At 53.3% G+C, this 72,089-nt stretch overlaps 1 protein-coding gene across 1 annotated transcript; it reads left to right on the forward strand.

Annotated features, from left to right (window-relative positions):
* Window positions 1–1,626: 1,626 nt before the first annotated feature.
* On the forward strand, window positions 1,627–56,552 carry LOC140208520 (NACHT, LRR and PYD domains-containing protein 3-like). The gene is made up of 10 exons (XM_072277261.1): window positions 1,627–1,800; window positions 7,626–7,722; window positions 11,083–11,370; window positions 11,947–12,113; window positions 15,027–15,198; window positions 15,305–15,370; window positions 50,992–52,729; window positions 53,177–53,263; window positions 53,419–53,586; window positions 53,733–56,552. Exons 2-10 carry the CDS (start codon window positions 7,713–7,715, stop codon window positions 53,833–53,835), a joined length of 2,799 nt encoding a protein of 932 aa, XP_072133362.1. The 5' UTR covers window positions 1,627–1,800; window positions 7,626–7,712; the 3' UTR covers window positions 53,836–56,552.
* Window positions 56,553–72,089: the final 15,537 nt, after the last annotated feature.

The following is a 72,089-nucleotide window of genomic DNA, read 5'->3' on the forward strand; positions in this document are numbered from 1 at the left end:
AAACGGGAATGCAGAAAATGTATCTTTACTGACATGTTGTATTTCATGGTTTTATATGTTTGAAGCATGATTTCAACCAGCTGCATGTAGGTTGGTGCTCTGTAGATGCCGAGAACAAAATTCAACAACTTTCTTGAATGCCTTCCATGTGATTTTCTCCGGTCCCACTAGAAATTCTTCAAGTTGCCTGTCATTGATGACCTGTTTGACTTGTGGACCAACAAAAGTGCTTTCCTTAATCTTGGCATCAGTTATTCCGGGAAACATCTGTCTCAAATATCAAAATCCTTCATAGAAATGTTTGTGCCTGGTGATAGAAAATTCCATCCTTACAATCCTGAACCCTATAATATTTATAAAAGCCTGTCCTTCCGTGCAGCAGCCGCGACGCCTAAGCATGCCTGGACAAGATAGGAAACTTGCCAACTTACATTGTAGGCAACATTTTAATTGACTTAAATTATGAATTGAAATAATAAGCATAAGTGATTTCAAAAAAATGGAGAGTGGTAGGGAAACTTCATGTTGGTTTTCATGATCAGTAGCCCAAAATTCAGAAGATACACCTGAAGGTTGAGGAAGCAAAGCCGTTGTTGTCCAGAGTGATTACCGTAATAATTATTTGGGCTTTGTTGAGATTATATCTGGAATATGCTCCCCATACTAACATGGGTTCTGTAGACCAAAGAACAAACCGCCAGAGGAACTCAATGGGTCGGGCAGCATCTGTGGAGGGAAATCAATTTTCAATATTTTGGGCTGAGACCCTCCCTCTGGACTGAGAGTGGACGGGAAATAGTCAGAGAAAAGAGGTGAGGGGTGGAGATGGGGCAAGACCTGAGGAGTGAGAGGTGGATCCAGCTGAGGAGGGAGGTGGGAAGGTGGAACTAGTGACAGGGGTGCGAAGTAAGTGTTTGGGCCAACATGGGGCTGCAGAAATGGAATTTAAATCCATGGAGGGTTATCGAAGAAGTTAGAGAGTGTTTGTTTTAGAGATTCAGCAGAATGAGTATTGGAGGACGATGAAGTCTCAGTGATCGTCTTCGCATAAAACAGAGGCCGGCAGATGTGTGGAGACCGAAGGGATCGAGGAACTGTGGATCGGACAAAAACTCTTGGCTGAGATGGGAGAACAACCGACATCTTGTTGATGGTTTGAGGGGCTGAATGGCCACCTCCTACTGTTTCTCACTTGATATTTCAGTGTTCCTGTCCAGCGAGGCTCCGGAGGAATGTGAATAGAAATTAGTGCTTACAAGCATAGAAGTGATTTCCATGAAACCTGCACAACTCCTGTTCGGGTGGGAATTGTGTATCGGACCGGGATGGGAATCGAAACCGTAACTCGGAGAACCGGGAGGTGGAGCGATGGGGATGGGGAAGACAAAGAGGGAAAATTTTAAAATGTAGCTGGTGTAAAAAATGAAATAACGTGTAAAACGCAGCGGTGGGTCGGGCTGCGTGTGAGGGGCGAGGAACAGAGTCACCGGTTCAGATGGGAGACCCTCCACCCGTCACGTGATCCCGTTTCTCGCTCCCATTTCAAGCGCAGATCTGCAGCATCTGCGGGGTTTTATTATCAAGGTCCCGCCTCCGCCTCAGCCCCCCGCTGCCGAGGCTCCGCCCCCGCTCTCACAGTCCCCGGATGGGCGGTGCTGTTCTTTCCGTTCTCTGTTGAAGCGGATCGTTGGCTGGGAGCCGGTGAACCGATCGCTGTCTGCGGGACAAATTAATCAAGTTCTCATCGGTCAGTGTTGAGGCCGGTCACTAGGTGTGAACGCGACCGACAATTTCCCATCGGTGAGTACTGATGTCGATCCCGGTGGGGTGGGGTGGGGTGGGGGGGGTGCTGATGTTGGGCAGAGCGTCCCGTTAACTTCCTCGAACTGGCGGCCTCGTCCCACTTCCTGGACACAACCTGCCGGGGTCGGTCCGGCTTATGGGACCGTCACACCGAACCGCCTGAGATGAGCCGCCGCTCAGCCCCGGTTGTTCTGGTCCCAGGAGCGGGATGAGGTGGTGAAGCCGAGACTGAACAAATCCATTAAGATGTAGCTGGGGACCTTTACCTCCATCACCCGGCTCGGTCTCGGATCCAAACTTCACCTGGATCGGTGCCTGGGGTCTTTAATTGTTTTACATATGTCCAGCACACTGGAATCGGCCGTTCGGCCTGGTGTGTTCTTGCAGACGCGAGGGTTCAACAGAGTAATCACACCCTCGGGACACTGATCCACGTGTATGAGTAGTTTCATTTATCCCCCGTTCAGACAGGACAGTGAGATCCAGATCTCTAACGTAGGACAGTGAGATCCAGATCTCTAACGTCCTCTCGGGGTACTGGGAAGTTTATTTCCATCTTTTTTCCTTTGCTATTACTTGCCGAAATGCTTCTCAATATCTGGCCCTATTAATGCGAGAATTAAGTCTTCTATTTTCATCTATCTGGGTTTGTCGGAAATGTGTACACTCCCTCCAGAAGTTCCAAAGGAGCAAGCCAGGTGTCTAATATTTCCACTCGATTAAAATGGGGAATCTTTAGTTTGATTTACATGTACAGAAGTAGAGTGAAAACCGTGTCTTCGGTATTATCCATACACATGAATATATTACAGCAGTACATTGAGGCAAAACAATACCTGAGTGTAACAACTCATTCTGGTTACAGAGAAAGTACAGTGCAGGTAGATATGTGGTGCAAGGTCAGATCGATTTAGACTGTGAGGTCAGGAGTCCACTCAACACGCTGGGAACATTCAGTTCGCTTATCACAGCAGAACGGACACCATCCCTGAGCCTGGTGGTATGTTTCTGTTTTATTTTATCTTCGCCCCTGTGGAAGGGTGAGAAGTGAGAATGTTCAGGTTGTGGGGATCTTTCATTATGTTGGCTGCTTTACTGAGGCAGCGGGAAGTGTAGACTGAGTCCATGGAGGGGAGGTTGGTTTCTATGGTGTGCTCAGCTGTGTCCACAGTTCTCCGCTACTTCATTCAGTTAAAGAAATAGCAGTAGACAGTAGTTGTATTAAGCTGTGCGGTATCGGGATGGGATACTTTCTCCGGAGCACTGATGAAGCGTGTAGGGTGGAAAACGACATATACCGAACTTCTTAGTCAAGTCAAGTTTATTGTCATTTCGACCATAAGCTACTGGGACAGTACACAGTAAAAAGAAAATAACGTTCCTCCAGGGCTATTGTTTGCTCTGGCTTTGTTATATTGGAATCTGTTATCTAGTAGTGTGTACTATTATTTCAGTGTCTGTGTATTACTGGACGACCATCGGAGAGTGCACTTGATTCCTTCTCCCACCGGGTTCCATCTGCTCATTCCCTGCCCATCTGGTTCAACCTCTATCCAGTCTGAATCCCACCAACTCAATGATATATATCAACCCACTGTTCAATCTCTGTCCAGTCTGTATCCCACCACATCAATGATATCTATCAACCATTTTGTTCAATCTCTGTCCAGCCTGTGTCCCAATGCCACAATGATATATTTCAGCAAACTCTCTTCTAAATTTTGTCTTCATTGCGAAGATTTGTTTTACAAGTTTTCCAGGATTGGGTTTTTGATAGCTGGAGCTACCAGAGGTTTAATTGAACACAGCAGGTGGCAGGGTAAAAGCAGCCATTTCAATTTTAGTTTCACCGTTACAAAATGGCTGCAGTGTTAATCTTTGTCAAAATGAAACTCACAGCATCTGATGTTGAGTTTGTTATTTCCTTTTTCGGTTATTTTCGGTGAGCCACTTCCTCTGTTTCCAGGGTAACAGCCCGTCAGAGCTGCAGCAAGTGCTGCACTTTCTATCGCTCTGTGGTCACCGCTTCTCAACGTAGAGACAGTGGCCTCAGGAGCAAATGTAACAGTGACTGTGGGAGGAAAGGATGCTGTGAGCATTGACTGTATGGAATGTATTGCACCAGGGTCAGAATGAACTGAGAACTAACAAATGGTTTGGGGTGGGGTGGCATTTACTGTTTAGGGTGTTGTTGATATTTTACAATCAGTTACTATCTGTGCATTAAAACGAGGAGGGAGAGAATACTACAGTTGCAGGAAATTCAAAGTAAGGAGGAGAAAATACTGGAAACGCTCAGCAGATCGGCAGCACCTTGGACAGTCTCAGTTCTGAAACTGGGTCTTCCACCATTTGTCCTTTCAGAGATGTAGTCTGATGAACTGAGTTCCCAGCATTTTCTACTTTATAATTTTACATTTTGTTCCTGCTACACTGCAGGAAACATGGCAGCCAGCTGTACTGGGCGAGATCCCACGCAGCAAGAAGATTGAACTGGGATTAGCTGAGACACTGCCGCATATTACCGGCAGCAAAGAGCCCTGGGAGAGTTGGTGCTTGAGATACAATCTTGGGATGGGGGCTCCAGGAATATGGAACTGGTAGTGTTTGGGCTTCGGTCTACGTTGGTGCTTTTGCAGATGTGGCTGGATGTTCCTCCTTCCGCAGTGAAGCAGACGTCTCCAGGGGCTGGATATTGGTAGCGTGAGTCTGTCAGTGTGAGATGTGGAAACACCCAATGTGATATGTGGAAAAGATGTGTGAGGCTCTGGGTGTGGGCTGTGACCCTCTGAGGTTGGATCCTGGAATACCACACGTTTTCACCCAGATAAAATGAATCAGGGGATCAGGTTGTCCGGGTTTATGAGATGTTGAGCGAATATTTCTGTTCTGTGCTCAGATGTTTGGTTCTGAGGTTCTGGAGTTCTGAAGCAAAGCAGAGAATGAGTTCCCATTCCATCCCTCGCAGGGAGAGGCTGTGATTAATACGCTGTTTCGTGTTTGCCCCAGTAGAAATAGACCGGGGTTTCAGAATTCAATTCACTTTTGGAAATTCCCCCTCACTGTCAACTGTCTATCTGCCAGTGGGAGTCAAAGGGAAACTCAAGATGCTGAAGATAGAACAGAACGTGGAACAGTACATCACAGGAACAGGCACATCGGCCACAATGGTGTGCCAAACCAGATAAAAAATAAATCAACCCCCCCCAAAAAAAAATAATGACGCCTACGTACACAACGTCCATATCCTCTCAATCTTCCTCACACCCATGTGCCTACCTAAACATCTCTTAATAGCCTCCAATGTGTTGGCTTCCACCACCATAACAGACAATGCATTCCAGGCATCCACACCTCTCTGAGTAGAACAACTTACCCTAACATTTCCTTTGCAACTACTCCCTCACACCTTCATTGCATGTCCTCTGGTATTAGACATTTCTAAACAGTGAAACAATACTCCCCGTCTACTCTATCTATGTCTTTCATAATCTTATAAACCTCCATCCGATCTTCCCTCAGTCCCTACCACTCCATGGAGAACAACCCAAGATTTTCCACTAAAAACTGGATGATGTTTGAATCCATTCTGATGAAAGGTTAGGAAACCGAATTGCTAACTTTTTTCCTCTCCTCACAGCTGTTCCTTACCTGCTGAGCATTTCTAGTGATTCCAGTTTATCTGTATTACATTCACCCTGGAACATTTTGTGAGAGTTGACAGAAGAGTAAAGAAGGCACAGCTTTTCCTAGTACATTATCCTGGTACCAATTGTCCTGTTTTCCCCGGAAATGTATTCAGTACAGCTGTTGATAACAAGGTTCACAAGAATAATCTGAAGAATAAGCATTATGCATGTGGAGCATTTGATGGACCTGGGCCTGTGTTTAGTGGGGTTCAGAGGGATGGTGGTTGGGGTTTGGTGTGGGGGGGGTGGAAGTTAGGGCGGGGGTGATTATTTACACCAACTGAATAACAGCAAGTCTGGATGCAGTGGGAATGGAGAGGGTGTCTTGATTAGACGGAGAGTCTGGGATCTGAGAGTGCTGGCTCAGAATAAAGAAGCTTCACTTTAAAACTGAGGTGAGAGCAATTACTTCAGCCAAATGTTGGTTCATCTGTGGAATTTGATGCCACAGAGGGTGGTGGAGGCTGTCGTTAGGTATATTTATGTTCTGGATTGCTAAATGGGTTGAGTATTATAGCAGGGAAGCAACAATACAGTGTTGGAAAAATAATGCTTCATGATTGATTATGGAGCAGACTAGAATGACTGTATTACCTAATTCTACTATGTATTATGACTTGTATCTTATACCATGACTGAATGATGACTTATCAAAAAGAAGAGAAAATCTGCAGTTTCTGGAAATCCGAGCAATGGATGGCATGTTATCACCATTACACAGACCTGACTGTTACAAGGGCAGGATTGGTGTTTGATGCTCCAGGTTTTAGTTGTTTCATAATACATATGGGCGGGGGGTGGTGAATGGGGGGGAATTCTCTGTACTAATTAGGGATGGTATCACAGCGACATACACAGAGGACATCAATGTGGGTGAAAGTCAGAAACGGGAAGGGGGCTATCATTCTGGGAGTATTCTATAGGCCTCCCCCAAAGCCACAGGGATAATGAGAGCAGATAACTTGGCAGCGTTGGGAAAGGTGCAAAAGCAACAAGGTTGTTATCACTGTTGATCTCAACTTTCCTGATGTTGATTCCACCTCCTTGTTCCAAAATGTGTCAATGAGGCAGAATGTGTTGTGTGTCCAGGAAGGATTCTTGACACAGTATGTGGATGGGCTCACTGGAGGAGTTGCCGTACTGTATCTCGTATGAGGCAATGATGCTGGTCAGGTGACTGATGTCACAATGGGTGGCCCTTTTGAGATAGTAACCACAACACCCCAACTTTTATCATGGTCATGGACAAGGATAGTAGCAGACCCTACGAGACAGTATTTAATTAGTGGATGGATAGTTACAATGGTATTTGGAACAACTTTGGAGTGTAAATTGGGAAAACATTTTCAACGGGAAACACACAATGGAAATGTGAAGGTTGTTTCAAGAACACTTATATGCAGTTCGGGGTAGATTTGTTCCACCCACAGTGAAACAATGTTTATATAAACAAACTGTGATCACAAGAGATGAGAACATTTAAGCAAGAGGGAAAAGGAAGCATTATTTAGGTTTAGGAAGCAACATCCAAGCAAGGCTCCAGAGAATTATAACGTAGCCTGGAAGGAGGTTAAGAAGTGACTTAGAGGTCGAAGGAACTTGAGAAGTCCTTGAGAAGCAGGACGAAGGAAAGCCAAAGGTGTTCTGCATGTGGGAAAAGAAGAGGAGGATGAATAGACTGAGCGTAGGACTACACAGGAGCAAGGGAGGAAATGTGCCTGGAGGATGCGGTGATAGGCGAGGTGCTTAATGAATGCTTTGCTTCAGAGTTACCAATGAGATAGACAGTGATTGTGACGATAGCAGTTGGGATGTGTAGATGGAGTGAAGAGGCCAGGAGTGAAATGGGCCTGACACAGGAAATTGGGACCATCTCTGTGGGCACTGTGGTCAGCATTGTCTCATTGGGCTGAAGGGTCTGTGTCTGTGCTCTGTTGCTCTGTGACTCTATCAGTAAGATTCGCCAGATATCACTGGACAGACATACAGACATGGTGTGGGAGTTGATGTTAACAGGGAATGTTTGTTCCCTAAGCAAACTGCTGCTCTGATACACAGGGTGGTGATACTGTCACATTTTGCAAAGAATCGTACTCTCTCTGACTCACTGTCTGCTTGTTGTATGTAATTCAGGGCATCACCAACAGCTGGAGCTGTCCTGCACCGCGACCAAAGTGTGAACAAGACGACGACAATCGACAATCGTCAGTCAGAATCAGAATGGCTACAGGTATGTTCACTGGGATCTTTATAATTAAACTTCTGCCCTGTAGCTGCACATCGAAGGTTCAATCGTTAGGCATTAATATCGAAATAGTAAAATGGATTCAGCAGTGGCTAGATGGGAGACGCCAGAGAGTAGTGGTGGATAACTGTGTGTCAGATTGGAGGACGGTATGTAGCGGTGTGTCTCAGGGATCTGTAGTGGATCAAGTGTTGTTTGTCATATATATTAATGATCTGGATGATGGGGTGGTAAATTGGATTAGTAAGTATGCAGATGATACTAAGATAGGTGGAGTTGTGGATCATGAAGAAGGTTTTCAAAGCTTGCAGAGAGGTTTAGACCACTTAGAAGAGTGGGCTGAAAGATGGCAGATGGAGTTTAATGCTGATAAATGTGAGGTGCTACATTTTGGTGGGACTAATCAAAATAGGACATACATGGTAAATGGTAGGGCATTGAAGAATGCAGTAGAACAGAGGGATCTAGGAATAATGGTGCATAGTTCCCTGAAGGTGGAATCTCATGTGGATAGGGTGGTGAAGAAAGCTTTTGGTATGCTGGCCTTTATTAATCACAGCATTGAGTATAGGAGTTGGGATGTAATGTTGAAATTGTATAAGGCATTGGTAAGGCCAATTTTGGAGTATTGTGCACAGTTCTGGTCACCGAATTATAGGAAAGATGTTAATAAAAGTTCAGAGAGTATAGAGGAGATTTACTAAAATGTCGCCTGGGTTTCATCTCCTAAGTTACAGAGAAAGGTTGAACAAGTTAGGTCTTTAGCCTTTGGAGCGTAGAAGATTGAGGAGGGACTTGATGGAGGTGTTTACAATTATGAGGGGGATTTATAGAGTTGATGTGGATAGGCTTTTTCCATTGAGAGTGGGGGAGATTCAAACAAGAGGACATGAGTTGAGAGTGAAAGAGCAGAAGTTTAGGGGTAACATGAGGGGGAACTTCTTTATTCAGAGAGTGGTAGCTGTGTGGAACGAGCTTCCAGCAGAAGTGGTTGAGGCAGGTTTAGTGTTGTCGTTTAAAATAAATTGGATAGATATATGGACAGGAAAGGAATGGAGGGTTATGGGCTGAGTGCAGGTTGATGGGACTAGGTGAGAGTAAGAGTTCGGCATGGACTAGAAGGGCCGAGATGGCCTGTTTCCATGCTGTAATTGTTATATGGTTAATAGTTTAGATGAAGAAACTTACACAGGTGCTAACAGGGCAGAGAAAAGTGTCATTGATCCCACTGGTAAAGCAGCTTTGTGTAATCGATCAGTCCAACAGTCCCAGTGCAGGGACCTGACACCAGTAATGGTCGAGTGACTTCGTTCACCAGGCAAAGCTCCACCTGAGTGAAAGGAGCCGGAGACCCTGAATCAGTAGGTTGAGAGTGAAACACAAACAGGAATGTGACGGCGGTGTTGTTTGTTACGTAAAAGTCCAGGCTCAGGGTTTGTTGCACATCGGCCTGTTTAGAGGTGAAAGACATCTCCAACTTTTATTTATAAAATTCAGATGAGGGAAATTTTCCAAACTCTGAGGGAAAGTAGATGAGGGAAATTTTCCAAACTCTGTTTTCTGTAACCGAGCCGAGAACATTGCCAGCCTTGGAAATGGCTGAGGATCAGGAGACACTTCATTTTAGATAAACTTGTGGTCTGGTTTGGTGTATCACTGTCTGGTATGGAGGGGCTACTGCACAGGACCGAAAGAAGCTGCAGGAAGTTGTAAATCTGGTCAGCTCCACCTTGGGTATGAATCTACAAAGTACCCAGGACATCTTCAGGGAGCAGTGTCTTAGAAAGGCAGCGTCCATTATGCAGGACCTTCAGCACCCAGGGCATGCCATTTTCTCACCGTTACCATCAGAAAGCAGGTACAGAAGCTTGAAGGCACACACTCAGCGATTCAGGAACAGCTTCTTCCCCTCTACCATCCGATTCCTAAATGGACATTAAATCTCTGGACACTACCTTAGATTTTTTTAATATACAGTCTTTCTGTTTTTGCAAGTTTTTAAAAAATCTATTTAATATTCATAATTGGTTTACTTGTTTATTTTTTTTATTCAGTATTATTTTTTTCTCTGCTAGATTATCTATTGCATTGAGCTGCTGCTGCTAAGTTAACAAATTTCACATCACATGCCGGTCATAATAAACCTGATTCTGATTTTGTTTTAATATCCCAATCCATGTCTGGTCTGTGGCCAAATGGTGAAAGTGAGTTCTCAATATTTCCCTCTTGAGATGATCTGCTACCTGAATTTAAATTCCCAGTGCCTCTGATGGGAGACCCGGTATAACCAGTGACCAACTGTCTCTGTCTCCGGTGGGCATTGTGATTGTGCTCAACTCTGTGATTCCAGGTGGAATAAAACAGAGATTACAGCCTGGAAATGAATCCTTTTATTTGTGTTTACAGCCTCCTCTGACTGCATGCAATTTATACTCATCACCCGCCACGTGAAAAAATGCCCCTTCAGTCCCTTTTAAATTTCTGCCCTCGAGTCTCAGACTCCCCTAACCTGGGAAACATATTATGACTATCCACCCTCTCTGCACCCCTGATTACTTTATGTATGTGTGTAAGGTCACCCTTCAAGCTCCCCTGATCCAGGGCAAACTGTCCCAGCCGAAACATATAACACAAAAACCAAGCAGCTCCATTCAGTAACGTACTTGTCAATCTCCTCGACAGTCTTTCCAGCTGAATCACATCCATCCTATAGATCAGCAACCGCAAATGAACGCAAAGCTCTCTCGGTGAGACTTTAAGTTTAGCTACGAGAACTGCACGCCAAGACGCTCCCTTTGCCAATGACTTGTATAGTTGTTACATGACAATCATCCTCCAGGTGACGGGATGGGACCCAGGCATCAAGGCAATGGTCAGTCTGTGACCCAGGGGACAAGACAATGTAAGACAAAGCAAACGGAGAACGTGTGATCTAGAGGATCGGACCATGAGTAATCCAGTGGATTGTTTGTGAGTGACACAGGTGACTGGACAGTTTGTGACCCAGGGAGATTTATGTTTATGAAAGATAATCCCAGTGATAATTCCCCGTATCACCTGATGCTGTTCCATTAATAACCGCTGGTTATCAGTGTGTTCAACTAATGCGTAGTCAGATATCAGCATCACTGTGTCTATCCAGTTCTTTTTCTGGGAGTGGATGTGTCCAGACACCGGCTTATCGGGACGGTCACCTAGCAGGAAGTGTGGTTCACATTCACCAGCACAGTCCCACTCCAAAACTGGTCAGCCGGAGTCTCGGCTCCATTGCAGACACGCATTGTGAATCCTTGTTCGAGTATAAATCACTCTAAACCTGCTATTCCTATTCCTCATTTACTTCAGGTGGGAAATTAAATTGGGTACAGAAAGTACTCCAGAGGTTTTTACTAGGCAACTCATCGAGGGAAGATGATCGGGACACGGGAAGCAAGGTACCAAAGCAGGGTCAGGTTGAGAGCAATGTCCCAATGGAATGCGGTCCGGCCGCAGAGGAAGTGGAGCAAATTCAGCCCAGAGACAGTGACGTCAGAGACACTGAGCAGGACCCTGGAAACGGTACAAGTGAGGCGACTGTCTGTCATCTCGGAAGCTCATTAAACACGGAATTGTCAAGTGTCCAACAAGGAGCAGGTGAGTGAAATATGAGGGTAATGTGTTCGCAGAATGAGGCAGGAAGCGGGTAAATGTGATTCCTTGTTGGAGGGTTGGTCAGAGAGGGGAAATGTGTAGGTGTGGTACATGTGGTGTAGTGGGGCACCCGTTAACCCCACTACAGGAAATGTACCACCTGCTCTGATGATTTCCAGTATGTGTATCGGAGGAAATGCAGCTGTCCAGATAAGAAAGTATTTCCGCGATATGATCTAATGGAAATGTATTCGCCAGGATGGAAAGAGTATCTCTGGGAAGCAACTATCATTGACAGTCCCAACATTTATTGCCCATCTCAAACTAAAATAGGTGAGTGGGTGCGATGGTGAGAGAGACAGGTTTCTAGTAAATGTGATCCTTCTGGTAATGTCATGCCCAGCGCATTGATGGGTCAGTTTTAAGGCCAGTGTTGGAGATTAGGACAAAATCCATGTTTCTAGCTGAAGGCAGGTGAACACTGAGGTTCAAGACATGACTGGTTTGTTGGGTTGGGTGAGAGCGGTGGAGACAAGTGATATTTCAGTTTGTGACTACATTCACTTTTTATATTCGCAGAGCCAAAGTTTACAATCTCCGACCTCCTGGCACAGGGGGAGGAATATCGACTGTACCAGCTGACAAAGTTCTACAGGGACAGACTCAAACAGGCGATTGAAGAAAAGGTTGAAAGACTCGGTTGGGTGTTGACAAAGGAGGGACATTTCAGTAGAGAAGAAAATGAGGTGAGTGTATTTAGTATATTGTCACTGAACTGCTGGTATCAGAGGGAATAGTGATCAGTATTCATCTCCTGCACGTTCTAGGAGTTCCACATAGCAATGGAGACTTTGATCTCTGACTGTCTCCAGCCGATCTGGTTTCAGCTGTTAAGGTGGGCAGCACTGGGAGCTACAGGTTCAGCGTCACCTTTCCCTCTCACACCTGCTGTATTTATCAGTGTGATATACGAGCAGTGGCTGCATATCTGGGCTGTTGAACAGACATTCAGTCTAAAACTAATTTCACGTCTTATCGGGACCGTCGGTCAAATTCACCTCAGCTCTTTAATCCAGGATGAATATTGTCAGATTGTAAACTGGGACAACTGGCTTCACTGCGGTACTTGAGGGAGGGAATCCTGCTAACCACAGCTGGTCTGGTCTCCATCTGAGTTCCCTAACAGAGTAGCTGACTTGTCATATTCATAGAAAAGTACAGTACAGAAACAGGCCCTTTGGCCCATCTATTCCATGCCAGACTACTGAAGCTGCCTATTCCCACTGACCTGCACTGGGCCATGGCACTCTATACCCTTACCATTCATGTATCTATCCAGACTTCTCTTCACCGCTTGTACCACTCGTGCTGCTAGCTCGTTCCACACTCTCACCACCCTCTGAGTGAAGAGTTTCCCCTCATTTACCCTATCTATACACCTTATATTTTTGTGTACCTCTATCAAACCACCCTTCAATCTTCTGCGTTCCAAGGCATAAAGTCCTAACCTGTTCAGTCTTTCCTTGTAGCTCAGGTCCTCCAGTTCCAGCAACATACTTCACAACCTGCTTTACCTCTGTCCTCGAAGTAGGTGATCGGATCTGCACACAGTACTGAAAACTAGGCCTGACCAACGTTTTATACACGTTCAACATCATATCTCACGTCCTGTACTCAATATTTTCATTTATGAAGGCTAGTGTGACAAATACTTTCTGTCCAATCTATCAACCTTTGCTGCCACTTTTAATGATTATGGACCTGTATTCCCAGATCACTTCGCTCTACCGCACTCCTCAGTGCCCTACCAGTCACTGTATAAGACTGACCCTGCTTGGTCCTTCCAAAGTGCAACATGTCGCACTTGTCTGTATTAAATTGCATCCGCCATTTTCAGCCCATTTCTCAGCTGGTTTAGACACCACTGCAAGGTTTGGTAGTCTTCCTCACTCTCCACTCTTGGTGTCATCTGCAAATTTGCTGATCCAGTTAACCACATTTTCATCCAGATCATCGATATAGATGACAAACATCGGATCCAGCACCGATCCCTGTGGCACAGCACATATTACAAATTCCCAGTCAGAGATTCAACAGTCTATAACCACTCTCTGCCTTCTTCCAAAAAGCCATTGTCTAATCCAAATTACCAGTTTACCTTGACTGCTGAGCAACTGCACTTTCTTGCCCACCCTCCTCTGCGGTGCCTTGTCAAATGTCGTGCTAAAGTCCATAGAGACAACACCCACTTCCTTCCATTCATCAACTTTCCCGGTAACTTCCTGGTTCAACATTCAGATTGGTTAGACAGGAACTACCACGCACAAAGCTGATATCGCATGACATCAAAAATCAATAGGTTGTCCTGAAAGGACATATATATCACAAGAACCTTTTAGTAAGCACTTTACATTATTAGCCAGCACCCCTTCATATTTCATATTCTCTCTACTTACGGCTTTTTAGTTGCTTTTTGCTGGTTAGTAAAAGCTTCCCAGTCCTCCAGCTTTCCACTATATTTTGCTATATTCTATACCCTCTCCTTTGCTCTTGTGCTGCATTGACTTCCTCGTCAGCCACGGTTGATCATCCTCCCTCTGGAATAATTCTTCATATTTGGCATTATCTACCTCTACCTGCGCCCTCTGAATCGCTTTCAGAATCTTCATCTATTCCTGCTTTGCTGTTGCCTCTGCTAGTGTCCTCTTCCAATTTATTTTGCCCAGCTCCTCTCTCATGCCTCTGTAATTCCTTCATTCCAGTGTAAAACTGATACATCTAACGTTACCTTCTCCCTCTCAAACTGCAGTGTGAGTTCTGCTATTTTCTGATCACTGCCTCTGAAGGGTTTATTTACCTTAAGCTCCCCAATCAAATCTGGTGCAATACACAACACACATCGAATCCAGATTTGCCTTTCCTATAGTGGGCTCAACCACAGGCTTCTCTCAAAAGCCATCTCATAGGCATTCTATAAATTCCCTCACTTGGGATTCAGCACTGACCTGATTTTCCAAAACTACCTGCATATTGAAATTCCCCATGACTATTTTAACATTGACCTCTTTACATGCCTCTCCTCTCTCCCACTGAAATTTGTAGCCCACATCCTGGTTACTGTTCCATCAGGGTCATTTTTCCCTACGCAGTATCTTAACAGCTACACCGTCCAATCTGCTATCACTTCTTTAGAAGAACTTTTATTTTTTTATGACAACAGAGTCAACCCAACCCTTTCACCCACCTGCCTCTCCTTTCGATTAAATATTTATCCTTGGATGTGAGCACCCAAATATGATCTTCTTTCAGCCACGATTCAGTGATGCCCACCATCCATTTTTTTGTTCTCTCGCTCTCCCCTCCCTTCCGTTCTTGTTGTCACATCTTTTTGATGTAATGTTACACATTGATGGATAAGTAAATTAATCACGTTGAATATACTGCAGGGTGTCAGTAAATCCTTATTCTTTCACAATATTGATTTAGAATTTCCCTCAGTTACTGTTTCTGTGTTAACGACTGAACCCAGAGAGGATCAGGCAGCAGCCCAGTGACTGCATCAATTTTGAAGCTACTGGGGCCATGAACAGATATTTTCCTGCACATTCTCCATGTCTGTCTGTCTGCTCCGCAGTAAATTTATTACTTTCCTTTTCTAGAAAGTCACTGAACTGACAGAGAAGGGAAACCGGACCGAGAGTTCCAGACTCTTCCTCAGTTTGGTGATGGGCAAAGGCTCCCGGGCCCGGAGGGCGATGTGGGAATCCTTTGTGACATGGAGGGCTGAGTTACTGAAGTTGGACAGAATACTGAGGGAAATACAGGAGCTTGGTACGTTAAAAACACGCACTGAACACAAAGGCACATTGAAATAAACATTTTAGTTATTTTAATTATTTTAGCTCTGTTTCCATGGATTCTTTTTATATTTAAACAGGTCCTGATCCACAGGAATACATGAACATCGCCCAAGGGTTATCTGAATTACCCACTCAACTGATAGGTGAGTGATGAAATGCTCAGTTCAAACCACATCTCAAATGTTAGTCTGTGACTTGGCAAAACCTGGGAATCAAAATTCGCCATTAGCCATTCGCTGATCTCTGGATCAGTCCAGGTGAGTTTTCTATCTTCAGACCTTTCATCTTCCAAGCCCCTTTTCCTTTGTAATCGCACAACACACAATTCTGTTCACTGGTGTTCATTACTTTTTGTAATTCCGCTAGTGACTTCCACAGAGTTTGTCTGCCATTTCCTTTTCACCTGTTACTACAACTACAACAACATTTTTCAGCGGTCCGATATCGACCCTCTCCCTTTTTTTTACTCTTTAATATCTGGGAAAGTTTAAAAAAAAATACTTCGGTATCCTTTCTGATATTATTGACCATATGCTTGCATTTGCTGTACATTCATGTATATCTAACATAGTTGCCTTCAACATGACTCAGGTAGTAAATTCCAGGTACCAGAACTCTATGAAAAAAAAACACCCACAATTGCTGTAAATTTCCCACATCTCATCTTAACCAAATGCCCTCTGATATTAGACACCAGTCTTATGTAAAAAAATAACAAACAAAATACAAGCTGTCGACCCAAATCTTATCTCTCAAACTTGTGTACCTCTGTCAGATCTCTATTCTAACTCCAGAGTAAACAAACCAAGTTTATCAAACCTCTACTTGTAGCACATGCCACCGAATCCAGGCAACACCCTGATAAACCTGTTCTGTACCCTCTCCAATCCTTCTAAAAGCTGGACAATCAGAAGTGAATACAATACTCCAGATGCTCCCTAAAACCATAAGACTTAGGAGCAGAATTAAGCCAATCGGCTCAGTGATTTTGCTACGCAAATCCTCTCAACCCCATTATCCCGCCTTCTGTAAATGTTGACGCTCTTCCTAATCAGGAACATATCGACCTGCATTTTAACTATATCCAATGACGTGTCTTCCTCAGCAGTCCATGACAATAATTTCACAGATTCACCGCCCGCCAGCTAAGATGTTTCTCCCAGTGTGGGTCCCTGCCAGCGAGGATAATTCACCACAGTTCCCAAGCATATTAATTTTCTGTATGAGCCTCCCATGTGGGACCTTGTCAAAGACTCTACCAATATACAAGTAGACCTGTGACTAGTGGTGTGCCACAGGGATCAGTGCTGGGTCCATTGTTATTTGTCATCTCTATCAATGATCTGGATGATAATGTCGTAAATTGGATCAGCAAATTTGCTGGCGATACAAATATTGGAGGTGTAGTAGACAGTGAGAAAGGTTTTCAAAGCTTGCAGGGGGACTTGGACCAGCTGGAAAAATGGGCTGAAAAATGGCAGATGGAGTTTAATACAGACAAGTGTGAGGTATTGCACTTTGGAAGGACAAACCAAGATAGAACATACAGGGTAAATGGTAAGGCACTGAGGAGTGCAGTGGAACAGGTATCTGGGAATACAGATACAAAATTCTCTAAAAGTGGCGTCACAGGTAGATAGGGTCGTAAGGAGAGCTTTTGGTATATTGGCCTTTATTAATCAAAGTATTGAATATAAGAGCTGGAATCTTATGATGAGGTTGTACAAGGCATTGGTGAGGCCGAATCTCGAGCATTGTGTCCAGTTTTGGTCAACAAATTACAGGAAGGATATTAATAAGGTCGAAAGAGTGCAGAGAAGGTTTACAAGGATGTTGCCGGGCCTTGAGAAACTCAGTTACAAAGAAAGGTTGAATAGGTTAGGACTTTATTCCCTGGAGCATAGAAAAATGAGGGGAGATTTGATAGAGGTATATAAAATTATGATGGGTATAGACAGAGTGAGTGCAAGCAGGCTTTTTCCACCAAGGCAAGGAGAGAACAAAACCAAAGGAGATGGGTTAAGGGTGAGGGGGGAAAAGTTTAAAGGGAACATTAGTGGGGGCTTCTTCACACAGAGTGGTGGGAGTGTGGAATGAGCTGCCAGATGAGGTGGTAAATGCGGGTTCTTTTTTAACATTTAAGAATAAATTGGGCAGATTGCAGACAAGCATGACGTGTTGCACTTTGGAAAGACCAAGCAGGGCCGGTCTTATACAGTTACCAGTAGGGCACTGAGGAGTGCGGTAGAGCAAAGTGATCTGGGAATACAGGTCCATAATCATTAAAAGCTTTGGATGGGATTTGCGTCTTGACAACTTGATTGAGTTCCTGCAGGATGTGACAAAGGTGATGGATGAAGTTACACATGGATGTTGTCTAGAAACCATAGAAACCATAAAAAAAAACTACAGCACAGAAGCAGGTCTTTTGGCCCTTCTTGGCTGTGCTGAACCCCAAACCACCTCAAACATTCTCTCTTTCATACTGCCATGGAGCGGAAGATATAAAGACTGAAGGTGTGTACCACCAGCCTCAGGGACAGCTTCAATACTGCATTTATAAGACTACTGAATGGTCACCTACTATGTTATTATTGGCTCTTAATAATATTAAGACAATTATATAATTGTAGCATCGTGCATCCGGTAACTAATAACAACTCACTTAGATAACCACAATATACTCACAGGGCAGCAGAAAAAATACCGTTCGGTTATGAACAACAGATAACAGATTATGCAATTCTATTTCAAAACCTGTGGAAAGCAGAAATCTTTCAGTGTAATATTGTCTATCAAAAAACATTTGATTCTCTCCCTCACATGGTTAAGAGAAGTTCCAAATAGATATAAAATTCATCCAATACTTGTGAAATTTCTACAACATCTGATGAATCATTGGCATAAAATAATCGTCCTATTAACAACCACAAAGGGACAACCACCATTATCAAAATTGAGGGATTTTCCAGAGCGACTCACTAAGGCCAGTATGGTTCTGTTTGGCTTTAAACCTGCTCATAATTTACTGAAACGGACAAAAATCAGGTATCAAATCAGGTAAAAATACGAATTATATGTTTGCACAGCTATACATTGATGATTTGAAATTACTTGCTCTTGCATCAGCAAAGCTGAAACAAATAATTCAAATAATGGAACTAATTTCCAAAGATATAAGCATGAACTTTAGACTAGAAAAGTACAGAACATGAAACATAAAGAAAGGTGCAATAGAGCCAGTAGAATATCAAACAGAACATCAGGATACAATGCAACAGAATATGAAACATATAGTTAGGATATCAATAAGCAAAGAAAATAGATAATCGTGTGATAAAGGAAAACTTTCCAACAAAATTTACTTCAAGGCTGAAGAAAATCTGAATTTACATCAAGGATCAAGAAAATCTGCCAAACAGAGCTGAACAGTAAAAATATAACAAAGGTAGTATACACTCACTATGCCCATATTGACGTATAATTTTGGTATAATATCCTGGTCTGAAACAGATCTGGAAAATATGCAAAGAAAAATAAGAACTTAAATGACAGTTTCTAGAAAACGCCATGTGCACTGGATCACACTTAGATTGATATGAATGAGGACAGTATGAGTACGATGAATAACAGATCTAAAAAAATGAGACAACAGCCAGATAAAAATTCTCAGAATCAGGGTTAATATCACAGACACATGTCGTGTAAACTGTTTTTCTGCACCAGCAGCACAATTACAGTAAAGTGTGTGCGGTGAGCGTGTATATATGTGTACAATTGTAGAAATAGATTTGTATCAGCGTGAATTAATCAGTCTGATGTCCTGGTGGAAGAAGCTGTCCCGGAGCCTGTTGGTCCTGGCTTTTATGCTGTGGTACCGTTTCCCGGATAGTAGCAGCTGGAACAGTTTGTGGTTGGTGAGATTTAGGTCCGGAATGATCCTTTGGGTCCTTTTTACCCCGTCTCTGAAAAGCCCTGAATAGTGGGAAGTTCACGTCTACAGATGCACTGGGCTGTCCGCACCACTCTCTGCAGAGCCCTGCGATTGAGAGAAGTACAGTTCCCATTCCATGTAATGATGCAGCCAGTCAGGATGCTCTCAACTGTGCCCCTGTAGAAAATCGTTAGCATTTGGGGGCCCATCCCAAACTTCCTCTACCATCTGAGGTGAAAGAGATGCTGGTGTGCCTTTTTCACCACGCAGCCGGTGTGCACAGACCACGTGAGATCCTCAGTGACGTGAATGCCAAGGAAATTAAAGCTGTTCACCCTCTCAGCCCCAGATCCATTGATGTCAATAGGGGTTAGCCTGTCTCCATTCCTCTTGTTCTTGCGACATTGCGACCAGCTCCTTTGCTTTTGCGACATTGAGGGAGAAGTTGTTCTCCTGACACCACTGTGTCAGGGTGATGACTTCTATGTAGGCTACCTCGTTATTATTTGAGATTTGGCCAATCCATATAGTATCGTCAGCAAATTTAATTAGCAGATTGGAGCTGTGGGTGGCGACACAGTCATGTGTATACAGAGAGTAAAGGAGGGAGCTTAGGACACAGCCCTGAGGGGCACCTACATCGAGTGTCGGAGGGGCAGAGGTGAGGGAGCCCACTCTTACCGTCTGCTGGCAATCTGACAGGAATTCCACGATCAAGCTGCACAAGGCAGGGTCAAGGCCGAGGTCTCTGAGCTTCTTGTCAAGCCTGGAGGGAATGATGGTGTTGAATACTGAACTGTAGTCCGAGAACAGCATTCTCACATAAGCATCACTCTTCTCCAGATGTTTAGAGGCACTGGCTGTCCACTGTATCTATTCTTCTTAATAGCTTATACACCTCTATCATGTCTCTTCTCATCCTCCTCCTCTCCAAAGAGTAAAGCCCTAGCTCCCTTAATCTCTAATCATAATCCATAATCTCTAAACCAGGCAGCATCCTGGTAAATCTCCTCTGTACCCTTTCCAATGCTTCCACATCCTTCCTATAGTGAAGCGACCAGAACTGGACACAGTACTCCAAGTGTGGCCTAACCAGAGTTTTATAGAGCTGTATCATTACATTGCGACTCTTAGACATTATCCCTCGACTTATGAAAGCCAACAACCCATAAGCCTATCTACCTGTGAGGCAACTTTCAGGGATCTGTGAACATGTACCCCAGATCCCTCTGCTCCTCCACACTACCAAGTATCCTGCCATTTACTTTGTATTCTGTCTTGGAGTTTGTCCTTCCAAAGTGTACCACCTCACACTTCTCCGGGTTGAACTCCATCTGCCACTTCTCAGCCCATTTATGCATCCTATCAATATCTCTCTGCAATCTTCGACAGTCCTCTACACTATCTACAACACCACCAACCTTTGTGTCATCTGTAAACTTGCCAACCCACCCTTCTACCCCCACCTCCAGGTCGTTAATAAAAATCATGAAAATTAGAGGTCCCAGAGCAGATCCTTGTGGGGCACCACTAATCACAACCCTCCAATCTGAATGCACTCCCTCCACCACCACCCTCTGCCTTCTGCAGGCAATCCAATTCTGAATCCACCTGGCCAAACTTCCCTGGATCCCATGCCTTCAGACTTTCTGAATAAGCCTACTGTGTGGAACCTTGTCAAATGCCTTACTAAAATCCATGTAGATCACATCCACTGCACTACCCTCATCTATGTGCCTGGTCACCTCCTCAAAGAACTCTATCAGGCTTGTTAGACACGATCTGCCCTTCACAAAGCCATGGTGACTGTCCCTGATCAGACCATGATTCTCTAAATGCCCATAAATACTATCTCTAAGAATCTTTTCCAACAGCTTTCCCACCGCAGACGTAAGGCTCATTGGTCTATAATTACCCGGACTATCCCTACTACCTTTTTTGAACAAAGGCACAACATTCGCCTCCCTCCAGTCCTCTGGTACCATTCCTGTGGACAACGAGGACATAAAGATCCTAGCCAGAGGCTCAGCAATCTCTTCCCCCACCTAATGGAGAAGCCTGCGGAATATTCTGTCTAGCCCAAGGGACTTATCCATCCTAATGTATTTTAACAACTCCAACTCCTCCTCTCCCTTAATATCAACATGCTCCAGAACATCAACCTAACTCATATTGTCCTCACCATCATCAAGTTCTCTCTCATTGGTGAAAACTGCAGAGAAGTATTCATTGAGCACCTCACTCACTTCCACAGCTTTCAGGCACATCTTCCCACCTTTATCTAAATGGACCTACCTTCACTCCTGTCATCCTTTTGTTCTTCACAACGGTGAAGAATACCCCAGAAGAGATCCCAATGATCCAAACCCCCTGCTCCCTGCACCAACTCCTCAGCCACGCATTCAACTGCCATCTCCTCCAATTCTTACCATCACTGTCACGTAGCACTGGCAGCAATCCTGAGAACGCCACCCTTGAGGTCCTGTTCTTCAGCCTTCTGCCTAGTTCCCGAAACTCACACTTCAGGACCTCATCCCTCTTCCTGCCTATGTTGTTGGTGCCAACATGTACCACGACTTCTGGTTGCTTTCCCTCTCATACCAGGATGTCGTGCACCCGGTCAGAGACATCCTGGACCCTGGCACCCGGGAGACTACAAACCATGCGGCTGTCCTTCTCACGTCCACAAAATCTCCTGTCTGCTCCCCTGACTATAGAGTCTCCAATGCCGACAGCTCTCCTCTTCTCCGTCCCACCCTTCTGCACCACAGGGTCAGACTCAGTGCCAGAGGCCCTGCCACCGTGGCTCACACCCGGTCGGTTGTCCCCACCAACAGTATCCAGAATGGTGAACATATTATTGAGGGAAATGGCCACAGGGGTGCTCTGCACTGCCTGTCTGCTCACCTTCACTTTCCCCCCTCTGACCGTCACCCAACGACCTGCTTCCGACAGCCTTGGTGTGACTACCTCCCTGAAGCTCTCATCTATGACTGCCTCATTCTCCCTTATGAATCGAAGGTCATCCAGCTGCTCTAGATTCCTTCCAGATCGCCAAGATCTTGACACACTGTGAGACCGCACAGACCCCTGATAGTGTCCTGAGACACTCTGAGACCCACGCACCCCTGACAACATCCTGTCACGCTGTCAGACCCCACACACCCCTGGCCGGCTCCTGACACACTGTGAGACCGGACACAAACCTGAGAGGGTCCTGACACACTGTGAGACCCGACACACCACTGGCAGGGTCCGGACACACTGTAAGACCCCACACAACCTGGACTCGGTCCTCACACACTGTGAGACCCCACACACTCCCAAAAGGGTCCAGACACATCGTGATACCTCAAACACCCCTGGCCGGCTCCTGACACACTGTGAGACCCCACACACCCCTGCCAGGGAACTGGCACACTGTGAGACCTTACACACCCCTGGCCGGCTCCTGACACACTGTATGAGACCCCACACACCCCTGACAGGGTCCTGACACACTGTGAGACCCAACACACCCCTGACAGGGTCCTGATGCACTGTGAGACCCTACACCCCTCTGACAGGGTGCTGACACACAGTGAGATCCCACACACACCTGACAGGGTCCTGACACATTGTGATACCTCAAACACCACTGACAGGGTCCTGACACACTGTGAGACACCACACATCCCTGAGGGAGACCTGGCACACTGTGAGACCCCACACACCCCTGACAGGGTCCTGATGCACTGTAAGACCCTTCACCCCTCTGACAGGGTGCTGACACACAGCGAGATCCCACACACTCCTGACATGGTCCTGACACACTGTGAGACGCAACATACCCCGGACAGGGTCCTATAGAAAATAGACAAGAGACAATAGGTGTAGGAGTAGGCCATTCGACCCTTCGAGCCTGAACCGCCATTCACTGTGATCATGACTGATCATCCACAATCAGTATCCAGTTCCTGCCTTATCCCCATAACCTTTGATTCCACTATCTTTAAGAGCTCTATCCATCTCTTTCTAAAAAACATCCAGAGACTTGGCCTCCACTGCCTTCTGGGGCAGAGCATTCAATATATCCACCACTCTCTGAGTGAAAAAGTTTTTCCTCAACTCCATTCTAAATGGCCTACCCTTTATTCTTAAACTGTGGCCTTTGGTTCTGGACTCACCCATCAGCGGGAACATGCTTCCTGCCTCCAGCATGTTCAATCCCTTAATAATCTTATATGTTTCAATAAGATCCCCTCTCAGGCTTCTAAATTCCAGAGTATACAAGCCCAGTCACTCCAATCTTTCGACATATGACAGTCCCGCCATCCCGGGAATTAACCTTGTGAACCTACGCTGCACTCCCTCAATAGCAAGAATGTCCTTACTCAAATTTGGAGACAAAAATTGCACACAGTACTCCAGGTGTGGTCTCACCAGGGCCCTGTAAAACTGCAGAAGGACCTTTTTGCTCTTGTACTCAATTCCCCTTGTTATGAAGGCCAGCATGCCATTAGCTTTCTTCGCTGCCTGCTGTACTTGCATGCTTACTTTCACACTGATGACACTCTGTGAGACCCCACACACCCCTTACAGGACCCTGATACACTGTGAGACCCCACACACCCCTTACAGGACCCTGACACACTGTGAGACCCCACACACCCCTGACAGGATCCTGACACACTGTGAGACCCCACATACCCCTGACAGGGTCCTAACACACTGTGAGACCCCACACACCCCTGACAGGGTCCAAGCACTCTGTGAGATCCCCACACCCTTGAAAGGATCTTGACACACGGTGAGACCTGACATACCCCTGACGGTGTCGTGACACACTGTGAGACCCCAAACACACCTGACAGGTTCCTGACAAACTGTGAGACCCCACACACCCGTGACAGGGTCCTGACACACTGTGAGACCCCACACTCCCCTGACAGGGTCAGGACAAGCTGTGACGCCCCACACACACCTGACAGGACACTGACACACTGTGAGACTCCACACACACCTGACAGGACACTGACACACTGTGAGACCCCACACACACCTGACAGGACACTGACACACTGTGAGACCCCAGACACCCCTGACAGGGTACAGAAACACTGTGAGACCCCGAACACCCTGACAGGGTCCTGACAAACTGTGATACACACACACCGCTCACAGGGTCCTGGCACACTGTGAGACTCCACACACCCCTGACAATGTCCTGTCACATTGTCAGACCCCACACACTACTGACAGGGTTCTGACACACTGTGAGACCCCCCACACACCTGACAGGGTTCTGACACACTGTGAGACGGCACGCACACCTGACAGGGTCCTGACACACTGGAAGACGCCACACGGACCTGACACACTGTGAGACACCACACACCCCTGACAGGACCTGACACACTGTGAGACCCTACACACACCTGACAGAGTGCTGACACACAGCGAGACCCTACACACCCCTGACAGGGTCCTGACACACTGTGGGATCCCACACACTCCTGACATGGTCCTGACACACTGTGAGACCCCACAGGCCCCAAAAGGGTCCTGACACACTGTGAGACGCCACACACCCCAAAAGGATCCTGACACATTGTGAGACCCCACACACCCAGGATAGGGTCCTGGGAGACTGTGAGATCCGACACACCCCTGAGAGGGTCCTAACACACTGTGAGACCCCACAGGCCCCAAAAGGGTCCTGACACACTGTGAGACCCCACACACTATTGACACGGTCCTGACACACTGTGAGACTCCACAGGGACCTGACACACTGTGAGACCCCACACACCCCTGACAGCGTCCAGACACGCTGTGAGACCCCATACACCCCTGACAGGGTTCTGACACACTGCGAGACCCCACACATCCCAACAGGGTCCTGACACATTGTGAGACACCACACACCCCAAAAGGTTCCTGACACATTGTGATACCCCACACACCCAGGATAGGGTCCTGAGAGACTGTGAGATCCGACACACCCCTGAGAGGGTCCTAACACACTGTGAGACCCCACAGGCCCCAAAAGGGTCCTGACAGATTGTGAGACGGCATACACGCCTTACAGGGTTCTGAAGCACTGTGGGACCCCACACACCCCTGACAGCGCCCTGACCCACGGTGGACGCCACACACACACACCTGACAGGGTCCTGACACACATTGCGATCCCACACACCCCTGGCAGGGTCCTGATGCACTTTGCGATCCCACACAACCCTGGCAGGGTCCTGACGCACTGTGAGACCCCACAGGCCCCAAAAGGGTCCTGACACACTGTGAGACCCCACACACACCTGGCAGGGTCCAGACACACTGTGAGACCCCAAACAACCCAGGCAGGGTTCTGACACACTGTGAGACCCCACACACGCCTAACAGGGACCTGTCACACTGTGAGACCCCACAAACCACTGACAGGGTGCTGACACACTGTGAGACCACACACACCCCTGATAGGATCGTGACGCACCACACGACACCACACACACATGAAAGGGTCCTGACACACTGTGAGACCCCACACATCCCTGGAACGGTCCTGACACACTGAGACTGCACACACCCCTGACAGGGCCCTGACAGGGCCCTGACACACTGTCAGACCCTACACACCCCTGACAGGTTGCTGACACACAGCGAGACCCTACATACCCCTGACAGAGTCCGGACACACTGTGGGATCCCACACACTCCTGACATGGTCCTGACACACTGTGAGACCCCACAGGCCCCAAATGGGTCCTGACAAATTGTGAAACGGCACACACGCCTGACAGGGTTCAGAAACACTGTGGGACCCCACTCACACCTGAGGGGTCCTGACACACTGTGAGACCCCACACACCATGGATAGGGTCCTGACAGACTGTAAGATCCGACACACCCCTGAGAGAGTCCTGACACACTGTGAGACCCCACAGGCCCCAAAAGGGTCCTGACAGACTGTGAGACCGCACACACCAGACAGGGTCCGGACACACTGTGAGACCCCACAGGCCCCAAAAGGATCCTGACACACTGTAAGACCCCACACACTCCTGACAGGGACTTGATGCACTGTGAGACGCCACACACTCCTGACAGCATCCTGACACACATTGCGATCCCACACACATCTGAGAGTGTTCTGACACACAGTGAGACCCCACACACCCACGACCAGATCCTGACACAGTGTGAAACCCCACAAACCACTCACCGTGTCCTGACACACTGTGAAACCCCACACACCACTGACAGCGTTCTGACACGCATTAAGATCCCACACACGCCTGAGAGGGTCCAGACACACCGTCAGACCTAACACACCCCTGGCAGCGTCCAGACACACTGTAAGACCTCATACACACCAAAAGGGTCCTGACACATTGTGAGACACCACAAACCCCAAAAGGTTCCTGACGCATTGTGAGATCCCACACACCTCAGGCAGGGTCCTGATACACATTGCGATCCCACACAACCCTAGCAGGGTCCTGACGCACTGTGAGACCCCACACACCCTGGATAGGGACCTGACACACTACGAGACCGCACACACCACTGACAGGGTCCAGACACAAATTGTGATCCCACACACATCTGAGAGGGTTCTGACACACTGTGAGACCCCACACACCCCCGACAGGATCCTGACACACTGTGAGACCTCAAACAACCATGACAGGGTCCTGACACACTGTGAGACCCCAAACAACCCAGGCAGGGTGCTGACACACTGTGAGACCCCACACACCACTAACAGGGACCTGTCACACTGTGAGACCCCACAAACCACTGAAGGGTCCTGACACACTATGAGACCACACACACCCCTGATAGGATCGTGACACACCACACGACACCACACACACATGAAAGGGTCCTGACACACTGTGAGACCCCACACACCCCTGGAACGGTCCTGACACACTGTGAGACTGCACACACCCCTGACTGGGCCCTGACACACTGTCAGACCACTCACACCTCTGACGGTGACCTGACACACTGTGAGACCCCACACACCCCTGACAGGGTGCTGATACACAGCGAGACCCTACACACCCCTGACAGGGTCCTGACACACTGTGGGATCCCACACACTCCTGACAGGACCTGACACACTGTGAGACCCTACACACACCTGACAGAGTGCTGACACACTGTGAGACCCTACACACCCCTGACAGGGTCCTGACACACTGTGGGATCCCACACACTCCTGACATGGTCCTGACACACTGTGAGACCCCACAGGCCCCAAAAGGGTCCTGACACACTGTGAGACGCCACACACCCCAAAAGGATCCTGACACATTGTGAGACCCCACACACCCAGGATAGGGTCCTGGGAGACTGTGAGATCCGACACACCCCTGAGAGGGTCCTAACACACTGTGAGACCCCACAGGCCCCAAAAGGGTCCTGACACACTGTGAGACCCCACACACTATTGACACGGTCCTGACACACTGTGAGACTCCACAGGGACCTGACACACTGTGAGACCCCACACACCCCTGACAGCGTCCAGACACGCTGTGAGACCCCATACACCCCTGACAGGGTTCTGACACACTGCGAGACCCCACACATCCCAACAGGGTCCTGACACATTGTGAGACACCACACACCCCAAAAGGTTCCTGACACATTGTGATACCCCACACACCCAGGATAGGGTCCTGAGAGACTGTGAGATCCGACACACCCCTGAGAGGGTCCTAACACACTGTGAGACCCCACAGGCCCCAAAAGGGTCCTGACACATTGTGAGATGCCACACATACCTGACAGGGTCCAGACACACTGTGAGACCCCGCACTCCCCTAACAGGGTCGTGACACTCTGTGAGACCCCACACAGTATTGACACGGTCCTGACACACTGTGAGACCCCACAGAGACCTGACGCACTGTGAGACTCCACACACACCAGACAGGGTCCGGATAACTGTGAGACCCCACACACCCTAGATAGTGTCCTGACAGACTGTGAGATCCGACACACCCCTGAGAGAGTCCTGACGCACTGTGAGACCGCACAGGACCCAAAAGGATCCTGACACACTGTAAGACCCCACACACCCCTGACAGGGACTTGACGCACTGTGAGACGCCACACACTCCTGACTGCGTCCTGACACACATTGCGATCCCACACACATCTGAGAGTGTTCTGACACACAGTGAGACCCCACACACCCACGACCAGATCCTGACACACTGTAAAACCCCGCAAACCACTCACGGTGTCCTGACACACTGTGAGACCCCACACACCACTGACTGGGTCCTGACACGCATTAAGATCCCACACATACCTGAGAGGGTCCAGACACACCGTGAGACCTAACACACCCCTGACAGCGACCTGACACACATTGCGATCCCACACACATTGAAAGGGTTCTGACATACTGTGAGACCCCATACACCCCTGGCAGCGTCCAGACACACTGCGAGACCCCACACACCCCAAAAGGGTCCTGACACATTGTGAGACCCCACACACCCCAGAATGTTCCTGACACATTGTGAGACCCCACACACCCAGGATAGGGTCCTGGGAGACTGTGAGATCCGACACACCCCTGAGAGGGTCCTAAAACACTGTGAAACCCCACAGGCCCCAAAAGGGTCCTGACACATTGTGAGACGGCACACACGCCTGACAGGGTTCAGAAACACTGTCGGACCCCACACACCCCTGACAGCGACCTGACCCACTGTGGACGCCACACACACCTGACAGGGTCCTGACACACATTGCGATCCCACACATCCCTGGCAGGGTCCTGACGCACTGTGAGACCCCACAGGCCCCAAAAGGGTCCTGACACACTGTGAGACCGCACACACCAGACAGGGTCCGGACACACTGTGAGACCCCACAGGCCCCAAAAGGATCCTGACACACTGTAAGACCCCACACACTCCTGGCAGGGACTTGACGCACTGTGAGACGCCACACACTCCTGACAGCATCCTGACACACATTGCGATCCCACACACATCTGAGAGTGTTCTGACACACAGTGAGACCCCACACACCCACGACCAGATCCTGACACAGTGTGAAACCCCACAAACCACTCACCGTGTCCTGACACACTGTGAAACCCCACACAACCCTGGAACGGTCCTGACACACTGTGAGACCCCACACACCCCTGACTGGGCCCTGACACACTGTCAGACCACTCACACCTCTGACGGTGACCTGACACACTGTGAGACCCCACACACCCCTGACAGGGTGCTGACACACAGCGAGACCCTACACACCCCTGACAGGGTCCGGACACACTGTGGGATCCCACACACTCCTGACATGGTCCTGACACACTGTGAGACCCCACAGGCCCCAAAAGGGTCCTGACACACTGTGAGACGCCACACACCCCAAAAGGATCCTGACACATTGTGAGACCCCACACACCCAGGATAGGGTCCTGAGAGACTGTGAGATCCGACACACCCCTGAGAGGGTCCTAACACACTGTGGGACCCCACAGGCCCCAAAAGGGTCCTGACACATTGTGAGATGCCACACATACCTGACAGGGTCCAGACACACTGTGAGACCCCGCACTCCCCTAACAGGGTCGTGACACTCTGTGAGACCCCACACACTATTGACACGGTCCTGACACACTGTGAGACCCCACAGGGACCTGACAGGGACCTGACGCACTGTGAGACTCCACACACACCAGACAGGGTCCGGACAACTGTGAGACCCCACACACCCTAGATAGTGTCCTGACAGACTGTGAGATCCGACACACCCCTGAGAGAGTCCTGACGCACTGTGAGACCGCACAGGACCCAAAAGGATCCTGACACACTGTAAGACCCCACACACCCCTGACAGGGACTTGACGCACTGTGAGACGCCACACACTCCTGACAGCGTCCTGACACACATTGCGATCCCACACACATCTGAGAGTGTTCTGACACACAGTGAGACCCGACACACCCACGACCAGATCCTGACACACTGTAAAATCCCGCAAACCACTCACGGTGTCCTGACACACTGTGAAACCCCACACAACCCTGGCAGGGTCCTAACACACTGTGAGACCCCACACACCACTGACTGGGTCCTGACACGCATTAAGATCCCACACATACCTGAGAGGGTCCAGACACACCGTGAGACCTAACACACCCCTGACAGCGACCTGACACACATTGCGATCCCACACATATTGAAAGGGTTCTGACATACTGTGAGACCCCATACACCCAGGATAGGGTCCTGAGAGACTGTGCGATCCGACACACCCCTGAGAGGGTCCTAAAACACTGTGAAACCCCACAGGCCCCAAAAGGGTCCTGACACATTGTGAGACGGCACACATGCCTGACAGGGTTCAGAAACACTATCGGACCCCACACACCCCTGACAGCGACCTGACCCACTGTGGACGCCACACACACCTGACAGGGTCCTGACACACACTGCGATCCCACACATCCCTGGCAGGGTCCTGACGCACTGTGAGACCCCAAACAACCCAGGCAGGGTTCTGACACACTGTGAGACCCCACACACCCCTAACAGGGACCTGTCACACTGTGAGACCCCACAAACCAGTGACAGGGTCCTGACACACTGTGAGACCACACACACCCCTGATAGGATCGTGACGCACCACACGACACCACACACACATGAAAGGGTCCTGACACACTGTGAGACCCCACACATCCCTGGAACGGTCCTGTCACACTGAGACTGCACACACCCCTGACAGGGCCCTGACACACTGTCAGACCCTACACACCCCTGACAGGGTGCTGAAACACAGCGAGACCCTACATACCCCTGACAGGGTCCGGACACACTGTGAGACCCCACAGGCCCCAAAAGGGTCCTGACACATTGTCAGACACCACACACCCCAAAAGGTTCCTGACACATTGTGAGACCTCACACACCCAGGATAGGGTCCTGAGAGACTGTGAGATCCGACACACCCTGAGAGGGTCCTAACACACTGTGAGACCACACAGGTCCCAAAAGGGTCCTGACACATTGTGAGACGCCACTCACACCTGACAGGGTCCAGACACACTGTGAGACCCCGCACTCCCCTAACAGGGTCCTGACACACTGTGAGACCCCACACACTATTGACACGGTCCTGACACACTGTGAGACCCCACAGGGACCTGATGCACTGTGAGACTCCACACACACCAAACAGGGTCCGGACACACTGTGAGACCCCACAGGCCCCAAAAGGGTCCTGACACACTGTAAGACCCCACACAACCCTGACAGGGACATGACGCACTGTGAGACGCCACACACTCCTGACAGCGTCCTGACACACATTGCGATCCCACACACATCTGAGAGTGTTCTGACACACAGTCAGACCCCACACACCCACGACCAGATCCTGACACACCGTGAAACCCCACAAACCACTCACGGTGTCCTGACACACTGTGAAACCCCACACAACCCTGGCAGGGTCTTAACACACTGTGAGAGCCCACACACCACTGACAGCGTCCTGACCCACTGTGGACGCCACACACACCTGACAGGGTCCTGACTCACACTGCGATCCCACATACCCCCCACACACCCCTGGCAGGGTTCTGACACACATTGGATCCCACACACATCTGAGAGGGTTCTGACACACTGTGAGACCCCACACACCCCTGACAGGGTCCTAACACACTGTGAGACCCCACACACCCCTGCAAGGGTCCTAACACACTGTGAGACCCCACACACCCCTGACAGGGTCCTGACACACTGTGAGACCACACACACCCCTGACAGGATCGTGACACACCACACGACACCACACACACATGAAAGGGTCCTGACACACTGTGAGACCCCACACACCCCTGGAACGGTCCTGACACACTGTGAGACTGCACACTCCCCTGACTGGGCCCTGACACACTGTCAGACCCCACACATCCCTGACGGGGACCTGACGCACTGTGAGACCCGACACACCCCTGACAGGGTCCTGACCCACTGTGAGACCACACTCACACCTGACAGCCAAGTTCCTGACACACTGTGAGACCCACACACCCTGGACAGGGTCCTGACAGACTGTGAGATCCGACACAGCCCTGAGAGGGCCCTGACACACTGTGAGACCCCACAGGCCCCAGAAGGGTCCTGACACACTGTGAGACCACACACTCCCCTGACAGGGTTCAGAAACGCTGTGAGACCCCACACACCCCAGAAGGGTCCTGACACACTGTGAGACCCCACACACCCCTGACAGGGACATGACGCACTGTGAGACGCCACAAACCCCTGACAGGGTCCTGACACACATTGCGATCCCACACCCATCTGTGTCCAGACAACCAGTGAGACCCCACACACACCTGGCAGGGTCCAGGCACACTGTGAGACCCCACACAACCCAGGCAGGGTCCTGACACGTGAGACCCCACAAACCCCTGCCCGGCTCCTGACACACTGTGAGACCCCACACACCCCTGACAAGGTCCTGACACACTGTGAGACCACACAGACCTCTGACAGTATCGTGACACACCACACGACACCACGCACACATCAAAGGGTCCTGATACACTGTGAGACCACACACACCCCTGACAAAGCCCTGACACATTGTCAGACGCCACACACCTCTGACGGGGACCTGACACACAGCGAGACCCTACACACCCCTGACAGGGACCTGACACAGTGTGAGACCCCACACACCCCTGACAGGGACCTGACACAGTGTGAGACCCAAACAAACCCTTGACAGGTACCTGACACACTGTGAGACCCCACACACCCCTGACAGGGTCCTGACACACATTGCGATCCCACACACCTGTAACAGGACACTGACACACTGTGATACCCCACACACCCCTAACAGGACCCTGACACACTATGAGATGCCACACACCCCTGACAGGGTCCAAGCACTCTGTGAGATCCCCACACCCTTGAAAGGATCTTGACACACGGTGAGACCTGACATACCCCTGACAGTGTCGTGACACACTGTGAGACCCCAAACACACCTGACAGGTTCCTGACAAACTGTGAGACCCCACACACCCGTGACAGGGTCCTGACACACTGTGAGACCCCACACACCCCTGACAGGGTCCTGACACACTGTGAGACCCCACACACCCCTGACAGGGTCAGGACAAGCTGTGACGCCCCACACACACCTGACAGGACACTGACACACTGTGAGACTCCACACACACCTGACAGGACACTGACACACTGTGAGACCCCACACACACCTGACAGGGTCCAAGCACTCTGTGAGATCCCCACACCCTTGAAAGGATCTTGACACACGGTGAGACCTGACATACCCCTGACAGTGTCGTGACACACTGTGAGACCCCAAACACACCTGACAGGTTCCTGACAAACTGTGAGACCCCACACACCCGTGACAGGGTCCTGACACACTGTGAGACCCCACACACCCCTGACAGGGTCCTGACACACTGTGAGACCCCACACACCCCTGACAGGGTCAGGACAAGCTGTGACGCCCCACACACACCTGACAGGACACTGACACACTGTGAGACTCCACACACACCTGACAGGACACTGACACACTGTGAGACCCCACACACACCTGACAGGACACTGACACACTGTGAGACCCCACATACCCCTGACAGGGTCCTAACACACTGTGAGACCCCACACACTCCGGGCAGGGACTTGACGCACTGTGAGACGCCACACACTCCTGACAGCATCCTGACACACATTGCGATCCCACACACATCTGAGAGTGTTCTGACACACAGTGAGACCCCACACACCCACGACCAGATCCTGACACAGTGTGAAACCCCACAAACCACTCACGGTGTCCTGACACACTGTGAAACCCCACACAACCCTGGCAGGGTCCAAACACACTGTGAGAGCCCACACACCCCTGGAACGGTCCTGACACACTGTGAGACCCCACACACCCCTGACAGGGCCCTGACACACTGTGAGACCCCACACACCCCTGACAGGGTGCTGACACACAGCGAGACCCTACACACCCCTGACAGGGTCCGGACACACTGTGGGATCCCACACACTCCTGACATGGTCCTGACACACTGTGAGACCCCACAGGCCCCAAAAGGGTCCTGACACACTGTGAGACGCCACACACCCCAAAAGGATCCTGACACATTGTGAGACCCCACACACCCAGGATAGGGTCCTGAGAGACTGTGAGATCCGACACACCCCTGAGAGGGTCCTAACACACTGTGGGACCCCACAGGCCCCAAAAGGGTCCTGACACATTGTGAGATGCCACACATACCTGACAGGGTCCAGACACACTGTGAGACCCCGCACTCCCCTAACAGGGTCGTGACACTCTGTGAGACCCCACACACTATTGACACGGTCCTGACACACTGTGAGACCCCACAGGGACCTGACAGGGACCTGACGCACTGTGAGACTCCACACACACCAGACAGGGTCCGGACAACTGTGAGACCCCACACACCCTAGATAGTGTCCTGACAGATTGTGAGATCCGACACACCCCTGAGAGAGTCCTGACGCACTGTGAGACCGCACAGGACCCAAAAGGATCCTGACACACTGTAAGACCCAACACACCCCTGACAGGGACTTGACGCACTGTGAGACGCCACACACTCCTGACAGCGTCCTGACACACATTGCGATCCCACACACATCTGAGAGTGTTCTGACACACAGTGAGACCCCACACACCCACGACCAGATCCTGACACAGTGTGAAACCCCACAAACCACTCACGGTGTCCTGACACACTGTGAAACCCCACACAACCCTGGCAGGGTCCAAACACACTGTGAGAGCCCACACACCCCTGGAACGGTCCTGACACACTGTGAGACCCCACACACCCCTGACAGGGCCCTGACACACTGTCAGACCACTCACACCTCTGACGGTGACCTGACAAACTGTGAGACCCCACACACCCCTGACAGGGTGCTGACACACAGCGAGACCCTACACACCCCTGACAGGGTCCGGACACACTGTGGGATCCCACACACTCCTGACATGGTCCTGACACACTGTGAGACCCCACAGGCCCCAAAAGGGTCCTGACACACTGTGAGACGCCACACACCCCAAAAGGATCCTGACACATTGTGAGACCCCACACACCCAGGATAGGGTCCTGAGAGACTGTGAGATCCGACACACCCCTGAGAGGGTCCTAACACACTGTGGGACCCCACAGGCCCCAAAAGGGTCCTGACACATTGTGAGATGCCACACATACCTGACAGGGTCCAGACACACTGTGAGACCCCGCACTCCCCTAACAGGGTCGTGACACTCTGTGAGACCCCACACACTATTGACACGGTCCTGACACACTGTGAGACCCCACAGGGACCTGACAGGGACCTGACGCACTGTGAGACTCCACACACACCAGACAGGGTCCGGACAACTGTGAGACCCCACACACCCTAGATAGTGTCCTGACAGATTGTGAGATCCGACACACCCCTGAGAGAGTCCTGACGCACTGTGAGACCGCACAGGACCCAAAAGGATCCTGACACACTGTAAGACCCAACACACCCCTGACAGGGACTTGACGCACTGTGAGACGCCACACACTCCTGACAGCGTCCTGACACACATTGCGATCCCACACACATCTGAGAGTGTTCTGACACACAGTGAGACCCCACACACCCACGACCAGATCCTGACACACTGTAAAATCCGGCAAACCACTCACGGTGTCCTGACACACTGTGAAACCCCACACAACCCTGGCAGGGTCCTAACACACTGTGAGACCCCACACACCACTGACTGGGTCCTGACACGCATTAAGATCCCACACATACCTGAGAGGGTCCAGACACACCGTGAGACCTAACACACCCCTGACAGCGATCTGACACACATTGCGATCCCACACACATTGAAAGGGTTCTGACATACTGTGAGACCCCATACACCCCTGGCAGCGTCCAGACACACTGCGAGACCCCACACACCCCAGAATGTTCCTGACACATTGTGAGACCCCACACACCCAGGATAGGGTCCTGAGAGACTGTGAGATCCGACACACCCCTGAGAGGGTCCTAAAACACTGTGAAACCCCACAGGCCCCAAAAGGGTCCTGACACATTGTGAGACGGCACACATGCCTGACAGGGTTCAGAAACACTGTCGGACCCCACACACCCCTGCCAGCAACCTGACCCACTGCGGATGCCACACACACCTGACAGGGTCCTGACACACACTGCGATCCCACACATCCCTGGCAGGGTCCTGACGCACTGTGAGACCCCAAACAACCCAGGCAGGGTTCTGACACACTGTGAGACCCCACACACCCGTAACAGGGACCTGTCACACTGTGAGACCCCACAAACCAGTGACAGGGTCCTGACACACTGTGAGACCACACACACCCCTGATAGGATCGTGACGCACCACACGACACCACACACACATGAAAGGGTCCTGACACACTGTGAGACCCCACACATCCCTGGAACGGTCCTGACACACTGAGACTGCACACACCCCTGACAGGGCCCTGACACACTGTCAGACCCTACACACCCCTGACAGGGTGCTGACACACAGCGAGACCCTACATACCCCTGACAGGGTCCGCACACACTGTGGGATCCCACACACTCCTGACATGGTCCTGACACACTGTGAGACCCCACAGGCCCCAAATGGGTCCTGACACATTGTGAAACGGCACACACGCCTGACAGGGTTCAGAAACACTGTGGGACCCCACTCACACCTGAGGGGTCCTGACACACTGTGAGACCCCACACACCCTGGATAGGGTCCTGATAGACTGTAAGATCCGACACACCACTGAGAGAGTCCTGACACACTGTGAGACACCACACAACCCTGACACAGTCCTGACACACTGTGAGACCCCAAACAACCCAGGCAGGGTGCTGACACACTGTGAGACCCCACACACCACTAACAGGGACCTGTCACACTGTGAGACCCCACAAACCACTGACAGGGTCCTGACACACTATGAGACCACACACACCCCCGATAGGATCGTAACACACGACACGACACCACACACATGAAAGGGTCCTGACAAACTGTGAGACCTCACACACCCCTTGTACGGTCCTGACACACTGTGAGACTGCACACACCCCTGGCACGGTCCTGACACACTGTGAGACTGCACACACCCCTGACAGGGCCCTGACACACTGTCAGACCCCATACACTTCTGACGGTGACCTGACACACAGCGAGACCCTACACATCCCTGACAGGGTCCGGACACACTGTGAGACCCCACAGGCCCCAAAAGGGTCCTGACACATTGTGAGACACCACACACCCCAAAAGGTTCCTGACACATTGTGAGACCTCACACACCCAGGATGGGGTCCTGAGAGACTGTGAGATCCGACACACCCTGAGAGGGTCCTAACACACTGTGAGACCACACAGGTCCCAAAAGGGTCCTGACACATTGTGAGACGCCACACACACCTGACAGGGTCCAGACACACTGTGAGACCCCGCACTCCCCTAACAGGGTCCTGACGCACTGTGAGACTCCACACACACCAGACAGGGTCCGGACACACTGTGAGACCCCACAGGCCCCAAAAGGGTCCTGACACACTGTAAGACCCCACACAACCCTGACAGGGACATGACGCACTGTGAGACGCCACACACTCCTGACAGCGTCCCGACACACATTGCGATCCCACACACATCTGAGAGTGTTCTGACACACAGTCAGACCCCACACACCCACGACCAGATCCTGACACACCGTGAAACCCCACAAACCACTCACGGTGTCCTGACACACTGTGAAACCCCACACAACCCTGGCAGGGTCCTAACACACTGTGAGAGCCCACACACCACTGACAGCGTCCTGATCCACTGTGGACGCCACACACACCTGACAGGGTCCTGACACACACTGCGATCCCACATACCCCTGGCAGGGTCATAACTCACTGTGAGACCCCACACACCCCTGGCAGGGTTCTGACACACATTGCGATCCCACACACATCTGAGAGGGTTCTGACACACTGTGAGACCCCACACACCCCTGACAGGGTCCTAACACACTGTGAGACCCCACACACCCCTGCCAGGGTCCTAACACACTGTGAGACCCCACACACCCCTGACAGGGTCCTGACACACTGTGAGACCACACACACCCCTGACAGGATCGTGACACACCACACGACACCACACACACATGAAAGGGTCCTGACACACTGTGAGACCCCACACACCCCTGGAACGGTCCTGACACACTGTGAGACTGCACACTCCCCTGATTGGGCCCTGACACACTGTCAGACCCCACACATCCCTGACGGGGACCTGACGCACTGTGAGACCCGACACACCCCTGACAGGGTCCTGATCCACTGTGAGACCACACACACACCTGACAGCCAAGTTCCTGACACACTGTGAGACCCACACACCCTGGGCAGGGTCCTGACAGACTGTGAGATCCGACACAGCCCTGAGAGGGCCCTGACACACTGTGAGACCCCACAGGCCCCAGAAGGGTCCTGACACACTGTGAGACCACACACTCCCCTGACAGGGTTCAGAAACGCTGTGAGACCCCACACACCCCAGAAGGGTCCTGACACACTGTGAGACCCCACACACCCCTGACAGGGACATGACGCACTGTGAGACGCCACAAACCCCTGACAGGGTCCTGACACACATTGCGATCCCACACCCATCTGTGTCCAGACAACCAGTGAGACCCCACACACACCTGGCAGGGTCCAGGCACACTGTGAGACCCTACACAACCCAGGCAGGGTCCTGACACATTGTGAGACCCCACAAACCCCTGCCCGGCTCCTGACACACTGTGAGACCCCACACACCCCTGACAAGGTCCTGTCACATTGTGAGACCCCACAAACCACTGACAGGGTCCTGACACACTGTGAGACCACACAGACCCCTGACAGTATCGTGACACACCACACGACACCACACAGAAATCAAAGGGTCCTGATACACTGTGAGACCACACACACCCCTGGCACGGTCCTGACACACTGTGAGGCCCCACAAACCACTGACAGGGTCCTGACACACTGTGAGACCACACACACCCCTGACAGCGACCTGACACACTGTGAGACGCCACAGACAACTGACAGGGTCCTGACACGCTGTGAGACGCCACGCACCCCTGACAAAGCCCTGACACATTGTCAGACGCCACACACCTCTGACGGGGACCTGACACACAGCGAGACCCTACACACCCCTGACAGGGACCTGACACAGTGTGAGACCCAAACAAACCCTTCACAGGTACCTGACACACTGTGAGACCCCACACATCCCTGACAGGGTCCTGACACACATTGCGATCCCACACACCTGTAACAGGACACTGACACACTGTGATACCCCACACACCCCTAACAGGACCCTGACACACTATGAGACCCCACACACCCCTGACAGGGACCTGACACACTGTGAGACCCCACATACCCCTGACAGGGTCCTAACACACTGTGAGACCCCACACACCCCTGACAGGGTCCAAGCACTCTGTGAGATCCCCACACCCTTGAAAGGATCTTGACACACGGTGAGACCTGACATACCCCTGACAGTGTCATGACACACTGTGAGACCCCAAACACACCTGACAGGTTCCTGACAAACTGTGAGACCCCACACACCCGTGACAGGGTCCTGACGCACTGTGAGACCCCACACACCCCTGACAGGGTCAGGACAAGCTGTGACGCCCCACACACACCTGACAGGACACTGACACACTGTGAGACCCCACACACACCTGACAGGACACTGACACACTGTGAGACCCCACACACACCTGACAGGACACTGACACACTGTGAGACCCCAGACACCCCTGACAGGGTACAGAAACACTGTGAGACCCCGAACACCCTGACAGGGTCCTGACAAACTGTAATACACACACACACCGCTCACAGGGTCCTGGCACACTGTGAGACTCCACACACCCCTGACAATGTCCTGTCACATTGTCAGACCCCACACACTACTGACAGGGTTCTGACACACTGTGAGACCCCCCACACACCTGACAGGGTCCTGATACACTGTGAGACCCCCCACACACCTGACAGGGTCCTGATACACTGTGAGACCCCCCACACACCTGACAGGGTCCTGACACACTGGAAGACGCCACACAGCCCTGACACGGACGTGACACACTGTGAGACACCACACACCCCTGACAGTACCTGACACACTGTGAGACCCCACACATCCCGGACCGGGGCCTGACACACTATGAGACCCCACACAACCCTGGCAGGGTCCTGACACTCTGTGAGACCCCACACACCACTGGCAGGGACCTGACAAACTGTGAGACCCCCACACACCTGAGAGGACACGACACACTGTGAGACTCGACACACCCCTGACAGGGTCCTGACACACTGTGGACGCCACGCACACCTGACAGGGTCCTGACACACATTGCGATCCCATACACACCTGGCAGGGTCCTGATACAAATTGCGATCCCACACAACCCTAGCAGGTTCCTGACGCACTCTGAGACCCCACACACCCTGGATAGGGTCCTGACACACTACGAGACCACACACACCCCTGACAGGGTCCAGACACACATTGCGATCTCACACACATCTGAGAGGGTTCTGACACACTGTGAGACCCCACACACCCCCAACAGGATCCTGACACACTGTGAGACCTCAAACAACCATGACAGGGTCCTGACACACTGTGAGACCCCACACACCACTAAAAGGGATCTGTCACACTGTGAGACCCCACAAACCACTGACAGGGTCCTGACACACTGTGAGACCACACACGCCCCTGACAGGGTCCTAACACACTGTGAGACCCCACACACCCCTGCCAGGGTCCTAACACACTGTGAGACCCCACACACCCCTGATAGGATCGTGACGCACCACACGACACCACACACACATGAAAGGGTCCTGACACACTGTGAGACCCCACACATCCCTGGAACGGTCCTGTCACACTGAGACTGCACACACCCCTGACAGGGCCCTGACACACTGTCAGACCCTACACACCCCTGACAGGGTGCTGACACACAGCGAGACCCTACATACCCCTGACAGGGTCCGCACACACTGTGGGATCCCACACACTCCTGACATGGTCCTGACACACTGTGAGACCCCACAGGCCCCGAATGGGTCCTGACACATTGTGAAACGGCACACACGCCTGACAGGGTTCAGAAACACTGTGCGACCCCACTCACACCTGAGGGGTCCTGACACACTGTGAGACCCCACACACCCTGGATAGGGTCCTGACAGACTGTAAGATCCGACACACCACTGAGAGAGTCCTGACACACTGTGAGACACCACACAACCCTGACACAGTCCTGACACACTGTGAGACCCCAGACAACCCAGGCAGGGTGCTGACACACTGTGAGACCCCACACACCACTAACAGGGACCTGTCACACTGTGAGACCCCACAAACCACTGACAGGGTCCTGACACACTATGAGACCACACACACCCCCGATAGGATCGTGACACACCACACGACACCACACATACATGAAAGGGTCCTGACAAACTGTGAGACCTCACACACCCCTGGCACGGTCCTGACACACTGTGAGACTGCACACACCCCTGACAGGGCCCTGACACACTGTCAGACCCCATACACTTCTGACGGTGACCTGACACACAGCGAGACCCTACACACCCCTGACAGGGTCCGGACACACTGTGAGACCCCACAGGCCCCAAAAGGGTCCTGACACATTGTGAGACACCACACACCCCAAAAGGTTCCTGACACATTGTGAGACCTCACACACCCAGGATAGGGTCCTGAGAGACTGTGAGATCCGACACACCCTGAGAGGGTCCTAACACACTGTGAGACCACACAGGTCCCAAAAGGGTCCTGACACATTGTGAGACGCCACACACACCTGACAGGGTCCAGGCACACTGTGAGACCCCGCACTCCCCTAACAGGGTCCTGACACACTGTGAGACCCCACACACTATTGACACGGTCCTGACACACTGTGAGACCCCACAGGGACCTGACGCACTGTGAGACTCCACACACACCAGACAGGGTCCGGACACACTGTGAGACCCCACAGGCCCCAAAAGGGTCCTGACACACTGTAAGACCCCACACAACCCTGACAGGGACATGACGCACTGTGAGACGCCACACACTCCTGACAGCGTCCTGACACACATTGCGATCCCACACACATCTGAGAGTGTTCTGACACACAGTCAGACCCCACACACCCACGACCAGATCCTGACACACCGTGAAACCCCACAAACCACTCACAGTGTCCTGACACACTGTGAAACCCCACACAACCCTGGCAGGGTCCAAACACACTGTGAGAGCCCACACACCCCTGGAACGGTCCTGACACACTGTGAGACCCCACACACCCCTGACAGGGCCCTGACACACTGTCAGACCACTCACACCTCTGACGGTGACCTGACAAACTGTGAGACCCCACACACCCCTGACAGGGTGCTGACACACAGCGAGACCCTACACACCCCTGACAGGGTCCGGACACACTGTGAGACCACACACACCCCTGACGGGGACCTGACGCACTGTGAGACCCCACACACCCCTGACAGGGTCCTGACCCACTGTGAGACCACACACACACCTGACAGCCAGGTTCCTGACACACTGTGAGACCCACACACCCTGGACAGGGTCCTGACAGACTGTGAGATCCGACACAGCCCTGAGAGGGCCCTGACACACTGTGAGACCCCACAGGCCCCAGAAGGGTCCTGACACACTGTGAGACCACACACTCCCCTGACAGGGTTCAGAAACGCTGTGAGACCCCACACACCCCAGAAGGGTCCTGACACACTGTGAGACCCCACACACCCCTGACAGGGACATGACGCACTGTGAGACGCCACAAACCCCTGACAGGGTCCTGACACACATTGCGATCCCACACCCATCTGTGTCCAGACAACCAGTGAGACCCCACACACACCTGGCAGGGTCCAGGCACACTGTGAGACCCCACACTCCTCTAACAGGGTCCTGTCACACTGTGAGACCCCACACACTATTGACACGGTCCTGACACACTGTGAGACCCCAAAGGGACCTGGCAGGGACCTGACGCACTGTGAGACTCCACACACACCAGACAGGGTCCAGACACACTGTGAGACCCCACAGGCCCCAAAAGGGTCCTGACACACTGTAAGACCCACACACCCCTGACAGGGACTTGACACACTGTGAGACCCCACACATCCCCTGACAGGGTCCTGACACACATTGCAATCCCACACACCTGTAACAGGACACTGACACACTGTGATACCCCACACACCCCTAACAGGACCCTGACACACTATGAGACCCCACACACCCCTGACAGGGACCTGACACACTGTGAGACCCCACATACCCCTGACAGGGTCCTAACACACTGTGAGACCCCACACACCCCTAACAGGACCCTGACACACTGTGAGACCCCACACACCCCTAACAGGACACTGACACACTGAGACCCCACACACCCCTAACAGGACACTGACACACTATGAGACGCCACACACCCCTAACAGGACACTGACACACTGTGATACCCCACACACCCCTAACAGGACCCTGACACACTGTGAGACGCCACACACCCCTAACAGGACCCTGACACAGTGTGAGACCCAAACAAACCCTTGACAGGTACCTGACACAGTGTGAGACGCCGCACAGCCCTGACAGGGTCGGGACACGCTGTGAGACCGTACACACCCTGGATAGGGTCCTGACACACTGTGAGACCCGAGACACCCCAAAAGGGTCCTGACACACTGTGAGACCCCACACACTCTGGATAGGTTCCTGACACACTGTGAGACCCCAAACAACCCAGGCAGGGTCCTGACACACTGTGAGACCCCACACACCCCTGACAGGTTTATGACACAGTGTGAGACTCCACACACACCAGACAGGGTCCTGACACACTGTAAGACCCCACACACCCCTGACAGGGACGTGACGTATTGTGAGACGCCACACACTCCTGACAGCGTCCTGGCACACATTGCGATCCCACACACATCTGAGAGTGTTCTGACACACAGTGAGACCCCACACACCCACGACCAGATCCTGACACACTGTGAAACCCCACAAACCACTCACGGTGTCCTGACATGCATTAAGATCCCACACACACCTGAGAGGGTCCAGACACACCGTGAGACCTAACACACCCCTGACAGCGACCTGACCCACTGTGGACGCCACACACACCTGACAGGGTCCTGACACACATTGCGATCCCACACACGCCTGGCAGAGTCCTGACACAAATTGCGATCCCACACAACCCTAGCAGGGTCCTGACGCACTCTGAGACCCCACACACCCTGGATAGGGTCCTGACACACTACGAGACCGCACACACACCTGACAGGGTCCTGACACACATTGTGACCCCACACACGCCTGGCAGAGTCCTGACACAAATTGCGATCCCACACAACCCTAGCAGGGTCCTGACGCACTGTGAGACCCCACACACCCTGGATAGGGTCCTGACACACTACGAGACCGCACACACACCTGACAGGGTCCTGACACATATTGCAATCCCACATACCCCTGGCAGGGTCCTGACGCACTGTGAGACCCCACACACTCTGGATAGGTTCCTGACACACTGTGAGACCCCAAACAACCCAGGCAGGGTTCTGACACACTGTGAGACCCCACAGGCCCCTAACAGGGACCTGTCACACTGTGAGACCCCACAAACCACTGACAGGGTCCTGACACACTGTGAGGCCCCACACACCCCTGATAGGATCGTGACACACCACACGACACCACACACACATGAAAGGGTTCTGACACACTGTGAGACCCCACACACCCCTGGAATGGTCCTGACACACTGTGAGACTGCACACACCCCTGACAGGGCCCTGACACACTGTCAGACCCCACACACCTCTGACGGTGACCTGACACACTGTGAGACCCTACACACCCCTGACAGGGTGCTGACACACTGTGAGACCCCAAAGGCCCCAAAAGGGTCCTGACACATTGTGAGACAGCACACATGCCTGACAGGGTTGAGAAACACTGTGGGACCCAACACACCCCAGAGGGGTCCTGACACATTGTGGACGCCACACACACCTGACAGGGTCCTGACGCACTGTGAGACGCCACACATCCCTGACAGGGACATGACGCACTGTGAGACCCCACACATTCCTGGCACGGTCCTGACACACTGTGAGACCACACACACAACTGACAGACAGGTTCCTGACACACTGTGAGACCACACACACCCCTGACGGGGACCTGACACACTATGAGACCCTACACACCCCTGACAGGGTCCGGACACACTGTGAGACCCCACACACTCCTGTAATGGTCCTGACAAACTGTGAGACCCCACATACCCCGGACAGGGTCCTATAGAAAATAGACAAGAGACATTAGGTGTAGGAGTAGGCCATTCGACCCTTCGAGCCTGAACCACCATTCACTGTGATCATGGCTGATCATCCACAATCAGAATCCAGTTCCTGCCTTATCACGTAACCTTTGATTCCACTATCTTTAAGAGCTCTATCCATCTCTTTCTTGAAAGCATCCAGAGACTTTGCCTCCACAGCCTTCCGGTGCAGAGCGTTCAATATATCCGCCACTCTCTGGGTGAAAAAGTTTTTCCTCAACTCCGTTCTAAATGGCCTATCCCTTATTCTTAAACTGTGGCCTCTGGTTCTGGACTCACCCATCAGCAGGAACATGTTTCCTGCCTCCAGCATGTCCAATCCCTTAATAATTATAAATGTTTCAATTAGATCCCCTCTCAGGCTTCTAAATTCCAGAGTATACAGGCCCAGTCACTCCAATCTTTCGACATATGACAGTCCCGCCATCCCGGGAATTAACCTTGTGAACCTACGCTGCACTCCCTCAATAGCAAGAATGTCCTTCCTCAAATTTGGAGACCAAAACTACACACAGTACTCCAGGTGTGGTCTCACCAGGGCCCTGTACAACTGCAGAAGGACCTTTTTGCTCTTGTACTCAATTCCCCTTGTTATGAAGGCCAGCATGCCATTAGCTTGCTTCGCTGCCTGCTGTACTTGCATGCTTACTTTCACACTGATGACACTCTGTGATACCCGACACACCCCTTACAGGACCCTGATACACTGTGAGACCCCACACACCTCTGACAGGGTCCTGACACACTGTGAGACCCCACACACCCCTGACATAGTCCTGACATACTGTGAGACCCCACACACCCCTAAGAGGACCCTGACACACGGTGAGACCCCACACACCCCTGACAGAGTCCTGACACACTGTGAGACCCCACACACCACTGACAGGATCGTGACACACTGTGAGACCGCACACACCACTGACAGGGACCTGACACAGTGTGAGACGCCGCACACACCTGACAGAGTCGGGACACACTGTGAGACCCCACACACCCTGGATAGGGTCCTGACACACTGTGAGACCGCACACACCCCTCACAGGTTCCTGACACACTGTGAGACACCACACACCCCTGACAGGGACCTGACACACTGTGAGACCCCACACACCACTGACAGGATCGTGACACACTGTGAGACCGCACACACCACTGACAGGGACCTGACACAGTGTGAGACGCCGCACACACCTGACAGAGTCGGGACACACTGTGAGACCCCACACACCCTGGATAGGGTCCTGACACACTGTGAGACCGCACACACCCCTCACAGGTTCCTGACACACTGTGAGACACCACACACCCCTGACAGGGACCTGACACACTGTGAGACCCCACACACCCTGGATAGGGTCCTGACACACTGTGAGACCGCACACACCCCTCACAGGTTCCTGACACACTGTGAGACCCCACACACCCGACAGGGACCTGACACACTGTGAGACACCACACACCCCTGGCAGCGACCTGACGCACTATGAAACGCCACACACCCCTGACAGGGTCCAGACACACATTGCGATCCCACATACATCTGAGAGGGTTCTGACACACTGTGAGACCCCCCGCAACAGCGTCCTGACCCACTGTGAGACCACCCACACCCACAACCAGATCCTGACACACTGTGAAACCCCACGAACCACGCACAGTATCCAGACACACAGTGAAACCCCACACAACCCTGCCAGGGGCCTGTCACAGTGTGAGACCCCACACACCACTGACAGGGCCCTGACACCCTGTGAGACCCCACACACTCCTGGCAGGGACCTGGCAAACTGTGAGACACCACACACCCCTGACAAATTCCTGACACACTACGAGACCCCACACACCCCTGACAGCAACCTGACACATTGTGAGATGCCACACACACGTGAGAGGGTCCTGACACAGATTGAGATCCCACACACATCTGAGAGGCTCCTGACACACTGTGAGACCACCCCTGACAGTTATCTGACAGACTGTGAGACCCCACACACCCCTGACAGGGTCCTGACACACTGTGAGACCCCACACACCCCTGACAGGGTCCTGACAAACTGTGAGACCCCAGACACTATTGACACAGTCCAGACACACTGTGAGACCCCACACACACCTGACAGGGTGCTGACACACAGTGCGATCCCACACACATCTGAGAGGGTTCAGACACACTTTGAGACCCCACAAACCACTCACAGTGTTCTGACACACTGTGAAACACCACACAACCCTGGCAGGGTCCTGACACACTGTGCGACCCCACACACCCCTGACAGGATCCTGACACACTGTGAGACCCCACACACCCCTGGCAGGGTCCTGACACACTGTGCGACCCCACACACCCCTGACAGGATCCTGACACACTGTGAGACCCCACACACCCCTGGCAGGGTCCTGACACACTGTGAGACCCCACACACCCCTGACAGGATCCTGACACACTGTGAGACCCCACACACCCCTGGCAGGGTCCTGACACACTGTGAGACCCCACACACCCCTGACAGGGTCCTGACATACTGTGAAACCCCACACACCCCTGGCACTGTCCAGTCAAACTGTAAAACCCCACACCCCCATGACAGCGTCCTGTCACACTGTGAGACTGCACACACCCCTGACAGGCTCAGGAAATGCTGTGAGATGCCACACACGCCTGAGAGGGCCCTGACACACTGTGAGACCTCACACAACCCGACAGGGCCCTGACACACTGTGAGACCTCACACAACCCGACAGGGTCCTGACACAGTGTGAGACCCCACACACTCTGACAGGGACCTGACACATTGTGAGACGCCACACACCCCTGACAGGGTCCTGACACACATTGATATCCCACACACTATTCACACGGTCCTGACACTCTGTGAGACCCCACACACACCTGAAAAGGTCCTGACACACTGTCACACCCCACACACCACTGACAGGGACCTGACACACTTTAAGACCACACACACAACTGACAGACAGGGTCCTGACACAGTGTGAGACCCCACACACCCCTAACAGGGTCCTAACACTCTGTGAGACCCCACACACTATTGACACGTTCCTGACACACTGTGAGACCACACACACCCCTGACAGGGACCTGACGCACTGTGAGACTCCACACTCACCTCTCAGGGTCCTGACAGACTGTGAGACCACACACACCCTGGATAGCGTCCTGACAGACTGTGAGATGCCACACACCCCTGACAGGGTCCTGACACACATTGCGATCCCACACACATCTGAGAGGGTTCTGACACAGTATGAGACCCCACAAACCACTCACAGTGTCCTGACACACTGTGAAACCCCACATAACCCTGACAGGGTCCTGGAACACTGTGAGTCCTAACACACCCCCGAGAGGGTGATGACACACTGTGAGTCCTAACACACCCCTAACAAGATCCTGATGCACTGTGAGACACCACACACCCCTGACAGTGTCCTGACACACTGTGAAACCCCACATAACCCTGACAGGGTCCTGGCACACTGTGAGTCCTAACACACCCCCGAGAGGGTGATGACACACTGTGAGACCCCAGACACCCCTAACAAGATCCTGATGCACTGTGAGACGCCACACGCATGACAGGGTCCGGACACACATTGAGATCCCACACACATCTGAGACAGTCATGATACACTGTGAGACCGCCCCACCCTCCCCGACAGTGTCCAGACAAACTGTGAGACCTCACACATCCCTGGCAGGGTCCAGACACACTGTGAGACCTCACACAACCTAGGTAGGGTCCTGACACACTGTAAGACCCCACACACCCCTGAGAGGGTCCTGACACACGGTGCGATCCCACACACCCCTGACAGGGTTCAGAAGCACTGTGAGACCCCACACACCCCAAAAGGATCCTGACACACTGTGAGATTCCCCCCCACCCCCAGAAAAGGGTCCCAACACACTGTGAGACCCCCAAACAAATCACTGGGTCCTGACACACAGTGAAACCCCACAAACCCGTGACAGCGTCCTGACAGACTGTGAGAACCCACACACCCCTGGTATGGTTCAAACACGCTGTGAGACCCCACACACAACTGACAGACAGTGTCCTGTTACACTGTGAGACCCCACACACTCCTGACAGGGACCTGACACACTGTGAGACCCCACACACACCTGAAAGGGCTCCTGACGCACTGTGAGACCCGACACACCCCAAAATGGTCCTGACACACTGTGAGATCCAACACACCCCTGACAGTGACCTGACGCACTGTGAGACGCCACACAGCCCTGACAGGGTCCTGACACACATTGCGATCCCATACACACCTGAGAGGGTTCTGACTCACTGTTAGGTCCCCCACAACAGCATCCTGACACACTGTGAGACCCCCCACAACCACCACAAGATCCTGACACACTGTGAAACCGCACAAACCACTCACAGTGCCCTGACACACAGTGAAACCCCACACACCCCTGACAGGGACCTGACACACTGTGAGACCCCACACACCCGTGACAGGGTTCAGAAACACTTTGAGACCCCACACACCCCAGAGGGGTCCTGACACACTGTGAGACCCCACACACCCCTGACAGGGACCTGACACACTGTGAGACCCCACACAACCCTGGCAGGGTCCTGACACACTCTGAGACCCCCCACCCCCGGAAAAGGGTCCTGACACACTGTGAAACCCCGCAAACCAGTAACAGGGTCCTGACACACTGCAAAACCCCAGAAACCCGTGACAGCGTCCTGACAGACTGTGAGACCCCACACACCCCTGACAGGGTCCTGACACACTGTGAGACCGCACACACCCCTGATAGTGTCCCGACGCACGGTGAAACACTGACACATTGTGGGTCCTGACACACTATGATCCCTCAAACAACCCTGAGAGGGTCCTGACACACTCTGAGACCCCACACACCCCTGACAGGCTCTTGACACACTGTGCAACCCCACACACCCCTAACAGTGTCCTGACACACTGTAAGACCCCACACACCCCTGAGAGGGACCTGACACACTGTGAGACCCCACACACCCCTGAGAGGGACCTGACACACTGTGAGACCCCACAGGCCCCAAAAGGTTCCTGACACACTGTGAGACCCCAATTAATGCAATAGCTTTGAGCTAACTCTTGTGTATTTAAATACCGAGTTCTGAGTTGAGGCATCTAACAGTTTGTTCACTGTCTGTTCCCATGGAAGATGTTCAACAGAAACACAAGGAGACTCTGCGGACACAAACTGAAACACTGAGAGTGAACACGATCCTGATGAGGGAGAAGGTGAAGGTTTTCCAGCTGGTTGATCGATACGCTGAGCTCACGGTCATTTCTACTGTTCGAGATCGGAGACTGGTGGAACATGAGCTGCTGGCAAGAGGCAGAGACCACGAGGAGTGGAGAGAGGAACATCTCCGCAGAGAGCTGGAAAAAATCCGCACTGATCAGCTGTTCCAGAGCAGCTTTTCCTGGAGTAAATCCAAATCTGGGAGTTCGGCAGCAGTGGCCGGAGTCCCGGGGATCGGGAAAACAACACTGGTACAAAAGATTGTCCATGACTGGGTCACAGGGAAAATATTCCAACAATTCCAGTTTGTCTTCAGTTTCAAATTCCGGGATTTAAATTCCATTAACTGCAGAATAAACCTGAAGGAACTGATTCTGGATCAGTATCCTTACTTTGGGAATATCCTGAGAGAGGTCTGGAAGAACCCAGAGGGATTGCTGTTTATATTTGATGGTTTGGATGAATTCAATGACAAAATTGATTTTGCTGACAGTCAGAGAAACACAGAACCTCGGTCCACATGCACAGATCCTGAATTCAAGTGCAAGGTGTCTGACATTGTGTACAGTTTAATCCAGCACAAGCTGCTCCCAGGGTGTTCAGTGCTGGTGACCACCCGCCCCACTGCGTTACATTTACTGGAAAAGGCGAAGATCAGTATCTGGGCTGAAATCCTGGGATTTGTTGGTGAGGAACGGAAGGAATATTTCATCAGGCATTTTGAAGATCAGACGGTGGCAGCAGCTGTTTTCAAACACGTGAAGGAGAACGAGATCCTGTACACCATGAGCTACAACCCCTCCTACTGCTGGATCCTCGCTCTGGCACTGGGCCCCTTCTTCACACAAAGAGTCAGGGACCCACAGCGAGTTCCCAAGACCATCACCCAACTGTATTCCTACTATATTTACAACATCCTGAAAAACCACGGCCGTGAGATTGAGAACCCCCGTGATGTGTTTCTCAGGGTTGGTCAGATGGCCTTCAGAGGAGTGTCCAAGAAGAAGATTGTGTTTACAGGTGGAGATTTGATCAAATACAGTCTGCAGCCTTCCCAGTTCCTGTCCGGGTTCCTGATGGAGCTTTTGGAGAGAGAGGATTCTGCCCGGAGCGTGGTGTACACATTCCCACACCTCACCATCCAAGAGTTTGCAGCTGCAGTCGCACAATTCCTGAATCCACATCCCGGGAATATCCTGAAATTCCTCACTGAAGCCCACAACAAGACAGATGGGCGATTTGAGATATTTCTCCGTTTTGTTGCTGGTCTCTCCAACCCAATGACAGCTCGGGGCCTGGAGGAGTTTCTGGGTCCATTTCCTCATCAAACAACCTGCCGGGTGATTGACTGGGTGAAGGAGGAGGTTGAACGCCAGAGTGGAAACACGGGGAGTGTAGCTGGTAAAAGGAGCCTCCTGAACACATTGCACTACCTGTTTGAGTCTCAGAATCGTGGACTGGCTCAGGCTGCAGTGGGATCTGTGGAAACACTTTCATTCCGTGGAATGACACTGACCCCGATTGACTGCACGGTCCTGTCTCATGTCATCGGACTCTGTGATACAATAAAATACCTCGACCTGGGGAACTGCCACATTCAGAGTGAAGGAATCCAGCGGCTGGGACCCGGGCTGCACAAGTGCCGGGAGTTGGGGTAACTTGATTTATCTCTCACTCTGAACTGTGAAACTGTCCAATTGTGTTGTTTCAATGTAAAGGGATTTGGGTAAAACTGTGATAAATACGATTGTGAAGAATTGTGACAAATGTCATCCCCTTTCCTCCTGTGGGATCTCTCTTCCCCATCCCCGTTCCTCCTTCATCCCTGCCCCTCCCGACCCTCTCACATCAGGAACACGTTTCTAACCATCAGGGAATGAGACAGACTATGTGGAGTTTACAGGGTCACACCGACAGACTAAATTACTGACATTCGGTGAATACCCTGGAGCTGGGCAGTGAGGGACATTGACAGTGATGGGAACTCCAATCAGTGATTTACTGAAGGGTTTAATGTTTCCTGAAATATCCGAGTGAGAGAAATTCCCTCAGACCCTCGGCTTGAATCACTTTGTTCATCAGTTTGTCTGTTTGTGTTTAGACTGAGTGGTAATAAACTGGGAGATTCAGGAGTGAAACTGGTGTCTGCGGCTCTGAGGAACCCGGAGTGTAAAATACAGACACTGGGGTAAGTAGCAGACTGTGGGAGATTGTGTTTACAGTCACTGGGTGTCTGACACTGAACATTAATGTGATCAGTAATTGTGTTACTGATAAACACTGGGGATTTGTACCGTCTCCTGTCTCTCTGTGTCCTTCACCCTCACTCTCTCTCATCTCCAGGCTGTGGGATGTCGGTCTCACAGATTCTGGTGCCGAGGATCTCGTCTCCGCTCTCAGTACAAACCCATCACTGACGGTGCTGAGCCTGGGATTAAACTCGCTGTCAGACCGATCTGTCCCCGCTCTCCGCCGCCTCATACTGACCCTCCCGAGTCTGGAGCGGATCTGGTGAGTGTTTGTGTTAATGTTCAATGTGATAAAATATCAGCGGATCCGCGGGTTTTCCGGTGATATTTGTCTGTGAGTGTTGTCCCCTGTTACTGACACTGTTGTGTGATCTGTTTATTTCATCTTTATTCTCCCATCTGTTTCAGGCTGGAGGACAATCGGTTCAGTCGGACCGGGAAGAAGGAACTGAGATCTCTGCAGGAACCCAGACCCGGACTGACAGTGATCTGTGAACATCTGAATGTGTGAACATCCCCGCCCGCGGGATGCCGACAGTTTAGCCGATTCCCCGCCCTCCCCTTTAACCCCCCCCCCCACTTCCCCTTACCTTTAATGTCCGCGCGCCAGGTTTAATTCCCAACCGTTTTTAACGGAACTAGCTTTAGGCTCGCGCTGTGCGTCGCTCGCTGGTCTCCCGTGGTGACGTATTTCGGCCTCCTGTCCAGCGGCGCTGCTTCTGCCGGATGTGCGGGTTCGAGACCCCGGGGAATGACACAGACAGGAAGAGCCCGGGGGCCGGGGCTCAGTCTGGGACACCGGTGTCCCGGGGTGGGATTATCCCGGGAGTACGTAATGCTGGCTGGCCTGCTGCGTTCACGGGCAACTTTTACGTTTCATGCCGGGGAATTACACAGACAGGAAGGGCCCGATGATGGCGGGTTTTTTCTGAGACACCGGCGTGGATAACTTCACTCACATCAACTCTGAACTGATTCCACCACCTACGGACTCACTTTCAAATAATTTACAACTCGTGTCAGTATTATTTAATATTTTATTTGCACAAATTTCCCTTCCTTTGCACGTTGCTTGTTGGTTAGTCTTCGTTTTTGTATAGTTTTTCATAAATTCTGCTATATTGATTTATTGTCCTGTAAATGACTGCAATAAAATGAATCTCGGGGTAGTATATGGTGACAAATAAGAACTTTGATAATAAACAACACGCATCAAAGTTGCTGGCGAACGCAGCAGGCCAGGCAGCATCTCTAGGAAGAGGTACAGTCGAGACCCTTCGTCAGGACTAACTGAGGGAAGAGTGAGTAAGAGATTTGAAAGTTGGAGGGGGAGGGGGAGATCCAAAATGATAGGAGAAGACAGGAGGGGGAGGGATGGAGCCAAGAGCTGGACAGGTGATTGGCAAAAGGGCATGAGAGGATCATGGGACAGGAGGTCCAGGGAGAAGGAAAAGGGTGAGGAGGGGGAACCCAGAGGATGGGCAAGGGGACAAAAAAGGGAAATGATAAATAAAGTCCCATCACACACTCGTGGGGTCAGACACAGCATGAAACTCCCTCTATACCATCCCATTACACACTCCCGGGGTCAAACACAGAGTGAATCTCCCACCACACCGTCCCATCACACACTCCCGGGGTCAGACACAGCGTGAATCTCCCACCACACCGTCCCATCACACACTCCCGGGGTCAGACACAGCGTGAATCTCCCACCACACCGTCCCATCACACACTCCCGGGGTCAGACACAGAGTGAATCTCCCACCACACCGTCCCATCACACACTCCCGGGGTCAGACACAGAGTGAATCTCCCACCACACCATCCCATCACACACTCCCGGGGTCAAACACAGAGTGAATCTCTCACCACACCGTCCCATCACACACTCCCGGGGTCAGACACAGAGTGAATCTCCCACCACACCGTCCCATCACACACTCCCGGGGTCAGACACAGAGTGAATCTCCCACCACACCATCCCATCACACACTCCCGGGGTCAGACACAGCGTGAAGCTCCCTCCACGCCGTTCCATCACACACTCCCGGGGTCAGACACAGCGTGAATCTCCCACCACACCATCCCATCACACACTCCCGGGGTCAGACACAGCGTGAAGCTCCCTCCACGCCGTTCCATCACACAATCCCAGTGACTCCCTTGTCCATTCGTCCCCCCCACATCCCTTCCCACCTATCTCCCATTGGCACTAATCCTTGTAAGCGGAACAAGTGCTACACATGCCCTTACACTTCCTCCCTCACCACCATTCAGGGCCCCAGACAGTCCTTCCAGGTGAGGCGAGACTTCACCTGTGAGTCGGCTGGGGTGATATACTGCGTCCGGTGCTCCCGATGTGGCCTTCTATATATTGGCGAGACCCGACGCAGACTGGGAGACCGCTTTGCTGAACAACTAAGCCCTGTCCACCAGAGAAAGCAGGATCTCCCAGTGGCCACACATTTTAATTCCACGTCCCATTCCCATTCTGACATGTCTATCCACGGCCTCCTCTGCTGTAAAGATGAAGCCACACTCAGGTTGGAGGAACAACACCTTATATTCCGTCTGGGTAGCCTCCAACCTGATGGCATGAACATTGACTTCTCTAACTTCAGTTAATGCCCCACCTCTGCTTTGTACCCCATCCCTTATTTATTATTTATTATCATTATTATTTTTCCCCATTTTTTCTCTCCCTTTTTTCTCCCTCTGTCCCTCTCACTATAGTGGGTTCACCTCCCCTTTCTTTTTCCCTAGGCCTCCTGTCCCATGACCCCCCCCCTTCTCCAACTCTGTATACCGTTTGCCAATTAACTGTCCAGCTCTTGGCCCCATCCCTCCCCCTCCCCCTCCCACTTTCCAATCTCTGACTATCTCTTCTTTAAATTAGTCCTGACGAAGGGTCTCGACCCGAAACGTCGACTGTACCTCTTCCTAGAGATGCTGCCTGGCCTGCTGTGTTCACCAGAATTTTTGTGTGTGTTCCTTGGTTAATGTGGCCGCCAGGGATGGAGTGAGACACTGACTTACAATGGTCACAGTCGCACACAGAATCTATGGCGAAGGAACATGCGGTGCCCGTGGATACAATCCCGGGATCGAGTGTCTTATTGATTATAATAACAGTATTTTAATTTGTGTTTTATATAGTCTTGGGTATTTCATGTATGTTTTAATTCTAATAATTTTGTCATTGAATAAACTAATGTATATATCTCAGATATTCACACATACACATATACATGTGGGTTTTGGGGAGGAGGGGTTTGGGAGGAAGAGGAGTGACGGGACGAGGAGTGGACTGATGAGACGGTGACCGTGGCGAAGTCATTGACTCAATAGGGGACGAAAAGGGGAGGCGAAAGTTCCTGTCACAAACTGGTGGTGACGTGGATAAGATAGAGTCGGGGTGAGGAGGAGTGAAACGACAGGAAGGGAGCGGGAGTGATCTGACCAGGAAGGAGGGAAAGTAATGGGACGAGGTGGGAGGGGATCTGATGGGACGGGAAGGGAGGGGAAGTTGCAGGACCAGGAAAGTGGGGTCTGAAAGGAGAGGGTGGGCAGGAACAGGATGGGGCGTGTGGGGGAAGGGTGGGTGATTTCGATCCTTCGCAAATAAGACGGACGGCAAGAAGGAGAGCGCGGACAGGGGAAATGGGGAGCGAGAGGTCGAGACGCGATCTGGGCTGATGGGACGGAGAGTTGAGTGTCTGAACGGAGGGAGAGGGGAGAGACTCACTCAACGAGAGAGGGAAGGGATCGGGTGAGGGAGCGAAATTTCCCATCGGACAACGTTCACCACCCAGAATGTGTTGGATGGCAGGAGAAAGGACAAGGGACGGAGAGGGGAGGGTGTCAGGAGTGATGGGGTGAGTAGTGGAGAGACTCACAGGGTAACTGAAAGAGAGGGCGATGAGGAGTTGAGATTGAATAAACAGGGAGGGAAGTGAGTGGGAGGTGAGGAAAAGGGGTGTGACTATTTCTACGATGCTGGGAGAGCGGTTTCAATGATAACCATCACAAAATGGCCACCAGCCAGGGTGAGACGGGCGGTGATAGAGGGGACAGAGAGCGGAGTGTGTCAGGAGTGACCGGATGCCGCGGGTGGGACAGGGCGACTCGTAACAAGGGAGCTTGAACTGGGGGGTTCCCACGGGGAGGAATGTGACCACGGGAATGTTACCCACCAACCCCCACCCCCAACTCCGTCTCCAAAATCCGGCCTTGATTTTCCTTTCAGGCCGCTCGGCCCGAATCCTTTGGGCTGTCCCGTGGAGCGGGGAACGTGTCGTCACTGGGGCCCGTCAGAGGCCGGGGTGGGCGCCGGTTCGCTGGAGAAGATGGAGGCGAGGTCCGGCGGTGCGAGCTGGTTAGCATGGATCACCATCATTCTCTGTGGGTGGGGGAGAGGGAGGGATCAGATTGAGGAGGGGACGGGAGAAAGAGAAGGTGAGGAGAGGAGACGGGATCCACTACCCACTCCCACAGCCTCTCTCTCCCTCCGTCCCTCTCTCCACCCCCTCTGTCCCTCCATCTCTTCCCCCCACCTCTCTCTCCCCCTCCCTATCCTCCTCTCCCCACCCCTTTCATTCCCTTTCTGCCCCCATCTCTCTCTCTTGCTCCCTCCCATCTCTCCCCACCCTCTTTCCATCTCCCCCCATCTCTCCCACCCATGTCCCATCCCCCGCCGCCCACACCCCCCCGGTGCACAGGAAGATCCCACTCACCACCGGAGGCCGCACGGCGCAGCACTCGAGGTTCCTGCAGTTGACGATGGCCGTGAGGACGGACATCACCAGGGAGACCAGGCAGTTGACCAGCAAAATCACCGTCACCCCGCTCACAGACCTCTGCCAGAGGGAGAGAGGGAGACATGGGGTGAGAGAGGGAGAGAGAAGGGCTCGGGCCGGGGAAGAGAGAGACAGAAGAGGGGGGAGAGAGGGTAGGGTCGGGAGCGGGAGTTTGGGGTAGGCGGAGGTGGGAGACCCAGCTGGGGAGGAAGAGACTGGGGGGCGATGGGTGAGGAAGAGAGGGGGTGGGTGGGAGAGAGATGGGGAGAAAGAGGAGAGGTGGCACAGAACAGTTGATAAAGGGAGAGTCAGACGGGGGGGAGAGAGTGGTGGAAGTCAGAGGGTAGAGAGAGGTGGGAGGGAAATGTGAGAGGCTGGAGATGAGAGAGGTCGGACAGGGAGGGAGAGAAAGGTGGAGAACAGAGGGGGGAGAGACGGAGAGGGGATGAGGGACAGAGAGGGGTGAACGAGGCAGAGGGGAGAGAGGGGGTGAGAGACGGAAAGGGGGAAAGGGGGGTGAAAGACATAGTTGAGCAGAGAGGAGAGATAGAGTGTGGGAGAGTTGAGAGTGTGAGAGAGAAGAGGGGTAGTTCCGAGGGAGGGGTGAGAGGGGAAGAGATAGTGAGGGGGGGAGTGAAGAGGGAGAGATGGCCGGTAAGAAGGAGGAGGGGAAGAGTTGTTTGGGTATGGGGGTAAAGTCGGGGGAGAGGGAAGGAGCGCGTTGGGTGGGGAGAGAGGGGGAGTGTGGGAGAGGGAGATGTGTTTACAAGTGTTGGGGGGAGTGGAGAGAAATCTCTGGCAACTCCTGTCTCAGGAATGCAGCTTTCTCTTCACGGAACACACCAGGTTTCGGGTGACGGTTCCCTGAAAGGGGGGAGACGGAGAGGGGGTGACAGGGGGTGACAGGTTTAGGGTGACGGAGAGTGGGTGACAGGGGTGACAGGTTTAGGGTGATGGAGAGGGGGTGACAGGGGTGACAGGTTTAGGGTGACGGAGAGGGGGTGACAGGGGTGACAGGTTTAGGGTGACGGAGAGGGGGTGACAGGGGTGACAGGTTTTGGGTGACGGAGAGGGGGTGACAGGGGTGACAGGTTTAGGGTGACGGAGAGGGGGTGACAGTGGTGATGGAACACACCAGGTTTCGGGTGACGGTTCCCTGAAAGTGGGGAGACGGAGAGGGGGTGACAGTGGTGACAGGTTTTGGGTGACGGAGAGGGGGTGACAGGCGTGACAGGTTTAGGGTGACGGAGAGGGGGTGACAGTGGTGACAGGTTTTGGGTGACGGAGAGGGGGTGACAGGGGTGACAGGTTTTGGGTGATGGAGAGGGGGTGACGGTTCCCTGAAAGTGGGGTGACGGGGAGACGGGGCGGTGAAGGCGATGCTCGGCATCCCCGTCATCGTCGGATCGGACACCGGGAACAGGAGACCGGAGATCCCGGGGATTTACGGGGATGTCGCCGGGACTGGAGGGACTGAGTTACGGAGAGAGGTCGGGCGGGTTGGGAATTTATTCCCGGGAGTGTCGGGGTGACCTGACAGGGGTGTGTAAAACCACCAGGGGCACAGACAGGGTGAACGAACACAGACATTTCCCCAGGGTCGGGGAATCGAGATCCAGAGGGCGCAGGTTTTAGAGATTTAATAGGGGACTGCGAGGGGAAACTGTTTCACCCAGAGGGTGGCCCGTCTGTGGAAGGAGCTGCCGGGGGAAGTGGCGGAGGGAGCTGCCGGGGGAGGGGGACGCTACAACCGAGGGGAGGGAGGGTTCTGAGGGAGCTTGGCGTGGAGGGAGGGAGCGCTACCGGGAGGGAGGAAAGCGTCGAGGGAGAGGGGAAGGCCGAGTGGAGATCTCCGGGGGTTGACGGGGGCTGAGGGCTGGTTCGCCAGTGTATTGGGTGTGCGGGGCGGTGGGCGGAACACTCACCATCCGGCACCCGGTGTAGCAGTACCCGATGGAGGGGGAAGACCGGGACGTTCAGCGAGTACAGGATGACGGCGGGAGTGCAGGCGAGAGCGCAGATCACATTCGCGACCAGGCAGGCGATGATCTGTCGGGGGGGGGGGGGGGGGGGAGAGAGAGAGAGAGAGAGAGAGAGAGAGAGAGAGAGAGAGAGAGAGAGAGAGAGAGAGAGAGAGAGAGATATGCAAATGCAGAGGGGTGACAGAGTGTGAATGAAGGGAGGAGGGACAGACAGGGATGGAATGAGAGGGGGGAGAGAGGGGGAAGGAAGACAGGGGGATGGGAGAGAGGGGGAGGGAGAGAGGGGGAGGGGGATGGGAGGGAGGGAAAGGGGGAGGGAGAGAGGGGGATGGGATGAGAGGGGGGAGGGGAGGAGGGCGAGAGGAGGATGGGATGAGAGGGGGAGGGAGAGAGGAGAAGGGCGAGAGGGGGAGGGAGAGAGTGGGGAGGGAGAGAGGGGAATGGGATGAGAGGGGGAGGGAGGAGGAGGAAGAGACGGGGTGGGATGAAGGGGGTGAGAGGGGGGAGGGAGAGAGGGGGAGGGAGAGAGGGGGAGGGAGAGTGGGGGTGGGATGAGAGGGAGGAGGGAGAGAGGGGGATGGGATGAGGGGGAGGGAGAGAAGGGGGATGGGATGAGAGGGGTAGGGAAAGAGGAGGAGGGGAGAGAGGAGGCAGGAGAGAGAGGGAGGGGCGGAAAAGGAGAAGGGGGAGACAGAGCGAGAGAGAGGGAGAACGTGGAAAGGGAGTAGAGGGAGACAGAGTAAGGAGACAGAGACCGAGAGGACGGCAGGACAGTGAGAATGTAGAGGGGCGAGTGAGAGAGAGAACGTGGAAGCAGAGAGAGGAGCGAGAGAGAGAGGAACAGAGAGAGGGAGAGGAGTTGGAAAGGAAGGGGGTGAGATAGAGAGAGAGGGGGGAGCGAGAGAGGTGGAATGGGAGAAGGGAGAGCCAGGGAGGGGAAGAAAGAAAATAGAGAGGGAGGGGGGCTGGAGACAGAGAGAGAGAGGGAAAGAGCGAGGAGATTAACAGAGAGAGGGAGAGTGGAAAGGCAGAGGGGCGAGTGCGATCGGGGGGGGAGAAAGTGAAAAGGGAGAGAGGGAGGGGGAAACAAAGGAAAGGAGAGGGAGGCGGAAAGGGCGGAGGAGAGACGGGTGGAGAGAGAACTGGAAAGGGAGAGGGGCGAGTGACGGGGACGAGGACGAAGGGGAAAAGTTGAAAAGGATAGCAGCGAATGAGAAGGAGGGGGGGACAGAGAGTGGAAAGGGAGATTGGGGTTGGTCATCCCAGGGATGGAAAGAGATAGGGGAGAGACAGGGGAAGTGAAAATGCAGGCGAGACGGGGAGACCCAGAAGGGGAGAGAGAGAGAGGGAGCGTGAGAGGGCCAAGAGAGAAAAGAGAAGAGCGGACAGAGGCAGAGGGAGAGGGTGTAGAGGAGGGATGAAGAAAAGGGGGAGAGATGGAGATCAGGGAAAAGGGGAGGGGGAAGAGAGAGAGGGAACAGTCGGAGAGAGAGGGGGAAGAGGAGGAACAGAAATGTGAGAGATTGCGGGTGAGAGACACGGTGATGGGGGATAAAGAGAGGGGGAAGGAGAGAGGGGGAGGGAGGGAGAGAGAGAACGAACACGAAAGGGAACCGTGTGCGGTAAAGCTCCCGGTGTGTGGGGGTTACCCGGAGACTGGGAACCGTAAACCCACCGTGGATTTGTTCGGCGACCGGCGAACGGCCGTGATCAGCATCCCGGCCACTGTGGACTGAATAAACAGGGGTCAGACTCACAACTCCGACTCCCTCCCTACCTGCCCTCCTGCCCTCCTCGCCGCCTCTCCCTACCCTGTCCCTCAGCCTCTCCACCTCCCCCCTCCGCCCCCCCTCCTCCTCGCAGACCCGGCTATGCCCGAGGGGGTGGGGGGGAGCCCCCACTCACGATGACTCCGGTCCACCAGGGGGCGCCCCACCAGCATGGCGTAGCCCAGCCGCCAGCGGGCGGTGAACAGGATGAGGAGGCCGAGCAGAGCGCTGGAGACCCCCGAGGCCATCTGTCCGAAACTGCGGGGGCAGAGAGAGACAGAGCGGAGGGAGAGGGGAGTGGAGAGGGAGGGGTGGGAGGGGGGGTGTTGAGGAGGAGCGCAAGGGGAGAGCGGGCAGAGGTGAGGGAGGGGAGGGGAGGAGTGACGAGAAGGGGGTAAGGGGGGGTGTGGGTGAGAGGGAAAGGGTGGGGAGCGGGGACAGAGAGAGACAGAGGGTTAGAGGGGGGTGAGAGAGTAAAAAGAGTGCAGGTCATTCGGGTCAAAGCGAGTGCCGAATAAACTAGTTTTCAAATGGATAACACAACTCACCCCTTGTGTCCACAAGATGGCCACGGTCAGCAATTTTTCATCCATTCAGGACAGGGGGACTTGGGGTACGAGGGTGGGAGACGCACCGTGAACGGCGGGGAGTGTTGAGGGAGGGGGGACCTCGGCGTACGAGGGTGGGCACGACTGTGACGCTGGGGAGTGTCGAAGGAAAGGGGGACTCGAGGTACGAGGGTGGGGCACGCACCGTGAACGGCGGGGAGTGTTGAGGGAGGGGGGACCTCGCCGTACGAGGGGGGGACACGCACCGTGAACGGTGGGGAGTGTCGAAGGAAAGGGGGACTCGAGGTACGAGGGTGGGGCACGAACTGTGAACGCTGGGGAGTGTCGAGGGACGGGGGGACTCGAGGTACGAGGGTGGGGCACGCACCGGTGAACGCTGAGGAGGTGTCGAGGACAGGGGGACCTCGGCGTACGAGGGGTAGGACACGCACCGTGAACGGCGGGGAGTGTCGAGGACAGGGGGACTCGAGGTACGAGGGTGGGACACACACCGTGAACGGTGGGGAGTGTCGAGGACAGGGGGACCTCGGCGTACGAGGGTGGGACACGCACCGTGAACGGTGGGGAGTGTCGAGGACAGGGGGACCTCGGGGGTACGAGGGTGGGGCACGCACCGGGAGCTGTGGGGAGTGTCGAAGGACAGGGGGACTCGCCGTACGAGGGGGGGACACGCACCGTGAACGGTGGGGAGTGTCGAAGGAAAGGGGGACTCGAGGTACGAGGGTGGGGCACGAACTGAGAACGCTGGGGAGTGTCGAGGGACGGGGGGGACTCGAGGTACGAGGGTGGGACACGCACCGTGAACGGTGGGGAGTGTCCGAGGACAGGGGGACTCGAGGTACGAGGGTCGGACACGCACCGTGAACGGCGGGGAGTGTCGAGGACAGGGGGACTCGAGGTACGAGGGTGGGACACACACCGTGAACGGCGGGGAGTGTCGAGGACAGGGGGACCTCGGCGTACGAGGGTAGGACACGCACCGTGAACGGTGGGGAGTGTCGAGGACAGGGGGACCTCGGGGTACGAGGGTGGGGCACGCACCGGGAGCTGTGGGGAGTGTCGAAGGACAGGGGGACTCGCCGTACGAGGGTGGGACACGCACCTTGAACGGTGGGGAGTGTCGAGGGACAGGGGGACTCGAGGTACGAGGGTCGGACACGCACCGTGAACGGTGGGGAGTGTCGAAGGACAGGGGGACTCGAGGTACGAGGGTGGGACACGCACCGGGAGCTGTGGGGAGTGTCGAGGGACAGGGGGACTCGCCGTACGAGCGTGGGACACGCACCGTGAACGGTGGGGAGTGTCGAGGGACAGGGGGACTCGAGGTACGAGGGTCGGACACGCACCGTGAACGGTGGGGAGTGTCGAAGGACAGGGGGACTCGAGGTACGAGGGTGGGACACGCACCGGGAGCTGTGGGGAGTGTCGAGGGACAGGGGGACTCGCCGTACGAGCGTGGGACACGCACCGGGAGCTGTGGGGAGTGTCGAGGGACAGGGGGACTCGAGGTACGAGGGTCGGACACGCACCGTGAACTGTGGGGAGTGTCGAGGGACAGGGGGACTCGAGGTACGAGGGTCGGACACGCACCGTGAACTGTGGGGTGCCCCTTCCCTCCCCCGCCCCGCCCCCCCCCCCCCCCGCAATAACGGCCCGACCCCGCGGCGGATCCCTGGGCCACCCACCGCCAGGTTTCTCAACTTCCTCCTGGTCGCCTCCATCTCTGCCTCGGCCGCCTCTCCCTCGAGGCCGGGGATCAGGTAGGTCCCCGGCGGGAGCAGCGCGCTGGCGGAGGCCGGCGGAAAACCCCGGGATCTGGCACAGCGGCTCGGTCACCAGGAACGGCGGGTCCGCCTTCGCCGGGATCGGGGTCATGGAGAGAGGCTGGGGGGGGGGGGGGTACAGGGTCTTTGACCGGGATCGGGGTCATGGAGAGAGGCTGGGGGGGGCGAACAGGGTCTTTGACCGGGATCGGGGTCATGGAGAGAGGCTGGGGGTGGGGGGAACAGGGTCTTTGACCGGGATCGGGGTCATGGAGAGAGGCTGAGGGGGGGGGGGGGAACAGGGTCTTTGACCGGGATCGGGATCATGGAGAGAGGCTGGGGGGGGGGGGAGAACAGGGTCTTTGACCGGGATCGGGGTCATGGAGAGAGGCTGGGGGGGAGGGGGGGGAACAGGGTCTTTGACCGGGATCGGGGTCATGGAGAGAGGCTGGGGGGGGGGGGGGGAACAGGGTCTTTGACCGGGATCGGGGTCATGGAGAGAGGCTGGGGGTGGGGGGGGAACAGGGTCTTTGACCGGGATCGGGGTCATGGAGAGAGGCTGGGGGGGAGGAACAGGGTCTTTGACCGGGATCGGGGTCATGGAGAGAGGCTGGGGGGGGGGAGACAGGGTCTTTGACCGGGATCGGGGTCATGGAGAGAGGCTGGGGGGGGGGGGGAACAGGGTCTTTGACCGGGATCGGGGTCATGGACAGAGGCTGGGGGTGGGGGAACAGGGTCTTTGACCGGGGTACTGTCCATCAAACCCGTCCTCAGTCCATCTTACATTCCCCTCCCCGTGTCGCAGACCGTCCAGCGCAGAAGAGCACAGCACGGGAACCGGCCGTTCGGCCCCACAATGTCGTGCTGTACAAGCTGAAACTCAAATCAAAAGCAACCAAACACCAATTCCGCCCCCCCCCCATCTTCCTCATATCCATGTGCCCCTCCGAACGGCTCTTAAAAAGCCTCGAATGTATTTGCCTCGACCGCCAGACCGGGCATCCACTGGTCTCTGAGTGAAAGACTTACCCCTCACATCCCCCTTGAACCTACCCCCTCTCACCGTCAACGCCTGCCCCCCTGGTATGAGACATGTCAACCCTGGGGAAACAGATACTCCCCTGTCCACTCTATCTACGCCTCTCATAATCCTGTAAACCGCTCTCAGATCTCCCCTCACTCCAGAGAAAACAGCCCAGGTTTGTCCAGCCTCTGGTGAGAGCTCTGCCCTCCAAACCAGGCAGCATCCTGGTGAATCTCTTCTGCCCCCCCGCACTCTCGAAGCCTCGACGTCCTTCCTGTAGAGGGGGTGACCAGAACTGTCCGCAGTACTCCAGGTGTGGCCTGACCAGAGTTTGATAAAGTTGCAGCAGAAGCCGCTGACTTTTGAACTCAGTATATCAAACAGAAGCATCCCGTAAGGCAGCCTCCTGAACCGCCTTGTCGACCTGTGCAGCCGCTTTCAAGCAGTGATGAACCTGGGTCGCAAGATCTCTCTGCTCAGCGACACTGCTAACGACCTTGCCATTAACAGCGGACTTTAAATAGAAAAAACTTTGTCTCCTCCAATATCTCTCGCATTTTGCCCCACTCGACCCTCCCTGAATACACGCTAATATCTCCCCAGCAGCGAATCCCACAGATTCACCAGCAACATAAATTCCTCCTTATCTCTGCTTTAAATGGACGCCCATCTATTCTGAGGCTGTGTCGTCTGGTCTTAAACTTTCCGACTACAGGAAACATCCACTTCACATCCACTCTATCTGTGTCCTCTGGTCCTAGACTCCCCCTCTACAGGAAACATCCTCTCCACACCCCACTCTATCTGTGTCCTCTGGTCCTAGACTCCCCCTCTACAGAAAACATCCACTCTATCTGTGTCCTCTGGTCCGAGACTCCCCCACTATAGGAAACATCCTCTCCACACCCACTCTATCTGTGTCCTCTGGTCCTAGACTCCCCCACTATAGGAAACATCCTCTCCACATCCACTCTATCTGTGTCCTCTGGTCCGAGACTCCCCCACTACAGGAAACATCCTCTCCACACCCACTCTATCTGTGTCCTCTGGTCCTAGACTCCCCCTCTACAGAAAACATCCACTCTATCTGTGTCCTCTTGTCCTAGACTCCCCCACTACAGGAAACATCCTCTCCACATCCACTCTATCTGTGTCCTCTGGTCCTAGACTCCCCCTCTACAGGAAACATCCTCTCCACACCCACTCTATCTGTGTCCTCTGGTCCTAGACTCCCCCCACTACAGGAAACATCCTCTCCACATCCACTCTATGTGTGTCCTCTGGTCCGAGACTCCCCCACTACAGGAAACATCCTCTCCACATCCACTCTATCTGTGTCCTCTGGTCCTAGACTCCCCCACTATAGGAAACATCCTCTCCACATCCACTCTATCTGTGTCCTCTGGTCCGAGACTCCCCCACTACAGGAAACATCCTCTCCACATCCACTCTATCTGTGTCCTCTGGTCCTAGACTCCCCCTCTACAGGAAGCATCCTCTCCACACCCACTCTATCTGTGTCCTCTGGTCCTAGACTCCCCCCACTACAGGAAACATCCTCTCCACATCCACTCTATGTGTGTCCTCTGGTCCGAGACTCCCCCACTACAGGAAACATCCTCTCCACATCCACTCTATGTGTGTCCTCTGGTCCGAGACTCCCCCACCATAGGAAACATCCTCTCCACATCCACTCTGTGTCCTCTGGTCTGAGACTCTCCCACTACAGGAAACATCCTCTCCACATCCACTCTATCTGTGTCCTCTGGTCCGAGACTCCCCCTCTACAGGAAACATCCTCTCCACACCCACTCTATCTGTGTCCTCTGGTCCTAGACTCCCCCCACTACAGGAAACATCCTCTCCACATCCACTCTATCTGTGTCCTCTGGTCCTAGACTCCCCCTCTACAGGAAACATCCTCTCTACATCCACTCTATCTGTGTCCTCTGGTCCGAGACTCCCCCACCATAGGAAACATCCTCTCCACATCCACTCTATCTGTGTCCTCTGGTCCTAGACTCCCCCACTATAGGAAACATCCTCTCCACATCCACTCTATCTGTGTCCTCTGGTCCGAGACTCCCCCACTACAGGAAACATCCTCTCCACATCCACTCTATCTGTGTCCTCTGGTCCTAGACTCCCCCTCTACAGGAAACATCCTCTCCACACCCACTCTATCTGTGTCCTCTGGTCCTAGACTCCCCCCACTACAGGAAAACATCCTCTCCACATCCACTCTATGTGTGTCCTCTGGTCCGAGACTCCCCCACTACAGGAAACATCCTCTCCACATCCACTCTATGTGTGTCCTCTGGTCCGAGACTCCCCCACCATAGGAAACATCCTCTCCACATCCACTCTGTGTCCTCTGGTCTGAGACTCTCCCACTACAGGAAACATCCTCTCCACATCCACTCTATCTGTGTCCTCTGGTCCGAGACTCCCCCTCTACAGGAAACATCCTCTCCACACCCACTCTATCTGTGTCCTCTGGTCCTAGACTCCCCCACTACAGGAAACATCCTCTCCACATCCACTCTATCTGTGTCCTCTGGTCCTAGACTCCCCCTCTACAGGAAACATCCTCTCTACATCCACTCTATCTGTGTCCTCTGGTCCGAGACTCCCCCACTACAGGAAACATCCTCTCCACATCCACTCTATCTGTGTCCTCCGGTCCTAGACTCCCCCACTACAGGAAACATCCTCTCCACATCCAGTCTATCCGTGTCCTCTGGTCCTAGACTCCCCCACCATGGGAAACATCCTCTCCACATCCACTCTATCTGTGTCCTCTGATCCTAGACTCCCTCACTATGGGTAACATCCTCTCCACATCCACTCTATCTGTGTCCTCTGGTCCTGGACTCCCCTGTGGGTGGGGGGATGAGGACTGGTTCGCTAGTGTGTGTTTAGCGGGGGGGGGGGGCGCAGATCACATTCGCGACCAGTCATTCGGGATCAGGGAGGGAGAGGCAGGGGGTGGGAGGGAAAGATAATTGCTCCTGTTTCCCATCTCTCCGGGCACAGGGAGATCCCACTCACAGACAGACAAAACACCAAAACAGCAGCAAAACCACTGCGACCCACTCAGTGTGGGGGGGGGGAGGGTGTTTGTCGGGGCGGGGAGAGAGAGAGAGAGAGAGAGAGAGAGAGAGAGAGAGAGAGAAAGAAAGAAAGAAAGAAAGAAAGAAAGAAAACACGGAGGCCGGACAGAAAGAGAAGGGTACTGTTTGGGATATGGCGGTGAAAGGTTTGGGTAGAGACGGTGGGGAGGGACGGAGAGCGGATTGAGGGGGTCGGGGTGAGGGAGAGGGAGAGGGAGATGTGTTCAGAGGGAGAGAGAGAGATGGGGGGGGACGGAGGCCGGACAGAAAGAGGAAGGTACTGTTTATGGAGGTGAAAGGTTTGGGTAGAGACGGTGGGGAGGGACGGAGAGCGGATTGAGGGGGTCGGGGTGAGGGTGAGGGAGAGGAGATGTATTCAGAGGGAGAGAGAGAGAGAGATGGGGGAGACGGAGGCCGGACAGAAAGAGGAGGGTACTGTTTATGGAGGTAAAGGTTTGGGTAGAGAAGGTGGGGAGGGACGGGGAGCGGATTGAGGGGTGAGGGTGAGGGAGAGGGACATGTGCTCAGAGGGAGAGAGAGAGAGAGATGGGGGGACGGAGGCCGGACAGAAAGAGGAGGGTACTGTTTATGGTGGTAAAGGTTTGGGTAGAGACGGTGGGGAGGGACGGAGAGCGGATTGAGGGGGTCGGGGTGAGGGAGAGGGAGATGTGTTCAGAGGGAGAGAGAGATGGGGGGGGACGGAGGCCAGACAGAAAGAGGAGGGTACTGTTTATGGAGGTAAAGGTTTGGGTAGAGACGGTGGGGAGGGACGGGGAGCGGATTGAGGGGGTCGGGGTGAGGGAGAGGGAGATGTGTTCAGAGGGAGGGGGGGTGTGCTGGGGGACGGAGGCCGGACAGAAAGAGGAGGGTACTGTTTATGGAGGTAAAGGTTTGGGTAGAGACGGTGGGGAGGGACGGAGAGCGGTTTGAGGGGGTCGGGGAGAGGGAGAGGGAGATATGTTCAGAGGGAGAGAGAGAGAGATGGGGGGGACGGAGGCCGGACAGAAAGAGGGAGGGTACTGTTTATGGTGGTAAAGGTTTGGGTAGAGACGGTGGGGAGGGACGGGGGAGCGGATTGAGGGGGTCGGGGGTGAGGGTGAGGGACAGGGAGATGTGTTCAGAGGGAGAGAGAGATGGGGGGGATGGAGGCCGGACAGAAACAGGAGGGTACTGTTTATGGCGGTGAAAGGTTTGGGTAGAGACGGTGGGGAGGGACGGAGAGCGGATTGAGGGGGTCGGGGTGAGGGAGAGGGAGATGTGTTCAGAGAGAGAGAGAGAGATGGGGGGGACGGAGGCCGGACAGAAAGAGGAGGGTACTGTTTATGGCGGTGAAAGGTTTGGGTAGAGACGGTGGGGAGGAACGGAGAGCGGATTGAGGGGGTCAGGGTGAGGGAGAGGGAGATGTGTTCAGAGAGAGAGAGAGAGATGCGGGGGACGGAGGCCGGACAGAAAGAGGAGGGTACTGTTTATGGAGGTAAAGGTTTCGGTAGAGACGGTGGGGAGGGACGGAGAGCGGATTGAGGGGGTCGGGGTGAGGGTGAGGGAGAGGGAGATGTGTTCAGAGGGAGAGAGAGATGGGGGTGACGGAGGCCAGACAGAAAGAGGAGGGTACTGTTTATGGAGGTAAAGGTTTGGGTAGAGACAGTGGGGAGGGACGGGGAGCGGATTGAGGGGGTCGGGGTGAGGGAGAGGGAGATGTGTTCAGAGGGAGAGAGAGAGAGAGATGGGGGGCGACGGAGGCCGGACAGAAAGAGGAGGGTACTGTTTATGGCGGTGAAAGGTTTGGGTAGAGACGGTGGGGAGGGACGGGGAGCGGATTGAGGGGGTCGGGGTGAGGGAGAGGGAGATGTGTTCAGAGGGAGAGAGAGAGATGGGGGGGGACGGAGGCCGGACAGAAAGAGGAGGGTACTGTTTATGGAGGTAAAGGTTTGGGTAGAGATGGTGGGGAGGGACGGGGAGCGGATTGAGGGGTGAGGGTGAGGGAGAGGGAGATGTGTTCAGAGGGAGAGAGAGATGGGGGGGACAGAGGCCGGACAGAAATAGGAGGGTACTGTTTATGGAAGTGAAGGTTTGGGTGGAGACGGTGGGGAGGGACGGGGAGCGGATTGAGGGGGTCGGGGTGAGGGAGAGGGAGATGTGTTCAGAGGGAGAGAGGGAGAGAGATGGGGGAGACGGAGGCCGGACAGAAAGAGGAGGGTACTGTTTATGGCGGTGAAAGGTTTGGGTAGAGAAGGTGGGGAGGGACGGAGAGCGGATTGAGAGGGTCGGGGTGAGGGAGAGGGAGATGTGTTCAGAGGGAGAGAGAGAGAGAGATGGGGGAGACGGAGGCCGGACAGAAAGAGGAGGGTACTGTTTATGGCGGTGAAAGGTTTGGGTAGAGACGGTGGGGAGGGACGGGGAGCGGATTGAGGGGGTCGGGGTGAGGGTGAGGGAGAGGGAGATGTGTTCAGAGGGAGAGAGAGAGATGGGGGGGATGGAGGCCGGACAGAAAGAGGAGGGTACTGTTTATGGCGGTGAAAGGTTTGGGTAGAGAAGGTGGGGAGCGACGGGGAGCGGATTGAGAGGGTCGGGGTGAGGGAGAGGGAGATGTGTTCAGAGGGAGAGAGAGATGGGGGGGACGGAGGCCGGACAGAAAGAGGAGGGTACTGTTTGGGATATGGCGGTGAAAGGTTTGGGTAGAGACGGTGGGGAGGGACGGAGAGCGGATTGAGGGGGTCGGGGTGAGGGTGAGGGAGAGGGAGATGTGCTCAGAGGGAGAGAGAGAGAGAGATGGGGGGACGGAGGCCGGACAGAAAGAGGAGGGTACTGTTTATGGAGGTAAAGGTTTGGGTAGAGACGGTGGGGAGGGACGGAGAGCGGATTGAGGGGGTCGGGGTGAGGGAGAGGGAGATGTGTTCAGAGGGAGAGAGAGATGGGGGGGGACGGAGGCCAGACAGAAAGAGGAGGGTACTGTTTATGGAGGTAAAGGTTTGGGTAGAGACGGTGGGGAGGGACGGGGAGCGGATTGAGGGGGTCGGGGTGAGGGAGAGGGAGATGTGTTCAGAGGGAGAGAGGGAGAGAGATGGGGGGGACGGAGGCCGGACAGAAAGAGGAGGGTACTGTTTATGGCGGTGAAGGTTTGGGTAGAGACGGTGGGGAGGGACGGAGAGCGGATTGAGGGGGTCGGGGTGAGGGAGAGGGAGATGTGTTCAGAGGGAGAGAGAGAGAGAGATGGGGGGGGACGGAGGCCGGACAGAAAGAGGAGGGTACTGTTTATGGCGGTGAAAGGTTTGGGTAGAGACGGTGGGGAGGAACGGAGAGCGGATTGAGGGGGTCGGGGTGAGGGAGAGGGAGATGTGTTCAGAGAGAGAGAGAGAGATGCGGGGGACGGAGGCCGGACAGAAAGAGGAGGGTTCTGTTTATGGCGGTGAAAGGTTTGGGTAGAGACGGTGGGGAGGGATGGAGAGCGGATTGAGGGGGTCGGGGTGAGGGTGAGGGAGAGGGAGATGTGTTCAGAGGGAGAGAGAGAGAGAGATGGGGGGGGGGACGGAGGCCGGACAGAAAGAGGAGGGTACTGTTTATGGAGGTGAAAGGTTTGGGTAGAGACGGTGGGAAGGGACGGAGAGCGGATTGAGTGGGTCGGGGTGAGGGAGAGGTGCTCAGAGGGAGAGAGAGAGAGAGATGGGGGGGACGGAGGCCGGACAGAAAGAGGAGGGTACTGTTTATGGAGGTAAAGGTTTGGGTAGAGACGGTGGGGAGGGACGGAG

The sequence above is a fragment of the Mobula birostris genome, chromosome 13 (genome assembly GCF_030028105.1).
Source record: "Mobula birostris isolate sMobBir1 chromosome 13, sMobBir1.hap1, whole genome shotgun sequence".
Classification (NCBI taxonomy): Eukaryota; Metazoa; Chordata; class Chondrichthyes; order Myliobatiformes; family Myliobatidae; genus Mobula; species Mobula birostris.

Coding starts and splice junctions, on each gene's coding strand:
- LOC140208520 (XM_072277261.1), top strand. Junction 12,114..15,026: donor TCAGTAGAGAAGAAAATGAG/GTGAGTGTATTT, acceptor TTCCTTTTCTAG/AAAGTCACTGAACTGACAGA. Junction 53,587..53,732: donor CCGAGTCTGGAGCGGATCTG/GTGAGTGTTTGT, acceptor CATCTGTTTCAG/GCTGGAGGACAATCGGTTCA.